Here is a 72,089-nt window from a genome sequence, read left to right on the forward strand (position 1 = left end):
GTGATGCGGGCGTCGGCCATGGAAGGACGCTAACACCGAGACACCCGGGTGAGATGGACTTCAACTTTCAACCAGGCCGGTGAGATCACTTCTTTTACATATAGATACAGTATACGAGTCAACGGAACATATCTAACTTGATCGCTGGATTTATCGCAGACTTCCCAGGCCGTGCGGACTATAGACTTAAAACAAAGTTAATATAAAAGGGACTGGGGAATGTGTGGGGAATGGGAGTGTGTCTAATTTATATTTGCGTATAGATGTGTATATATGGGGGTATGTACTGTGAATATATTTGTGCTGTCTGTAAATAGGGTATATTTCCATTTCTTTTCCTTGCTTGCTTTCTTTCTTTCTTTTCTGTTTCACCGTTTTCTGGGGAGTATATTATAGATAGATAGATAGATAGATAGATAGATAGATAGATAGATAGATACTTTATTAATCCCAAGGGGAAATTCACACAGTTCACAGTTTAAGGGGGTGGCATATTAATTAGTGTTTGTTTAGGTGTTACAGATTTGATAAGGATTGGTTAAAGGGTGTTTATTGTTTGTTTGATTGATTTATAATATATATTCTTTTTGTTTGTTTAAATAATTGTTGGGGTGGTTATTTCCTTTTATAAATTCATAAAAGACAACTCCAGCTGAGGACATCAAATTGGGGCTAAGTTTCTGTCTGGTTCCGTTCCTAATAGAATTATCTATATTACTAAACGAAGGTTGTATATATGCATGGATGCCAGAGGCCAGACGCACCGAAGCGCACGCGCACTGCGCCCCAGAGTCAAATCCAGCGGCTTCCCAGACTCAGTAGGTGGCGCCCAAACAACATAACACAACCTGTAAACTAAACTTGAGGTAAAGCGTGCACGCCAACAAGTTGCCATGGTGACATATTTAAACATAGACATAGAATAACTAGACGCCTCATGACCAGCAGAATCGTACGTCAACATTACTGCCATATTGTGAGTGGCACTGCTGTGGAGTGAAGTAATGAATAATGTGCTGCTTGGGATTGTACAAACCTCTGTATGCTCCAAACCAGATCCCGGGGGATTACATTTCATAGGTAGGGCTGAACAATTGTTTTGGTTATATTTGGCCATTAGAAAATCCCGTTTAATAATATTTAGCTAAGCCAGGCTAAGCTAGCAAAGCTATGCATTTATGTGCTCAAGTGAGACTCCAAACAACGTTTTGGCTAAACGTATTTAGTCACTAACTATGTAGATTGTTAGTTAGCTGTTAACATGTCTCAAACTTGATGTTTTTTCTCAAGGAGCACATCGAGGAAACACTGTTTGAAATTGACAACCATCACTTTATGCTCATGTCTTTAGTTGTGTCTGTCTTCCACAAACTAAGACTGCGCCATATTGCCAGACTGAATACTCTCAAATTACAGGATCTGAGTGAGCGAGAGGGAGTGTAAGTCTGTAGGAGATCAGTGAGGTTGTGGAGAGCTTTAAATGTTAAGAGCGGTATTTAGTATTGTAATCGGTAGTTAAGAGGGAGCCAGTGAAGTTGAGAGAGAATCGGTGTAATATGTTCAGTGGATTTAGAATAGCAGGTTATTATCCTGGTAGCAGAATTTTGAAGAAGTTGTAAGTGATGGATACGTTTTTGTGGGATGCCAGATAGAATAGCATTACAGTAATCTATACGTGAGGTGACTCGGGCATTAACCGATACTTCAGTACTGTGTTGCGTAAGAACAGGACAAAGTCTGGAAATGTTTCGAAGATACAAGAAGGCAGTCCCCGAAATGTTACTTATATGGGAGGAATTATTTAATAGTTGCCATTATTAGTGTATAAATGGATATAAATAATTGCATTTAAACGATTCGCCAAAATCTGTTGTATGTAAACGATACTGTTTTAAACGTTATTGTTTTTTCATCAGAAAACCCGGTTTCCACGTCTACCTGTATTAGTTTAAATGGCACTTTTACCGCTCACAATAAGGCTGATGCGCTGACGTATCGTGTTGACTGGGAAACACAGTGAATGCGCCGTCTATCTATATATGTCTATGTATTTAAACTTGAGGTAGTGGTGACTACTGACAGTGTCAGCAGTCAGCTACTCCACAGTGCCAGCGGTCAGTGTTCTCCACTCCACAGTACCAGCAGCTACTCCACTACACAGTACCACCAGTCAGTGTGCTCTAATCCACTGTGCCAGCACTCCGTGTGGCTTATTTGAATTACATTAAGGTAATTCAGTGTTAAAAGTAAGTTCAATTATGATTTCTAACAACAAACAACTTCTAGCTAACAACACACCCATAGAAAAACAAAAACGAGACTGCATAGATAAAAACAATGAACAAAGGCGCCTACAACGTGCTTCTGAAACACCAGAACCAAAGGAGTCACGGCTCCAAAAAGAAACAGCTTTAGTACAAATATATTTATTTAATTAAATGAAAACTTTCCCAGGATGCTCCCACCCTCCATGATTTTTCATCCCTACAAAGATTGGAGGGAACAGAAAGTAATTGCCATTCTCGGATTTGTGATTCTTTAGAGAATCGGGGGTTTACTGGTTTTTCCTAAGAATGGGAGTTTTTTGTGAGTGCCGTGCTCCTCATCCAACTTAAGAGGAACTCGCTACAATACCCCAGGATGGATGTCTCACAAGCAGGGGCATGTTGTCACAAATAGTTAAAGCTGTCATCAAGTAGGCCTTTAGAACATAACTACTACAGACTAACTCAGTTATCATGTTCCTGTAACAAAACAGTTTTACAGTCATAGGCTGCTCACTGTTACAGGTCTAGTTCGGGACTATGTCAGCGCCATAGTTGCCCAGCAATTGTGACAGATAGGGGGCACTCTTGCTCCCTTGAACCCTCGGATCAAATGCCAGACACCAGATAAAATCAAAATATTGAATTTATTATTATAAATAAGTGCACAAAGCACCACCACTCCACAATACTCCAATAAATCAATACAAATAAAAATCCTCCACTCTCCCAGACGCATTGCCACCCTTCCACCCAGCTCAGCTCCACGTCTGGTATCTTTCCCAGTCTTTTATAATCCCTGACCCGGAAGTGTTTCCAATCCCTCAGTCCACGTGACTTCCTATCACTTCCGGGTCAGATCAAAAGTCCTCTTCTTCATCCTGGAAGTACGTCATTTTCCTTGTCGCTGTGACTAAGACGTACTTCCGGGTTATAGGGCACGTAAGAGTCTTTAGGCCTCCCTGCAGTGTCCTCTAGGGGCCCCTGTGGTATCCAGCAGGTCTGTGGATGAACACTCCATTGTCCATAATGCCCTGCTGGAACTCGGGGAACCTCTATGTTGCAGGCAGGGCTCCACCTGGCAGCCTGGGGGTATTGGCCGGGATAAAAGGCTGGCCATGTCCCACACAATCCATAATGAAACTCAAACTGCTTGGTGCTTCAGGCAGTTCCACCAACGCGAATGGGGGCAGGCAACTTCACGATGATATCAGTGGCGTCATGCTCCCATATTTCATCCTTTTCCGGGAAGATGAAAATTAAGTCTTGTTTTGACAGAATTTGATGCATGTGACCTGTGACAACATGCCCCAATAGAGGTAGGTACATTTCAGTTTTCAGCAGCATCAACGAAGTTAACGTAAACAACTAGCACATTGCACAATAAATTCAGGATTCAAAGATCTTCAATTCAGTGTTTGAAAAAGTTACCTGTGTTGAAATACTCTCTGGATACGTGAAACTCTCTGATACACGAAAAGATGCTTTTTCGTTGACAAAAATCCGTGTTGTAATCCGTGATGTAACTAACAATCCTACTGTTTACCCGACTGTCAGCTACTCATCACTGTATTATTTACACATTATCCAGTGACGTCAGCACACCATAGATATAATAACTTTTGCTAGACGACCCCTGAGACAACCTGCCCCGTCTTCCCCTACCTACAAAGTTACAATTCTTTTAACCCTTTAACCGCCAACTCCCTAAATATTCCCCACGCTGGGCGAAATCTGAACAATTTTCGTTTTTTTACTTTTTTACATTTATTCAAGCAGTATTTACCACTAAATGTTGTAGCTTGAACAAGCGGTCGTGGTTTGGATCTTTCTTATCTAGCTCATTGCTGTTGTCATTCAAGTGAAAGAATTTCAGCAGCAAAGGGAATCGGTTACGTTTCACAATAGCTGCAAAAATAAGTGTTGCATACATAGGATCTGTAGACCAGTACATCTCAATATCTGGTTTTCTGATTATTCCCATCAACATCAAAATCCCAATGAATTTTTTCATCAGTGTCTACCCAAGCATGAACACGGGAATGTGGAGGTAAATTGGGATTTTTCTCAATAAACTGTGCTGCATACAGATTTGTTTGATGAATAAAATGTCTGATCAAGTCAGGTGACACAAACAGCTCATAAAACTGCTCAGCAGTGTAATTGTTTACATCAACAGTAAATCCACACGTTGCCTCAAACGGATGCAGAAATGGAAGTTCACCTTGGGCAGCAGTCCAGTTGAGATGTTGGGGATACACCCACTCATCGCCATCATCCGATGCGTCGTCATTCACAGTATCATGCAACGTACGTTGCTGATCATCATTGTCACTAAAATCTTCTTCAGAACTGCTACAATCCTGATCAGAATTATTGTCCAAAATCGCCTGCAAAACCTCACTTGAAGTCAGTTTACGTTTCGCCATATTCACAACTTTCACTTCCGAATCACATCACGTGACCAGCAAATAAAAATTTTCCGGCCAATACAACCACAGAGTTGTTGAAATTCAATGTAGTAATAATACCCACGCCGAACCGTCAGTTATACTACGCGCCAGGCATTCACATAACCATAGGCAAATGTGCCAGATAATTCCGGCAGTATGGCATCAGCAATAACGCTACGATGCCGGATATATCTGGCACAGGGCGGTTAAGAGGTTAAACTAGACAAAGAGCCCATTTCGACAACGTAAGATGAAATGGGCATGAGTGGAATAGTAATAAGTAGAAGCACCACAAACCTGATATAGGTGTATTGAATGAATGCGTAATTAGGCCTGGAACTGTAGTCGAAATCGCCTTTCAGGTTTCTAGAGTTTTAATCAAACTCGCCTTTCTCTTTGAATTTTCGCGGCCGTAAATCCACCGCCTGCCGCGATGTCGGTCTTGTAAGGTTTTTCGGGCAGCTGCGCAGAAGGCGACTGCGCATTCGGCTTCGGACGGACGTGAGTGAGTGAGTGAGTGAGTGAGTGAGTGAGTGAGTGAGTGAGTGAGTGAGTGAGTGAGTGAGTGAGTGAGTGAGTGAGTGAGTGAGGAGGCTGGCGAATTATATATAAGATTGCACACGGGCTTTATGGACACCCTGTATAAAGTACCATATCATCTTCATATACTGATATTTTCTGTTCAAGTCCTTCTCTGACAATCCCCTTTATCTCTGATGCATTTCGAAAGTGAACAACCAATGGCTCAGTGGCGATTGCAAATAGCAGTTCTTAACTCAGGCCGTTGATGTGCGTGTTGTGCTCTTAGTGCAGGTTGTACAACACGTACAGTGGCCAAAGTAAGCGTCCTTCAGGATGAGCTTCTGAAATGTATTTCCTTCCATTAACCTTTGGGCCACTTCTCAAAGAAAAAAAAAAGTCTAGACAGATTTTAGTTGCTCTTGTAAACAGGGAGAAATTAAGAAGCCAAAGTAACTGAAAAGCCAATAAAGTATTAAATTACCATTTTCTTCTGTGCATCCCATAAAAACTCCGCACAAGGGAAATAAAGGCAGCTGTGTTGTCTTAGGATTTTCAGAGTTCATAAAAGAAAAAGTAAGATTGAAGAACGTATAATGAAAACTGGAGTAAATGTGATGGATTTTTGTCCTGTGGCTATGAAAGCAATAACAAGTGCAGCTTGATGCCAACGCTGGCAGACCCACAGCTGTGAGACGCTTATGTTCAGCAAGTTGCTCTTTCTGACTTCAAACAACGGGCGCGGCACACAAGTCAGAGTCACGGACGTGCTGATTTTCATGGAAATGAGAAATTATAAGTTTTGGATGACTTGGCCGCCGCCACAACATTCTAAACTGGTCCTCATGTAATGTACGAAGGGAGGGCACGGTTTGACTCTACCCAACTACCAACTCCCCCAACACAGGGGACCACCAAGATGTAGCAGTGCCAGTGTTCTGATTTCCTACTCTCCTTATGGATGGCTTTTTCTGCAGGGCTTTGCAGTTATGGAAGATGCTTTTCAGTTTTTAGTGCAGTCAGATTCACTTACCAAAATTTAAGACTTGTGCCAGTCTTGGTTGGCACAGTTCTTATGTTCTTCTGTGGTTTTCTGTTTTCTTCTTCTAGCACCTTTTTCAAACTTCAATTCCTGTAGCTAGTGAGGCGTCTTCTGTCTGAAATATTAATGACAGATGAGTCCAGCATGCGGTAACCTGACCAAAACATGCTGACTTGTCTCTCTAGCTTGTCATAACACAAACCCAACACTGAGCAGAACATTGTGTGTGACTTGACTCCAGCTGTAAGTAGAGCCCCCTTCGCCCTGAGAATGACAACTCATGAAGGAGCTTTTAGTAGGTTTGGACATCCACAATACTGGCCAGTCGTCCCACAAGAAACAGAAGAAGTGATATGCAGGCGTGAAACAGTTTAAAGTTTACAAGACTGAAAATGCAGCACAGCTGTGTTTATGGGGATAGATAGATAGATAGATAGATAGATAGATAGATAGATAGATAGATAGATAGATAGATAGATAGATAGATAGATAGATAGATAGATAGATAGATAGATAGATAGATAGATAGATAGACAGACCTGGGGGTGCACTGCTCCCCAAAAACCTGACACACAGTAACAAGCAAAAGCCTGTGCACACAGACATTTATTATTTTTGTGGGGAAGCACTTCCCCTCGCTCCCCACAGGAATGCATAAAACAATTAAGCACCAAAGGCGGCGGCTTCTTCTTCTCCTTCTTGTCCTTCTTCTCCTTCTTCTCCTTCTTCTCCTTCTCCTTCTCCTCAGGAAGGCTGTGTCCACCTCCTCCCAACTCTGGCTCCTATATGTGAGGAATTACTCCCTGAAATGGCGGAAGCCCAAGGTGGGGCTCTGAAGCACCCACAGCTCCCCCAGTTGCATCCATGGAACCAAACAGGGATGTGCCAAGAAACAGTAATTCCCATACAGCCCTCTGGGAATCTGAGGTGGCGTTGCAACCCAGGGGGGCTGCCAAATAGTAGTTTGGAGGAAATATTACCCTTTGTAAGTCATCTCCCCTTGTCCTTGCATTATGGAGGTGTCCCAGCCAGTTAAAGGCGCCAGCCGACATCCATCACAATAGATAGATAGATAGATAGATAGATAGATAGATAGATAGATAGATAGATAGATAGATAGATAGATAGATAGATAGATAGATAGATAGATAGATAGATATGGAAAGAAAGACAGTATATTAGACAAAAAGATAAGAAAGGCACTATATAATAGACACATGTGGCACTACATTAGAAAGACTGATAGACTGAAAAGCTACTATATAATAGATAGATAGATAGATAGATAGATAGACCTGGGGGTGCACTGCTCCCCAAAAACCTGACACACAGTAACAAGCCAAAGCCTGTGCACACAGACATTTATTATTTATGTGGGGAAGCACTTCCCCCCGCTCCCCTCAGGAATGCATAATACAATTAAGCACCAAAGGCGGCTTCTTCTTCTTCTTCTTCTTCTTCTTCGGAAGGCTTTGTCCACCTCTGAAGCACCCACAGCTCCACCAGTTGCATCCATGGAACCAAACAGGGATGTGCCAAGAAACAATCATTCCCATACAGCCCTCTGGGAATCTGAGGTGCCGTTGCAACCCAGGGGGGCTGCCAAATAGTAGTTTGGAGGAAATAGCGCCCTTTGTAAGTCATCTCCCCTTGTCCTTGCATTATGGAGGTGCCCCAGCCAGTTAAAGGCGCCAGATGACATCCATCACAATAGATAGATAGATAGATAGATAGATATGCTCAGTAATTGTGAAATTTAAGATGTTTGAAACAACCAGAACTCTTCTTACAGTTGACTTGAGTAATGACAGCCCACCAGGACTCTTAAAAGTATGAGAAGAAGGATTCTCTGGTCTCATGAGACAAAAATTAAACTCTTGGCATCAAATGCCAAGCATTATGTCTGGTGAAGACCAGGCACTGCTCTTTACCTGCCTAATATCATCCCTATGGTGAAGGGTGGCGTTGGCAGCATCATACTATGTGGTGGTTCTTAATAGCAGGGATGGGGGGCAGATAGCGTAAGAACTGAGGAAAGAATGAATGCAGCCAAATATCCAGAGGTATTAAAAGAAGCCCTGCTCCAGATTACACATGACCTCAGACTGGGATGACACATCAATGACCCGAAGCATACAGTCAAGAGAATGCTGGAATGGCTTCAGGACAAGTCTGTGAGTGTCCTTGAGGGGCCTCGCCAAAGCCAAGACTTAAGCCCCATAGAACATGTGTGGAGAGGCCTGAAGATGGTCTATCTTCTGATCCAATCTAATGGAGCTGGAAAAGATCTGCCTCAATGCAGGTGTTTAAAACTTCTCAAGACTTACCCACTAAGACTCAAAGCTGTAATTGCTGTTGAAGTGGTTTCTAAAACGTACTGAATTAAGGGTCTAATTAGTTGTTGGAATGAGAAATTGCAGAGCTTGATTTGTAATAAATTTACAAACCTTTCTGAACATGTTTTCACTTTGACGTTATGGTTTTAGAGTGTGGATTGATGTGCAAAAGTGGCAAGTTTATCCATTTATAATTAAATGGGCAGGAAGTGAAGGAGTCTGAGCACTTTTGGATTCCACTGTAGATAAATGTATGTCAAATAATAGTTAGAACAGCATCATACTTCTTGGATTATTCCCAGTGCCTCCAGTATAAGCCCAACAACCTTGGATTTCACTAGGGGATTTTGAAAATGTTATTATTCATAATGCGAGCTCCCCCAGTAGTCGGTACAGAGATGAGTACCAGCAGATCAAGCAGATGGATTAAAAGTAAACTTCCCAACATCCCAAAACACAAACCCAGATTATAGGGTTAGCTAATCAGCACTCACCTTCAGTCTTCCAGTTCTGGAAGTTCTCCTCGTCAGTATGAAACCCACTTGACTGATGACTGACTTAATCCTTAGGAACTGTGAACCAGCCCGACTGAATTGTTGCCTCCTTACCACTGCTGTCCATCATCCAAAGGGGATAACGCCAGGGAAACAAAGTATTAAAGCCCACCATCAGATTTGACCTGTCTTGTGTACAGACTGTACAACAGAAAATGGCAAATTAAATTCAAGCAGTGGACATTGTGCCCACAGCTACAGAAAGATGGATTACGTGTCAGTCACAGTAAATGGGATGATGTCCGGTGTGTTGTGATCCTGCGGTGGAGAAAAAGAAAAAAGAAGCAAATTCACTCAGCAGCAAATAAGCAGAGATCCCCAAATGAGATCAGCTGACTGACATCTAGATTCTGTCTAAAACTACAGCAAATCGTGGCAGACGGTGCCAGTCTCCCAGTGCCAGCCGCTGCAGTATATCACCCTCAGAGGCCCAAACTCAGTTTTAGATGTCACTTTGCTTTCCTTATCTTTGGATTTGACTACAAGAGTGACAGCAAAAATTTTAAAAAATATAAAATATGTTGTAATATGGAGACAGGCTCATGATGAAATGGGTGTGAGGCTTCCACAAACCAGGACCTTCATCAGTCTGCCCAGAATTGGAGACAAAACCCATAATGCAAATGGGAGCGGCGTCTCCAAAAGGCTTCAATGAGCAGGGGCCTCATGCATAAAGCCATGCGTAGAATTCACTCTAAAACATGGCGTACGGACAAAAGTGGAAATGTGCGTACGCACAAAAAAATCCAGATGCATAAATCTGTGCATACGCCAACTTCCACGTTCTTCCGCTCCATAAATCCCGGTCTGCGTGAAATGTAATGCTTGTGCACGCTCCTGCCGCCCCTCCCAGACACCTCCCAGAATTATGCCTCTTTGATATGCAAATCAATATACATAGCCCCTTATGTTTTGCGTTCTATGAAAAGACAATGGCAAAAGCACAGGGGAAAATAGAAGAATTTCAGCAAATACCAAGTGGAGGCAAGGAAAAAATGTACTTTTTGTTGGTTTAAGCCGTGGTATAAACAACAAAAGGAAGTTGATCAAGTAATAGAGTGGCGGAGAAACTCGAAAGCTCAAGTTCACAAAGTCACACAATGCCTGAAATAAATAAGAAGTGGTCAGATATTGAAGTCTCCATGAAAAGGCAAGTTGTAGCCCACTGTCTGAGAGTCATATGGAAGCTTATTAGGGTACAGAGAAAAGAAAAACAAATCTTGAAATTTCCACTTTAATCACGTAGTTTATTTTGTCAATAAAGTAGAACTTCATAAACTTCATCTTAAAATCGTTTAATTTAGTTTCTCAAATCCCATCGTAATTAAAGTAGCACGTTAAATGCTTTGTTTTGTATTTGTTCTTCTATGTGCTCTATGTGTGTGAATCACTACGTGTTTCTTAAACAGGCTTTCTCTTCCTCCGACAGGACACAGAATCCATTACATTTGTGAAATTACAGCTCTCTAAATAATTAAAGTACTGAGATGTATACCTGATATCATTTTCATGATGATAGGAATTAAAGCATGTTGTTAAACATGGGAACACGGTGGCACAGTGATAGTGACGAACTGGCGCCTGGTCCAGAGATTGTTCCTGCCTCCCGCAAGATGCTTGCTGCGCCGTGTGCGACCTTTGATAAAATAATTTATTGCAGCAGTACTGTCTCTCTCAAATGTACTAACCCCCAATTCCTGTCCTCCATTTTCTTTCTCCAAGTAATCAATCGCCACACAATCAACTCTATAATAGACGTCAAGCCATCTGTAAGTTTAGAACGCCGATTCTTCAAAACTTTTATGGAACACTGAAATATCTTCATAGTACATGTTTAATTATTCTGTCCATCTATCCATCCAGGGTGGCGCCAGCCCCAGCAAGAATACAGCGCAAGGCAGGAACAATCCCTGAACTTGCTAGAGCTGCGACACCGTGTCCTCACATGTTTAATTATTAACAATATACATTATTTTAATGAAGTTTAAAACTTACCTGTATAATGTAATAAACATATTTTACTGCATTTCATCTTAAAAATGGGAGAAGGCCACAGGGCAGACCCAGGACACGCTGGAGGGATTATATCTCCTGGCTGGCCTGGGAACACCTCGGGGTCCTCCCAGAGGAGCTGGAGGAGGTGGCCAGGGAGAGTTAGGTCTGGGCTTCCCTGCTTAGACTGCTGCCCCCACGACCCGACCTCGGATAAGCGGTGGATAATGGATGGAATGGATGGCATCTTAAAAATGATATGAAGAGCTCTAAGAAGATAGTGCTTGGAAATCTAAATCAACTTAGAAGCCAGTCGTCACCATATGTAAATACGCGCTTTATAAAGTGGCTCAGGTTGTGCAATATTATAACTGTATCGGAAGTTTACAGTGAGGTGATTGTACTTATAAGTACAAACAGGTCTACCGGGAGCACTTGATGGACTGATAGAGTACGTTTAGAGCTCTTGGGATGAAACTGTTTCCGAACCGCGAGATCCCTACAGGAAAGGCTCTGAAGGGTTTGCCGTATGAGAGAAGTTCAAATAGACTGTGCACATGGCTGAGGCAATGTGTGCTTGATGCTGTATGTCTGCTGTAGAGCTGTGATTCCACACTCAGATACAGTGGGTTAAATACTCTGAGTGGAGCACTGAGAGTGACAACACTAAAGCAGCTATGGTATTTGGAATAGTTTGGCTATTCTGTGCACCATTATATGGTTACGGGTTGAGTACAATCAGATGCCTTAAACTAATAAACAATATGCAGTTAATTTCAGGGTATTTGATAAAGCCGCGTCAGGGATGTGAATCTAAAAAATAAAGGGAAACCACACAGGAACAGTAGCACTGCTTTGACGCTGGGTGCCACCAATTTGCAAAACTGAGCTGAGAAGTTGCGTACGCCATGGATTGAACAGGCGTGAAAATATGCGTGGCTTTACGCCAAGTCTAGTTTTTATACATCACGATGTAAGCGTGGAAACCTACGAGAGCTATTTCCATTCTTCTTTTTTTTTGTTTTCTTGTCTTTGAGTGAATAAAAGTGATGACCCGTTTGGGATCCCAAAATCTTCCTTGCTGTCCTGAACTGTCATTCCCTCTCTTGGCCACAGTGGATAAACTAAAAGAGGATTCTGAAAGAAAAGGGCTTGACTGGCAAGGAGGTGTAGGACTGATGAAGACGATGAGGAAGAAGAAGAAAATTATTATTATTACTAAGGGGCTCTGCCCCATGCTCGCTTCCAGGGGTGGGTGCTGGGCACCTGCTATCTTGCAGCTCAGCTGCTCGAAGGGTGTCTGTGCACCCCTCCATTAGAGAAAGTGTTTGTATTTAACTCTTTTAGGGCAGATGTTGACTTTTGTCGACACAAGGGGTTGAGGATGGATATGAGGGGTAGAGGGCAAAAGAAAGCTGTAAATGTTGATAAAATTCACCGTTATGTTAGGTAGACCCTCTTTGCTCAGAGGACTGTTACACTCGATGACTTTACGACAAATCCCTGTGTGCACATAAGTAGCGTAGAGTAAGCAACGTCTAGAATGCACAATACTCTGTGCATATTATTTATTTATTTTTTGTGTATTACTGCTGAATCGGACTCTGACTTATCAAAGTCCAATTCTGATATAAGTGATCTGGAGATTGAAAACGAAGGTCAGGTGCCTGCATCAGCTGATCGTAATGCTGGACACGCTCGTGCATAGAAAACGTTCACCCTTGGAGGACTGCACAGACATCGATCTGTGGGAGTCGAGCTAGCAACTGGACTTCACCAAACGACGCGGCCTGCTGCTGAACATTATGGATTAGCAGCCACTTGACTACTTCACCGTACCAGAAAGTGCCTTTCAGCTTATGAGTGATGGGACAAACATGTATGTAATAAGCATGTGAATATGCCTACTGTAGGGGCTCCTGGAACATAAAAAAGAATGACAACATAAGTATTTTATGTTGATTTATGTGTGAACCCACTGTTTTGTGTGCTTTTTAGAAAACTGAGTTTTTTTTGGAAAAATATTCAGACCTGGGACAAAAGGAAGAAAAACTATTTATCCCTAAAAGAGATGGTATATAGAAAAGTATGTGGGGCGCAGGAGAAAGATGGTTTGGTCCTTAGTTATTATAGGGAGAAAAACAGTTACTTGAGTATTTCACTACTACTGTCTATTTTAAATACTAATGAATATTAAAACAGTAAAAAGTAGAAGTAATAAAGTAGAAGTAAAAAAGTAAAATGTAACAAAAAGTAAATTAAAAATTAAATTAAATTAACAGCATTATGAATGACTTGCTCTTCTAACTTACCAGATACACTAGATAAGTCGGGGCTCGATTTTAACGTATAATTTCTGGTATTTTATAATGTCGGTCGTATAAGTCGAATGCGGAAACTCACGCTATTGGTCCAAGAGATTATGATATGCTAACAGCCACCTGAGAGAGTAACCACGGAGCACATAGTAATTCCCAAGCTATTCTGAAGAGACGTTCGAACTGTTTTATGTTTTTTGTATCTCACACCCTCATACACCTTTATCGTAAGAGTATCCCTTATCTACGATGGAGCGTTCGATCAGAAGAAAATGGTTTTAAATTACAAGTCATTGAAGTGGCGAAAGAAATTGGTAACTGCACTGTGGCAATAAAATTTGATGCATCTGAGAAACTGATGTGAGACTGGAGGAGGCAAGATGTAAAAAAACTAAGTGTCGCATTTTTGAACGGGTGTATAAGTCGTGGTCTGATTTTATGATCGATTTTTCGGGTTTCAATACACAACTTATACGGTACATTCTATAAACGTTGCTTTTTTGAATTTCTGTTCGCATGTTGTTCGGGATATTTTTCTCTTTCTCGTTTATTAGATGATTCTCTTTATTCTTGATTTTTATTATATGCAGCTCTGTTTTTGTCTTTTTGTCAACGTTCATTTTCAGCTCTTGTGGCTGTTTTTCTATTGCGATCTAAAATTTAACGTTCTTGAAGACGTGATTTGCTTTTCTGCCTCGTTGTTTTAAACGACTGCTCTGAAGGGACGAGTCTGCAGCACTGAGAGGGTCACGTGACAGGACAGAGAGAGGAGTAACGATTGGGCGAGCGGCGTAGAGGGGCGTGGTCAAGCCTGAATAACATGGACACGATGGAAAACGTTTTTAATATAATTAAGAGAACTATGGGGAAGTCTTAGAGTTTGTGTAGAAAACTGTTCATAATAAGTACAACTTGTAGCTTGGGGTGTCGTAATCTTGAGACGTCATTCATTCTCAAACATGGATTCTTCATAACTACTTGTCATGTGTTTCTCTGAGGGAGGACAAATTCTTATCCTAGTCTGAGTATTAGTGCAATTCCTAGAAGTAATTCTGAGTCATATAATAAATATGGGCACTGATCTCACAAATGCTCTTTTGGCTGAATGGACTCAAATGCTACTAGACAATACTCCAAAACAAACCTTCCCAGAAGGGAGGAGACAGTTACGGTGTGGTGGTCAACTCCATATGGGATGTCCACAAAGCTCAAATAGATGTGGTGGACAACTCCATGTTAATGTTCAACAGGATGTCCACCAAGCTCACATAGATGTGGTGGTCAACTCAATGTTAATGTTTAACAGGATGTCCATCAAGCTCACATAGGTGTAGTGGTCAACTCCATGTTAATGTTCAACAAGATGTCCATCAAGCTCACATAGGTGTGGTGGTCAACTCCATATTAATGTTCAACAGGATGTCCACCAAACTCACACAGGTGTGCTGATCAACTCCATGTTAATTTTCAACAGGATGTCCACCAAGCTCACAGAGGTGTGGTGGACAACTCCATGTCAATGTTCAACAGGATGTCCACAAAGCTCACACAGGTGTGGTGGACAACTCCATGTCAATGTTCAACAGGATGTCCACAAAGCTCACATAGGTGTGGTGGTCAACTCCATATTAATTTTCAACAGGATGTCCACCAAGCTCACACAGGTGTGGTGGTCAGCTCCATGTTAATGTTCAACAGGATGTCCACAAAGCTCACATAGGTGTGGTGGTCAACTCCATATTAATGTTCAACAGGATGTCCACCAAACTCACACAGGTGTGCTGATCAACTCCATGTTAATTTTCAACAGGATGTCCACCAAGCTCACACAGGTGTGGTGGACAACTCCATGTCAATGTTCAACAGGATGTCCACCAAGCTCACATAGGTGTGGTGGTCAACTCCATGTTAATGTTCAACAGGATGTCCACAAAGCTCACATAGGTGTGGTGGTCAACTCCATATTAATGTTCAACAGGATGTCCATCAAGCTCACACAGGTGTGGTGGTCAACTCCATGTTAATTTTCAACAGGTTTTCCACCAAGCTCACACAGATGTGATGGACAACTCCATGTTAATGTTCAACAGGATGTCCACAAAGCTCACATAGGTGTGGTGGTCAACTCCATTTTAAAGTTCAACAGGATGTCCACCAAGCTCACATAGGCGTGGTGGTCAACTCCATGTTAATGTTCAACAGGATGTCCACCAAGCTCACATAGGTGTGGTGGTCAACTCCATGTTAATGTTCAACAGGATATCCATAAAGCTCACATACAGTAGGTGTGGTGGTCAACTCCATGTTCATGTTCAACAGGATATGCAACAAGCTCACATAGATGTGGTGGACAACTCCATGTTAATGTTCAACAGGATGTCCATCAAGCTCACATAGGTGTGGTGCACAACTCCATGTTAATGTTCAACAGGATGTCCACCAAGCTCACATAAGAGTGGTGGTCAACTCCATGTTAATGTTCAACAGCATGTCCAACAAGCTCACATAGGAGTGGTGGTCAGGTGTGAACAAACTTTTGGCTTCATCCCGTAGTCCATCTTGCCCGGCACGGCTTCTTTTCTTGTTTCTGTTACTCTTGGAACAGATTCCCACAGTTGAGGCCGTAAAGGAGCCGAAACGGAAAGATAACCTCTCCAACCATCTCTTAGGTGCTTAGAAGGTCATAGAGGGGACCATTAGCCAAGAAGGAGAAATTTATGTGAGTTAAATAATTAACAAGGCCGGTCCCTAAGAGTTCATTAAAGTAACGTGGAGGCCTGCCTTTTAGCATCCCCTCACCTCGGTTAAAAGCTTTTTCCTCCATCTTTCAGAACAAAACATCACGGTAATTACCATCCTTTCAAAGCTGCCTATTAAGGGGGATATAATTAGGAAAGCAATGGCTGTGAAATCTCCTCAAGCGCTTCAAGTGCTCACATCACACCCGGTTCTCATGACTGCATTCCCAATGCATATCCTCTGTTTTCAGAGGATGCGACATTTTATTATAAAACACAAATGAAGCAGCTGGGAATGATGAGCCTGTATATTCTTTATGACTGCCTGTTGGGTAGAATTGAAAGTTTGTTTGTTTTTTTTTTTTAAAGTAGAGTCCTTGGGTCAAGGCAGACGTTTGATTGCTGCGTATTATGTGGAAGCACAGTGCCCCCTAGGCATTGGTCTTCACCCGTATGTGACAGCAGCTTTTCTCCTGACTTCAGATATCAGCAGATATTCTTTGCAGCCTTTGTCAATTTTCATAAAGCGTTCGACTCAGTTAATCGACATACCTTGTGGGACATCCTGGGACTTTGCGGGATCCCCTCAAGGTTGCCGGATGTCATGCACACTGGGTACTGTGAGTGCTGTGCAGAGTGGAGGCAGAACCTCTGTGCTTTCCCCATTTGATTCTTGGGTTCTTATTATTTTTTTCTTTTTTTTAATTTCGTCTTAAACAAACAATTTTATGGTATTAGGAATTTGTTCGTTTCTGCATACCCTTGGGGTCAGAGCGCTGGATCAGCCATTGTACAGCACCTTGCTCAAGGGCCTAGCAGAGTCGGATCTCTTTTGGAAGTAATTCGAACCGGATACCAGTGCAAATCCTTAGCCTCAGAGCCACCACTCTGCCCAAGTACCCAAATTCATCAGGGGTCCGGTTTTACTCCTACTCTGTTCAGTGCTTGCATGGACTGGGTGTTGGGCAGGGTCGTGGTTTCCAGTGGCTGTGGGGCGTCTGTTTGTGAAGAAAGATTCACTGATCTTGACTTTGCTGATGATGCTGTGATGTTCGCGTAGTTAATGGAGGCTCTGATTGGGGCTCTCGAGAGACTGAGCGAGGAGTTTTAGTGTCTGGGCTTGAGAGATACAGGTATATATATTCATGGCATTCGTAGTCTGAATCACAATTTGATTGTATGGGTGGTTACCTACCAGGTAACGCTTGTGGTTGGTCAGCAAGTAGTAGGTAACCACCCATACAATCAGATTGTAATTCAGACTACGAATGCCATGAATGTAATTACCCCGATCTATATGCCGTCAAATGAACGAACCACATGCCGTGGTACAACGTTAGAGGCTAGCGCAGACGTCCGAGGTTCGATTCCCCGAGAGGGGGGTGCAGTGAGTGTGTACGCCTGATGAGCCCAGAATTAGGGCGAAACACGTGTTGTGTACTCTTTGCATTATTTGACAGTAAAAATTAATATATATATTGTGATGGACGACCGGCTACAGACTCCGGTTGCCACCCCCAGGCCGCTAGGAGGAGCCCTCCGGACAGCATGATGGTGCCCCGAGTTCCAGCAGGGCCTCATGGACTTTGTAGTTTATATATACAGCCCTGCTGGATACCTTGGGGGCCACCGGGAGTCGCTGTAAGGGGGCTAGTGGGCTCTTGTGTGCCCTATAACCCGGGAGTGCGTCATCATCACGTGACCGGAAGGAACAACGTACTCCCGGGGTGAACAAGAGGACTGTTTACCCTGACCCGGAAGGAAACGGACTTGTGGGTTTTGCCAGGAACCATTTCCGGGTCGGGGGATATAAAAGGACTGTGGGAAAGCCCAGACACTGAGCTGAGCTGGGAGGTAGGAGGGCGAAGTGTCTGGGCGAGGAAGATTGTAGTATTGAGAGAAGTATTTGTGATTTATATGAGTAGTGTGGTGTGGAGAGTGCTTTGTGCACATAATAGTAAAATAAAGAATATTTATATTTTCACCTGGTCATCAGAGTGGTACCTGAGGGTTCAAGAGGTGGACAAAGGGCATATATATTACAAATATATATATATATATATATATATATATATATATATATATATATATATATATATATATATATATATAAATCGGGAATGGTCTCCTCTACACTTTCTCGTATAGTCAGATATAGGGATGGATATTTGAGGAGTAAACCACATGACAATGATTATATTTTTATATTATTTCCATTAAAGAACCATCATCAACAAATCAAATCAAATTAATAATATATTGAACAATTATTATAAGAGTAAAGTTGAATAAATTGGAAATCTACATTAATTTTTTATGAAATTAAATCAAATGTGGAAAACTGGCTGTGCACAATTGTGGGTCCCCTTGTCATTTTGCTGATTTGAATGCCTGTCACTGCTCAATGCTGATTACTTGGTGTGATGAGCTCATTAAGCCTTGAACTTCATAGACAGGTGTGTCCATCATGAGATATAAAGGTATTTAAGGTGGTCAATTACAAGTTGTGCTTCCTTCCCTTTGACTCTCCTCTGAAGAGTGACAGCATGGGATCCTCAAAGCAACTCTCAAAAGATCTGAAAACAAAGATTGTTGAGTCTCCTGGTTTAGGGGAAGGCTACAAAAAGCCATCTCAGAGGTTTAAACTGTCAGTTCCAACTGTAAGGAATGGAATCAGGAAATGGAAGGCCACAGGCATAGTTGCTGTTAAACCCAGCAGGTCTGGCAGGCCAAGAAAAATACAGGAGCAGCATATGAGCAGGATTGTGAGAATGGTGACAGACAACCCACAGATCACCTCCAAAGACCTGCAAGAACATCTTACTGCAGATGGTGTATCTGTACATCGTTCTACAATTCAGAGCAATTTGCACAAAGAACATCTGTATGGCAGGGTGATGAGAGAGAAGCCCTTTCTGCACTCGCACCACAAACAGAGTCGCTTGTTGTATGCCAATGCTCATTTAGACAAGACAGATTCATTTTGGAACAAAGTGCTTTGGACTGATGAGACAAAAATGGAGTTATTTGGTCAAAACAAAAAACGCTTTGCATGGCGGAAGAAGAACACCACATTCCAAGAAAACCACCTGCTACCTACTGTCACATTTGGTGGAGGTTCCATCATGCTGTGGGGTGGGCTGTGTGGCTAGTTCAGGGACTGGGGCCCTTGTTAAAGTCGAGGGTCGGATTAATTCAACCCAATATTAACAAATTCTTCAGGATAATGTTCAAGCATCAGTCACAAAGTTGAAGTTACGCAGGGGTTGGATATTCCAACAAGACAATGACCCAAAACACAGTTGGAAATCTACAAAGGCATTCATGCAGAGGGAGAAGTACAATGTTCTGGAATGGCTGTCACAGTCCCCTGACTTGAATATCATTGAAAATCTATGGGATGATTTGAAGCAGGCTGTTCATCCAATTGAACTGAACTGGAGAGATTTTGTATGAAGAATGGTCAACAATACCTCCATCCAGAATTCAGACACTCGTCAAAGGCTATAGGAGGACAGCGTCTAGAGCAGTGGTTCTTAACCTGGGTTCGATCGAACCTTAGGGGTTCGGTGAGTCAGTCTCAGGGGTTCGGCGCCGGGAGGTCAAGACATGCACCCGACTCATATGATTCGTATGACATGCCCTGCTTGGTCATCAATAGCTGTAGGTAATTACGCTACATTGTTCGGCCAATCGGTGCTGCAGGGAATTTGGTGCACTCAGTAGTCGACTGTTATGATAGTATGTCGTGAGATTTCTTTCTTACTATTTTAATCCATATTAACTATGTCGAACAAAAAAAGAAAGTGGTTGGACGAATATGTACAACATGGATTCACATATATAACAGAACGTGATGGGAGTCAGCATCCTATCTGCATGATTTGTAATGCCAAGTTAAGCAATTCTAATCTAGTACCGGCAAAACTAAAAGAACAGTTCCTTAATCTACATGGAGATGGGGAATACAAGAACACAATGCTTGCTGAATTCAAGATAAAGAGAGCCAGATTTGATGAAAAGGCACTCTGCCTGCTCTCGGTTTTGTACCCATCAACAAACCGATCCTAAGAGCATCGTACGAAGTTGCTTACCTGATCGCAAAGCAGGGCAAACCACACACCATTGGTGAAACACTCATAAAACCAGCTGTGTTGAAGATAGCGAATCTGATGCTGGGAAAAGCAGCCGAAGTTAAATTATCACAAATTCCTCTTTCAAATGACACCATCAACGACAGAATAGAGGATTTGAGCAAAGACATCTAAGCTCAAGTAGTTGCAGATCTAATTTCAAGCCCGACAAAATTCAGCCTCCAACTCGACGAGACCACAGACATTTCTAATCTAAGTCAACTTGCTGTATTTGTGCGCTATGTGAAAGATGACATGATAAAGGAAGATTTTTTATTTTGCAAGCCTCTTACAACAACAACTAAGGCAGCCGATGTGAAGAAACTTGTGGATGACTTCTTCAGAGGCAAAAATCTTTCGTGGGATATGGTTTCTGCAGTTTGTACGGACAGAGCTCCAGTCATGTTGGGAAGAAAGTCTGGTTTTGGTGTGCTAGTGAAAGCTGACACACCACACATCATTGTTACGCATTGTATTCTGCACAGGCATGGCAACAAAAACCTTGCCTCCAGAAATGACGGAAGTATTAAAAATTGTAGTTGAATGTGTGAGCTATGTGCGAAATTGTGCGATAAGGCACCACATTTTCAGTGAGCTGTGTAATGAAATGGGTTCTGAATTCGAGGTACTTCTGTACCATTCTAACGTTCGGTGGTTATCCAGGGGACGGGTGCTGAATCGTGTTTTTGCTATGCGTGTGGAATTAACTCAGTTTTTACAAGAGCACCAACATCGTCATGCAGATTGTTTTAAAAATTCTAGGTTCATTCTCATTTTAGCGTACATGGCCGATATATTCGCAGCTCTTAATCATCTCAATCAGCAGATGCAGGGTGGGGGAGTCAACATCATCGAAGCGGAAGAAAACCTGAAGGCTTTTCAAAAAAAGCTGCCGCTATGGAAACGATGAACAAAGAATGATAACTTCGCAAACTTTCCCCTGCTGAACGACTGTATAAGTAAGATCGAACATGTGTCTGGAATCGGAGATATTTCTGTACCTACGGAACTGAAGCAAGCAGTTGCCACGCACTTAGATGAGCTTGCAAAATCTCTCGACGGATACTTCCCTACAAGAGAGTCATATCCAGCATGGGTGAGACAGCCGTTTACATTTGACATTGAGACAGCAGATGTCAATGATGAATACCTCGACGAAATCATTGAAATTCAGCAGAGCCAGATTCAACAGAAACTCTTCAGAACAACAACACTCTCATCGTTTTGGTGTCGACAAATGGTAAGTTATCCTACTATTGCTAGGAAAGCCCTGGAAATTTTTATACCATTTGTTACAACATATCTTTGCAAGCAATTTTTTTTCGAGGATGCTGGACATAAAAACGAAGAAAAGGAACAGACTTTGTTGTGAAAATGACATGAGAGTGGCAATTGCCAAGGTGAAGCCACGCATTTCTGAACTGGTCTGTCAAAGGCAACAGCAGAAGTCACACTGATTTGTAGTAAATATTCATTATTATTCTAGCCTGGTGAAAATTAGGTGATGGGTGTGTGTTAAAATGATGAAAATAGCATAATACAATAAGTTTATTATTGGAATACATAAGTTTAAAAATTAAAATCATTTCAGTGTGGTAGTGTTAAAAAAGGTTATGTCCTTGTGAAAAGGTATGTAATTTGTTGTGAATTCATGCATTATATTGGTTTTGTTCTTTGAACTCAGTGATGTTAATACACGATTCATTTTGTAAACCAGTAAAACATATACCTATGTCTAGAATTTGAAAAAAATCATATTTTATTTTTCAATAAAGAAGGGTTCGGTGAATGTGCATATGAAACTGGTAGGGTTCAGTACCTCCAACAAGGTTAAGAACCACTGGTCTAGAGGCTGTTAGATTTACAAAAGGAGGGCTCAGCTAAGTATTGATGTCATATCTGTGTTGGGGTGTCCACATTTATGCACCTGTCTAATTTTGTTGTGATGCAAATTGCATATTTTCTGTTAATCCAATAAACTTAATGTCACTGCTGAAATCCTACTGTGTCCATAAGGCATGTCAGATATTAAAAGGAAGTTGCTACTTTGAAAGCTCAGCCAATGATAAACAAAAATCCAAAGAATTAAGAGGGGTTTCCAAACTTTTTCATATGACTGTATATTGTGTTCCTAAAATGTCACTTTAAACATCACACACATTTTTTGGATAGGGAAACACAAGACGCTTATTATTCAACTTTTCTTTATTCTCAGCAGGGTGTTGTGATGAAGCTGATGTAGCGAGGAGAATGACAAATCTCTCCCACTCTGCTCCTAGCAATTGATCACACTGGCGCCCAGAAATGAAACTGCAACCCAAATTGTTTCCCGGTCTTTAATGACAATTTCATCTGCAGAAATTGCTCGGCCTGTGAGGGTTCTTCAATAACTTTTCACACTCTATTTTTCAAAGATGTCAGATCCATGCATTCTTGTGGTTTGCACTTTTACCTTATTGGTCTAATGTCCTAGGTTTGAATCCTGTGACTGTGGCATTTGCATGTTCTCCCAGCGTTTTTGGAGAACTTTTCTCCCACAGCCCCACAAGTGACCTGGAAGCACTTCCAGTGATGTGACATGTCCATTTGAAAGTAATAATAATAATTCATTACATTTATATAGCGCTTTTCTCAGTACTCAAAGCGCTATCCACACAGGGAGGAACCGGGAAGCGAACCCACAATCTTCCACAGTCTCCTTACTGCAAAGCAGCAGCACTACCACTGCACCACCTGTGAGGACTGTACTTCCGGGTCATAAGAAACCCAGGTATGTCCTTCCCTGCAGCGCCCTTTGATCTTCCCCAGGGATCCTGTATGGGACTGCACTTCCAGACTCCAAATCTCATGCAGGTGTCCAAACCAGTACTCTATATGAGGGACACTGCCACCTAGTATAGAGAGATGAACTGTTCTTTGTCTTCTTTTATTGATTCCTGTAGCCTTCGGGTATCCCACTCAGGACTTGAATCATAAGGCGTCCCAGACAGGTATTGCCTGCTCTTCAGTATACTACTATTATGGCAGCCCAGCCGGGTAAGACATTGATCTCCGTCCTGGTCGGGACATCAATCCGCCTAAGGGGAATTTACAGGCAGAAGTACATAATAAGGAAGAATAGCTGACTCAAATATTTCAAATATTAAAATCACAAATATTGTAAATCACAAAAGCACAAGCAAACCACAAGTAAACTCCCCACTCCCCAGCACAGTTGAAATGAACCGCCAGGAACTGTGGGAGAACTGTGGAGGGCAGTTCCTATCGGTGATTGACAGGTGGCTCCACCTCTTGGTATCAAAAAGTCTGAATTAGTGTAAGCAGCCTAGATTTGGGGTGTTCATAAGAAATGTAAGGATTTATTTCATAAGGCAGAAGTACATAATAAACAAAATGCTGAAAGTCTTAAGACTTCTTAAGTTCTTCTAATATATTCTTAAGTGTAATAGAAATTTGTCATTTTGCAACCTCTGATTGGTCCATAGAGGGCTAGAGCCCTAATAAAGGATCAAAAATCAAAAAACATATCATATTTATAATCAAGATTTTGAAATAGTCTGAAACGATACCCCACATGCTTAGGTTTAAGACTTGTCATTTTTAACCTTGTGGCTCTTAGTTAGAGGGCTAGGACCACCAGTAAAGAATAGAACATCAAAATTATAATTGTATTCGTTATCAGCAACCTTAAAATTGTGTACACCCCACATGCCAATATTACCAATCCTTATTTTTTAAAAGTCTTGTGGAAAGGGTAAACTTTGACCCATCCTGTCCCATTAGTGGATGAGCCCCTCTCTGGATGTTATAAACTAGAAGTGCCAAAGCATAAAATTCCCAATAAATAATACTGAAGGGGGAATTTACCATCCAACCCTGGCTCGAAATAAGGGCAAACGCAGGATCTCAAATAAATCAAATAAAAGGTTTAATGCACAAAAAACACTCTGCAACACAAGAAGGTCCGTGGAACACAAATGACCAAAAGGAGTTGCCTGAAAAGGGTTAGCAATCTAAAGCAAACAAGTCCAAATCACAAAATCCAAAGTGGTGTCAAAAAACAGAGCACAGGTTCGAAAAATCCAGAAAATCGTCAATAGCCCATGAAAAAGCTTAAGAACCCACTACTCCTAAACGTGTTCAAGGTGACCCCCCGAAAGAACTAAGGGAGACCCTTGCCTTTATTGGGCTGATGGCAGTCCATGGCAGTGATAGGCAAGTGGTCTCATATCTTGGGGAACCACCGACCAAACACAAGGCTTAGATAATACAGTGAACGATAATCAAAAACAACTTCTTCTTCTTCTTTCGGCTGCTCCTGTTAGGGGTTGCCACAGTAGATCATCCTTTTCCATCTCTTCCTGTCCTCATCGTCTTGTTCTGTTACACCCATCACCTGCATGTCCTCTCTCACCACATCCATAAACCTTCTCTTAGGCCTTCCTCTTCTACTCTTCCCTGGCAGCTCTATCCTTAGCACCCTTCTCCCAACATAACCAGCATCTCTCCTCTGCACATGTCCAAGCCAATGCAATCTCACCTCTCTGACTTTATCTCCCAACTGTCCAACCTGAGCTGACCCCCTAATGTCCTCATTTCTGATCCTGTCCATCCTCGTCACACCCAATGCAAATCTTAGTATCTTTAACTCTGCCTCCTCCAGCTCTGTCTCCTGTCTTTTTGGTCAGTGCCACTGTTTCCAAACCATCAGGTCAAACTACTGTCCTGTAGACCTTCCCTTTCACTCTTGCCGTCTATCACAAATCACTACTGAGACCCTCTGCCCCACCCACTCCCCTCTGCCTACACTCTCTTCTTCAATTCTCTTCTACACTCTTCAATACATTTTGCTGAAGACGCCTATTGGTTTACTCTTTATCATATGCTGCACAAAATACAGTCCAAAGATGGGTAAATTGTTCTAAATCGTTTGTGTGTTTACAATTACCTGTCTGTTCTTTTTTTAAAATGCTTCCCAATATTTAAAGATTTCAATTGTTATCGCTTCTTGGAATTCAATGGGACATCCCAAGTGGGTTATCAATGAGACCAGTAAAGTACTGCTAACATACCTGACGAATCAAAAGCTCCAAAATCCAGAAAGTGATAAAAGAGGGCTGGACTTCAAGTATTGTCTGGGACAGAGAGACAGTTTAAAACAGGATCAAGGGGATACGAGAGGTGAAAAATGACTTATTTAAACAAAACTTGGATAAAAATGAAATCAATAATATCGTCATATGGAGTGCTGTTTCATGTAATTTTGAGGTTCTTGATCATAATAAGGTCAGAAGTTTGATATTTGATGCATCACCAGTGACCCTAGCTCTCTAAGAGTCACTCCCGGAAGATAAAATATGACAAATTTAAAATATAAGCACATGAGGTATCCTTTAAGACTATTCCAAGCTCAGTAATTTTGACTATGAGGTTATTACTATGTGCCCTCCCTCACCTAAACCTATCAGGAGGAGAGAAAGCTTTTGATTCATCAAAAATTTTGATCTCCAGTTTTCGGCGGATCTCAACGTTTTAGGGTCCCCCGACACCAACAACTTAGGACCTGTCCATGGAGACAACCTCCACTATCATTAGGTATTGTCTGTGAAAGGGAATGATCTCACTGGAGGTCAGATGGATATGAAGGACTTGATGGAGGTGTTGACAGCTGATGGTGACGCCAATGATTGGTCTGATGGGATTAAGCTTGGGGTATTTGGAAACAATAAGCGATGTTATTGATGTTTAATAGACAGTTTCCACACCTGTATACCTGTGTACTATGGTCATAACTATCGACGGTGTTGGGTTCGATAGAGTTCCATATGGGAAGAGGGGAAGTCTGGAGTGGACCCGCACCATCACAAACCTGACCTGCTGTCTTATTTCTAGTCTGAAGAGTAAAGCAGACAGGCCTTCTTCTTCTGGTGCTCCAGTGTTGCTCACACAGTCTTCGACTGTCACTCACTGATGGTCTCACAGACAGATTGTCTATCATCCAGGACACCACAGGCTCATCCACCTGCAGATCTCTGAGTTTCCCACTTAACTAAGATGGCTGGATGGTATTGAATGCACTGGAGAAATCAAAACACAGAATCCTCACAGTGCAGCCAGCTTTGGCCAGCCTTGTGGAGCAGCCAGATGATTGCATCTTCTACTCAAGTCTTTGTCTGATAGGCAAACTGCAGCGGGTCCAGGTGGTCTACCACAAGAGGACTCCTATAGCCCAGGACCAGCCTCTCAAAGGTCTTCATGATGTGAAATGTAAGTGGCAACTGGTCTTTAGTCATTAGGTGAAGAGACGCCTGCCTTCTCCAAACAGCATATTTTCCACAGCAGTGGCACTTTCTGGAGCCTTAGGGACAAACTGAAGAAGCGACAGAGGACACCAAGCCCTAAGAACTCAATGGCTGACTCCATTTGGTCCCGCAGCTTTTACTGTGTGCAACTTCCTCAGTTGTCTCGCTACTTCGTCTTCAGTTATGGACAGCACCTATGGCGTAGCAATAGATTGTGCAGAATGTGCAAAACACAAGGGCCTACAAGCTTGGGGGGAGGGCCCACTTGGGTCCGTATAGATTTTTTTAAATGAATCTTTAATAACTTAACTAAAACCGTGGTTTCACAGTCTCGATGCAGTGGCTTCAACATTCAATGTCTTGTTACCATCAACTCTGACCTCAATGATGAATTGTATGCGGCTGCCGATCTTCTCGTTGAACGCTATAGCACCAACATTTCACCGGCGTTGTCTACTCAATTGTTGTCATTATGTGCATGTATTCAATCTGTCAACCAAGCTGACTGTTTTCGAAGTAGCTGTTGCTGATAGACCACTGTGCATTGTCAACGTTTGCATGGCTTACATGTTACTGCTGACTACGCCAATGACTGTTGCAGCATGTGAACAATCGTTCTCCAAGTTAAAACTCATCAAGAATGACCTCAGAAGCTTGGCTTGGCTGTACTCTCAATCGAAAACGAGCGTGACAGACAATCTGACGTGTCAAACATTGTGGAGACTTCTACACGACAGAAGGTACGCAAGCAAATATTTTAAGGTGCTAGTGATATTAGAAGTAACAACAACATTTATTTCTATAACACATTTTCATACAGATGATGGAGCTCAAAGTGCTTTACATGATGAAGAAAGAGAAAAAAAAGACAAAATAAATAAGAAATTAAAATTAGGGAACACTAATTAACACAGAATAAAAGTAAGGTACGATGGCCAGGGAGGACAGAGAAAACAAAAAAAAACTCCAGACGGCTGGAAAAAAAAAATCTGCAAGGGTTCTGAGATCACGAGACCACCCAGACCCCTCTAGGCATTCTACCTAACATCAATGACCTCAATCAGTCCTCATTGTATTCAGGGTTCTCATGGAAGAACTTGATGATGACGGTAATGTGGTGTAAAAGAACAGACTCGACACACTTAAAGAAAGGTTTGGGGCAGCCACCCGTATAATGTTCCTAGCCGCAAAGGTTTTCTTTTTTTATGTAACAAAGTCCAAGACAGAACTGATCAAGGTTGGAAAAGATGGCGGTTTTAAGTGGTCAGACAGGAAGTGATGTAGGGAACAGGAAGTGACGTCCTTCTAGGTGCTGGAAAAGGAAGTGACGTCCTTCTAGGCGCCGGAACAGGAAGTGACGTTCTTGATTCAGATAGGTTTTCCCGCGGCTGGCTGTAGAGACAACAGGAGAAGGTTTAGTGCACCACGCCCATGGCCTGGAGTGGAATTACCTTTACTTGGTCCACACAACGTCCCCCTACTCGCACGTGTGTGACATGCCCCCCCCCTCAGCCCAGACCCGTCGGTTCGGGAGTACCGGTCCGAGAGGTCGTGGCATCTAGAAAGGGCATCGGCATTGGCCTGCAGAACACCCCGGCGATGAATGACCGAATATTTATATGGCTGTAGATCCAAAAACCACCTCGTGACACGCGGATTGGACTCCCTGTGCAAGGCCATCTACTGTAAGGGTGTATGGTCTGTCACAAGAGTGAATTCACGTCCCAAGAGTTAATATCTCAGCTGTGTAATCGCCCATTTAATAGCCAGAGCTTCCCGCTCCACTGCCGCATACCTAGTTTCCCGATCCAACAGTTTCCGGCTCAGGTACATAATGAGGTGTTCAACTCCATCGACGCTTTGGCTCAGCACGGCACCGAGACCTGTGTCCGAAGCGTCCGTCTGGAGAATGAAGGGTACGGAAAAGTCTGGCGCCTTTAATATAGGAACTGACGTAAGGGCCATTTTCAAGTCACAAAATGCAGCCTCTGATATATCATCCCATACCACGTGATTAGGTCGACCCTTCTTAGTGAGATTTGTCAAGGGCGTAGCTCTCTCAGAAAACCAGGGAACAAACCGGCGATAGTAACCCGCTAAGCCGAGAAAGGCTTGAACTTGCCTCTTGGTTATCGGACGGGGCCAATTCACAATGGCATCAATTTTCGAACACTGTGGTCTCACCATACCCCGGCCCACTAGATAGCCTAAATATTTGGCCTCAACCAATCCAAAGTAACACTTTTTCGGGTTGATACGAAGCCCAGCTTTTGCCAGTGTCCGCAATACAGGTCCAACCTGCTGTATGTGTTCCTCCCAGGTGTTGGAATAGACGACAACGTCATCCAAGTAGGCAGCACTTTATGAATTATGAGGACGGAGCACTTTATCCACCAGACGTTGGAAGGTCGCAGGGGCCCCATTTAATCCAAATAGGAGGACACAATACTGCCAGTGACCACTAGGGGTGCTGAACGCTGTCTTTTCCTTAGCGGAGTCCGTTAAGGGAACCTGCCAATACCCCTTAGTCATATCTAAAGTAGTCAAAAATTTGGCATGACCTAGCTGCTCGAGGAGGTCGTCCACTCGCGGTATCGAATAGGCGTCAAATTGGGAGACTTGGTTAAGCCGACAGAAGTCATTGCAGAACCTCCAACTTCCATTGGGCTTACTGACCATAACGATAGGACTGGACCAGGGACTATAACTTTCCTCAATCACACCTAGGTCCGGCATTCGTCTGATCTCCAACTCCACTTCAGCCTTTTTTGCTTCGGTAAGTCTATACTTGCGTTCTCGGACTATAACCCCAGGTTTTGTCACAATGTCATGCTCAACCAAGGAGGTCCGACCTGGAGTTTCACTGACTACCTCAGGGACAGACAGGATAACTGCTTCGAGCTCCTGACGTTGCTGGCGAGTCAAATTGTCTCTGAAATTAAGGTGTAATTGCTGCGCGAAGAGAGAGCGGAGCTGTCCGGAGGAGGACTCGGACTCCCTGTCCTTCCACGGTTTCAGTAGATTGACATGGTAAATCTGCTTGCTGGGTCAACGATTCGGTTGTTTCACCAAATAATCGACCAGCCCCTTCCTCTCCTTAATTTCATAAGGGCCTAGCCAATGAGCAAGTAATTTGGAATGAGAGGTAGGAACTAAAACCATGACACGATCTCCCGGGCGGAACTCCCACAGAGGCGTACCACGGTTATAGCATCGGGCCTGAGCTGCTTGTGCCTTTTCCATGTGCGTTTTCAACATGGGCCTAATTTTCTCAAATCTATCGCGCAACTGCGCGATATACTCTAATATATTTGTTGATGGGATTGCCTCTTCCTCCCATCCTTCTTTTAAAACGTCTAATATGCCCCGGGGTTGTCGTCCATATAGCAATTCAAAAGGTGAGAACCCCGTGGAGGCTTGTGGGACTTCCCGATATGCAAAAAGGACGAGGGGGAGGAGCTGATCCCAGTTCCTTCCGTCCTCATTGACTACCTTACGCAACATCTGTTTGAGAGTTTGATTAAACCTCTCTACAAGACCGTCGGTTTGAGGATGATATACCGAAGTCTTTAAATGTTTTATTTGAAGTAGTTTGGCAGTCTCCCTGAATCGTCTGTGAGGTGAAAGAAGTCCCTTGATCCGTCAGGATTTCTTTAGGGATTCCGACACGCGCAAATACACCCACTAATTCCCGTGCGATAGCTTTAGTAGTAGCTGAGCGCAACGGAACAGCCTCTGGAAATAAGGTAGCATAATCTACCAGGACCATTATGTATTTATGACCTCTGGCGGAGGGCTCTAGGGGTCCCACCAGGTCGACCCCAATACGTTCAAAAGGGATATCAATTAAGGGTAATGGAACTAGAGGAGCACGGTCCCTCCTAGGAATTTGTCTCAATTGACATGTGCAAAAGCGGCGAACCTCCTTGTTAATTCCAGGCCAAAAAAATCGGAGTTTAATTCTCTCCAGTGTTTTTTCGGGGCCCAAATGGACTCCCAGCAGATAAGCATGTGCTAGTTCACAGACCTGTCGCCGGTAAGTCCGTGGCACTAACAACAACGACCTCATCTGTCCCTCATGCTCTGCAACCCGATATAACAGATCATTATTGAGCACAAAGTGAGGACCCTGTGGTATTGGATGTGAGGTGCGTTGGCCATCTATCAGAACAACTGCATTCTTTGCAAATTTAAGGGAGTCATCATTCCATTGCTCCCTTTTAAATGAAGCCGGCATCTGCCTGAATTGAAACTGCAGACGTGAGAGAGGATCGGATTCGACCTCAAGGGGCGGGTTTTCGTCCCTAGTCGTCTCAGCACCTGCTAATGACGTCACGGGTTGCAACGTTCCGGGTGTTTCTTCGTCATCACTAGCGGCCAAAGTCCGCTCCTCAGCCGGCTGTATACACGGTTTGAAGGAAGTTGAGGGCGCTGAATTCGCGTCCGTGACTAAACCTAGTGAACGAGGAGAAGAAGCGCCTTTATCACCGCTATTTATTTCGACCAAATCTCTTCCTAGAATCACGGGGAAGGGAGGATCATCCATCACTGCCACCATTAACTTCTTAACTACGCCATCCCGACAGATAAAACAGTTGGTGAATCGATAATACCGGACACCATTGTCGCGGTAATATCAATTGGTCAGCAACAATGGAAATGTTACTGCCGGAATCAAATAAAGCGATAACTTTGACAATTCCATTGACTAGCACTTTTCCCGTATGTGGACAGGCCAGTGGATTAGCGAGCGCGCACCGTGCCTCCTCCCGCATCACCCCGCAGACCCCTTCGTTGCCTCGCAGGGCCCGCCGGCGCATCCCAGGGTTTACTCGAACATGCCTCGCATTATAGCCGCGGGACTGTGTATTAGGGACTCAACCACGCCCGGGTTCACTCGAGTCCCGTTCTGACACTCCCAAGCCGGTTTCTGCCCTGAGGTGATCTATTTTCTTGGCTAGCAAGACAATATCTGTATAATCCCAGGCCGGCTGGGCGAATTTTCCAGGTAGGGATCTGAGAAATAGAGCGCAAGCCGGTGGCTGGATTTTTTATGGGGTTGTAACCAACCAACCACCTTAACCCACAAAGCCATGGCCTGTTTCTTAGTTGCCTTAGCGGGGTTGTATGTCCAGGCCATTATGTTTCTCACCTGCCAGCCTGGGTTTCTCCCACCTGTCTTAAAGGGCTTGCCCTTCGTGGGATATGTATGGGCAGTCCCCACACCCAGGAGGCCATAATAAGTTCTCAATGCGTTCCCTGACGCACTTGGCTCTAGCCTGTGGGTCCCGGGGCTATTTTTCCTCAGAACTTTAACAGGATGATGGGTCGAAGCATATTCAAGCTTTCCCCGACACGCCCCGACGGACGCCCACTCGGCAACTTGGGAGCGGTACTTACCCATCTGATATTTTGTTGGATTATAAACGTGTTTCGAGCCTAGGTTTAGGTTTTCCTTCCAATCTCTCCAGGAGGCCATCCTCCTGCCGACTACGCCACTGTAAAAGAACAGACTCAACACACGTAAAGAAAGGTTTGGGGCAGCCACCCGTATAATGTTCCTAGCTGCAAAGGTTTTCTTTTTTTATGTAACAAAGTTGTTGATTGCACTGAGTCCAAGACAGAACTGATCAAGGTTGGAAAAGATGGTGGTTTTAAGTGGTCAGACAGGAAGTGATGTAGGGTAACCAGAAGTGATGTAGGGAACAGGAAGTGACGTCCTTCTAGGCGCTGGAACAGGAAGTGACGTTCTTGATTCAGATAGGTTTTCCCGTGGCTGGTCTGTAGAGACAACAGGAGAAGGTTTTGTGCACCCCGCACCCCCCCTGGCCTGGCGTGGAATTACCTTTACTTGGTCCACACAATGTCCCCATACTCATACGTGTGTGACAGTGGACTTCTGGCCTTTAATCCATCAATGTAAGGACATCACGGTGCTTTGATCAGGTGGTGGGGGCGCAAGTCACAGCACCACAGAAAAAGAACAGCAGAGAAAGTAGGGGTTAGTAAGGATTTTGAAGCCACCATGAATAATAATGATAATTAATTGAATATACAGAGCATCAGGGTTACATTAAAATGAAGCTATGAGAAAGCCATGTTAAAATAATGTGTTTTCAGCAGTGTTTAAAATGCTTCACTGTATCAGCCTGGCGAATTTCTATCGTTCAGCTATTCCAGATTTTAGGTGCATAACAGCAGAAGGCTGCAACACCACTTCTTTTAAGTTTAGCTCTTGGAATTCTAAGCAGACACACATTTGAAGATCTAAGGTTACGATTTGGAGTGTAAGTTGTCAGACATTCCTATACAGTGCATCCGGAAAGTATTCCCAGCGCATCACTTTTTCCACATTTTGTTATGTTACAGCCTTATTCCAAAATGGATTAAATTCATTTTTTTCCTCAGAATTATACACACAACACCCCATTATGACAACATGAAAAAAGTTCACTTGAGATTTTTGCAAATTTATTAAAAATAAAAAAATTGAGAAACCACATGTACATAAGTATTCACAGCCTTTGCCGTGAAGCTCAAATTTGAGCTCAGGTGCATCCTGTTTCCCCTGATCATCCTTGAGATGTTTCTGCAGCTTCATTGGAGTCCACCTGTGGTAAATTCAGTTGACTGGACCTGATTTGGAAAGGCACACACCTGTCTATATAAGGTCCCACAGTTGACAGTTCATGTCAGAGCACAAACCAAGCATGAAGTCAAAGGAACTGTCTGTAGACCTCAGAGACAGGATTGTCTCGAGGCACAAATCTGGGGAAGGTTACAGAAAAATTTCTACTGCTTTGAAGGTCCCAATGAGCACAGTGGCCTCCATCATCCGTAAGTGGAAGAAGTTTGAAACTACCAGGACTCTTCCTAGAGCTGGCCGGCCATCTAAACTGAGCAATCGGGGGAGAAGGGTCTTAGTCAGGGAGGTGACCAAGAACCCGATGGTCACTCTGTCAGAGCTCCAGAGGTCCTCAGTAGAGAGAGGAGAACCTTCCAGAAGGACAACTATCTCTGCAGCAATCCACCAATCAGGCCTGTATGGTAGAGTGGCCAGACGGAAGCCACTCCTTAGTAAAAGGCACATGGCAGCCTACCCGGAGTTTGCCAATGGGCACCTGAAGGACTCTCAGACCATCAGAAGGAAAATTCTCTGGTCTGATGAGAAAAAGATTGAACTCTTTGGTGTGAATGCCAGACGTCACGTTTGGAGGAAACCAGGCACTGCTCATCACCAGGCCAATACCATCCCTACAGTGAAGCATGATGGTGGCAGCATCATGCTGTGGGGATGTTTTTCAGCGGCAGGGACTGGGAGACTAGTCAGGATAAAGGGAAAGATGACTGCAGCAATGTACAGAGACATCCTGGGTGAAAACCTGCTCCAGAGCGCTCTTGACCTCAGACTGGGGTGACGGTTCATCTTTCAGCAGGACAACGACCCTAAGCACACAGCCAAGATATCAAAGGAGTGGCTTCAGGACAACTCTGTGAATGTCCTTGAGTGGCCCAGCCAGAGCCCAGACTTGAATCCGATTGAACATCTCTGGAGAGATCTTAAAATGGCTGTCCACCGACGCTTCCCATCCAACCTGATGGAGCTTGAGAGGTGCTACAAAGAGGAAAGGGCGAAACTCGCCAAGGATAGGTGTGCCAAGCTTGTGGCATCATATTCAACAAGACTTGAGGCTAGAATTGCTTCCAAAGGTGCATCGACAAAGTATTGAGCAAAGGCTGTGAATACTTATGTAATGGGATTTCTCAGTTTTTTTATTTTTAATAAATTTACAAAAACCTCAAGTAAACTTTTTTCACGTTGTCATTATGGGGTGTTGTGTGTAGAATTCTGAGGAAAAAATTAATTTAATCCATTTTGGAATAAGGCTGTAACATAACAAAATGTGGAAAAAGTGATGCGCTGGGAATACTTTCTGGATGCACTGTATATAAGATGGAGCGAGATTATTTAAGGCTTTATAAACCATAAGCAGTATTTTAAAGTCAATTCTAAATGACACAGGTAACCAATGTAATGATGCTCAGACTGGTGTGATGTGCTCTGATTTTCTTTTCCTAGTTAAGATTCTAGCAGCTGCATTCTGCACTCATTGCAATTGATTGATGTCTTTTTTGGATGGTCCTGAGAGGAGTGCGTTACAGTAATCTAGCCAACTTAAAACAAAAGCGTGAACTAATTTCTCAGCATCTTGCAAAGTTATAAGAGGTTTAACATTTGCTATATTTCTTAAGTGAAAAAATGCTGTCCTAGTAATCTGATTAGTATGTGATTTTAAAATTCAGGTCAGAGTCAATTCTTACCCCTAAATTCTTTACCTCCATCTTGACTTTTAATCCTAATGTATTAAGTTTTTTTCTAATATCCTCATTATATCCATTTTTGCTAATCACCTAAATTTCTGTTTTCTCCTTATTTAGTTTGAGAAAATTACTACTCATCCATTCGGAAACACAAGTAAGACATTGTGTTAGTGAATCAAGAGAATCGGGGTCATCAGGTGCTATTGATAAGTACAGTTGCGTGTCATCAGCATAGCTGTGGTAGCTCATGTTATGCCCCGAGATGATCTGACTTAACGGAAGCATGTAAATCGAGAAGAGCAGCGGACCATGGACAGAGCCTTGTGGAACACCATATAGAATATCATGTGTCTTTGAAATATAATTACCACAACTAACAAAGAATTTTCTACCTGCCAGGTAGGACTCGTACCATTTTAAGACACTGCCAGAGAGGCCCACCCATTGACTAAGGCGATTTCTAAGAATATTATGATCAATGGTGTCAAATGCGGCACTCAGATCTAAGAGGATGAGGACAGATAAACGGTCTCTGTCTGCATTTACCTGCAAGTCATTGACTACTTTAATGACTGCAGTTTCTATACTGTGATTTATTCTGAAATCCGACTGAAACTTATCAAGAATAGCAGGTTTATTGAGGTGGTCATTTATCTGCGTAATGACTGCCTTCTCTATGATTTTACTTAAGAAAGGCAGGTTAGAAATAGGTCTAAAATTTTCAAAAGCAGAGGAGTCCAGATTATTTTTCTTCAGCAAGGGTTTGACTACAGCATTCTTAAGACAGTCTGGGAAGACCCCCGTATCTAATGACGAGTTTACTATGTCAAGAATACTATCCATTAGCACGCCGGATACTTCTTTGAAAAAACTTTGAAAAAAGCAATATGATTTGTGAGTTTTTTTGTAAGCTTTAACAGTTGTAATCTGTTTTTATTGTGTACCTTATTATGGCTTACTGAGCATTAGTGTCACTGCTGTGAGGATTTGTGAGCGTCACCACTTCATGATGTCCATTTTCTCAGAACTGCTGTAAAACATCTCGATTGTGTAGTTGTATCCTGTCAGCCGGTGTTGCCGGTTTAATTTGTTTCAAACTGAAATTGCTTCATTTTATAGCACAGAGTAGTTTCTACTTTCTAGCGTACGTTAGATTTTAATCATCTTCCTTCACAAAGTTGTCTTGGAAAAGTAAGCGGGTCCACATTTTTACTTATATTTATGTACTATTACGACTACTACTCACACCTCCCACATTCCATTCTCAGAATTGATTTTATTTTTACTGACTTACAGTGGCAGCGATTAAAAAAGTTATTACAAATTCCATTTAGAGAGCCGTTTGTTTGTCACCCGCGTATGATCTGATAGTGACGTGGTCCCACCTCAGGGAGCGGCACAGGGGTACTTCAGCAAGCTGGCTACGCCACTGGGTCACAGTACACTCTGATGGTCAGAGGTGGACTCGTCACTGGCCATCCTTGTTGATGTAGTAAGACTCTGAGGCTAGGGATCTGCACTGGCAATCGGAAGTAAATGGCAAAAAGGGTCTCTGATCTGTTGGTCCCTTAAGCAAGGCCCTTAACCTGCAATTGCTGAGCAATTTGAGTAGTGAGAAAATCACTATATAAATGCAAAGAAATATTATTATTATTAAGTATGGTGTCCGTTGGGGGTGGGGGGGTTGAAGGGGTGGACTGGTCACTACAAGAAGGTGGCAGTTGGAGGGAAAACTCGATTCAAAAATTGGTTCGGGACATTAGCTTTGTCCACATCCCCTTCTAGCACTCGAGCCCAGGATTAATTTCATTTTAATTAATTCAATTTTGTCTGAAATATTCTACCATTCAAAAAGCCGCTTGATTTAGGCCAGGCTGCTGATTTCAATGCAGCGTCTTTTTCCTGTCCAGAGATTGTTCCTGCTCTGCTCCCAACTGCTTGCTAGGATGGACTCCAGCTTTCTGAATAACAGGGTTTAGTCTGATGGATGAAGATCATTGGAATATTCTACTCTGCTTGCTCTTTGGTCTTTTACTTGATTTGCTTCTGCATTAATATCATGTTTTGCTTCTGAAATAATAAAGAAAGGCCAGGCAGTCGTATATTACAATTTGTATGGAAATGCAGGGGAGAATCATGTACAGTGTAGGTCTGCATGATCAATTACTGATTATTGATTATATTGGCTGCACACTACAATGATACAAGAAGATATAAAAACAAATGACGTTCAGGGTCTGGGACCAGTGGTAGGCCATTTGATCCGCACACATTCCCATCAAGAATACAGAGACATTTCCATTAAGTCTGCCGCTGAAAGAAACATTATCCAAAAAATCGATAGCCGAATAGGTACACAGCGCATCAGCGGTGCTGAATCCTCATTAACGACTGAAAACCCCAAAGGCTGCACTCGGGAAATGATATAAAAACAAAAAGGCACGAGTGTAACATGGCCAGGTTGATAAGAGCGCACCTCTTTGTGTCTTTAGTGCAATACTGTTAGAATGAAAAGAAAATAATAATTAGATGTTACTACACACTTCATTTAGGAATGGCAGGTCAAACAACAAAGAAAAGCTGGGACACTAGCCGGGGTCATCCTGTTTAATGTGAGTGTCCAAAGCTAAATCACACCTTTAGGTGACAGGGAAATGGCCACTCGGTCACAATAACAAACAATACAATAAGCAAAGGGCGTTCCCTGGAGTCCTGCATGGTGGGTCACTCAACGTGGAAAGTGATGCCACTTATATTGGGAAGAGCTAAGTGCCCTAACTGGGCAGTATCTATCTATCTATCTATCTATCTATCTATCTATCTATCTATCTATCTATCTATCTATCTATCTATCTATCTATCTATCTATCTATCTATCTATTGTAGATGGCATACGGGATGGATGAGCATCCTGCCCAGGAGAGGAGATGGTACCTTACCCGGATGGGAGGCTCCTAGAGGACAGGAAGATGTCCCGTCCAAGGGAGACAAAGGCACCAGACCCGAAAAGGACTTCTCGGGAGGATGGATGTATATGCCACCAAGGAATTCCATACCCTGGCGGGAAGCCCCAGGCAATTAAAAGGGTGTCCCGACCGTACATGTCTCGAAGACCTTCCCTGGCCAAGATAAAAGAATAAGATGGGGAAGGAATGTCTCTAAGGAGTGTTTATTTCCCCCGAGGTACTAGATGGCTGCAGCCCTCCATATCGGCACCCATTCAGAAACCAGCGGGGAATGCTGGGAAATGTCATCTGTCAGAACAGCCATGCTGGGGCCAAAAAAATAATTACAAGGCTTTAACCTTCAATATAAGTAAATACATGATGGAGAGAACATACCTGTCTGCTAAATAAGTCTGGAGGACAAGTGCATAGTGACCTCACAAATGAACAGATGACTCACTTCAGAGACTTGAATAAATAAAAACAATGCCATCCTACTGTATTGCTTATATTATTATTTTTATGAGTCATTTCAAATATGTGTGTGTGTGTGTGCTAGGTTACTTAAATTACCTTAATGGATGGCCTACCCATCTAGGATTTGTTCCTTCTCTCCTGATGCTGCAAGGACCCACTGGCCCTCTATAGAGCCATTATATAGTGCCTTTCATATCTATCTATCTATCTATCTATCTATCTATCTATCTATCTATCTATCTATCTATCTATCTATCTATCTATCTATCTATCTATCTATTATATAGTGCCTTTCATATCTATCTATCTATCTATCTATCTATCTATCTATCTATCTATCTATCTATCTATCTATCTATCTATCTATCTATCTATCTATCTATCTATCTATCTATCTATCATGTGTTTCATGTGTGATGTGAACAGCCTTAAGTGATCAGCGCTGATGAAATAATGACACGTGTTAATCAATTGTAAGGAGTTTTCCACAATTTGAGTAAAGTCCTTATGTAGCGACAAAGCCAGTGATCTACGCCTTCAGGAAAAAACAAAAGTAAAGTAAAAAAACAAATACTGGGGACGTGAATTATCTGGAATTGGATTGAAATGCACTACCAACGCTATCTTGTGTAATATTAAATCAGATTAAAAAGTAAATTGAGGCATTTTTGTCTTTGGTTTCTATGCAACATTACTTTCTGTTTTTAATATATTTCAATGCTAGCACTATCCACCTCATTAATAAACATGAGGATTGTGCTTTATTTCTCATTTCTGTGTTTAGTTTCACTTCTCCCTTAATTGTGTGAAGATTGTGACTATGTGTTCAAATGACTTGTCCAGGACAAAGCAAAAGGGATCAAGAGAAAAGGTTATGATGGAGACCCAGGTACTCGGGTAGACCCCCAGAGGGACTTGGACAGCAGACAGGATTTGGCAGATTTATGGCAGATGAAATTTAATGTCAGTAAATGTAAATGTATTACAGTAAATGTAATAATGTAAAAATGTGGGGCTTGATACACAATGTGAGGTCTGAAAATCGAGAGTCCACCTTATGAGAAAGATTTAGGAGTTGTAGTGGACTCTACACTGTCAACTCTCAGACAGTATTCAGAAGCCATTAAGAAGGCTAACAGAATGTCAGGTTATATAGCACCTTGATGTGTGGAGTAATAGCCACAGGAGGTTCTGTTTAAGCTTTATTACACACTTGTGAGGCTTCAACTGGAGTTCTGTATGAAGTTTTGTTCTCCAGGCTACAAAAAGGACATAGCAGCACTAGAAAAGGTCCAGAGAAGAGCAACTAGGCTGATATCAGGACTACAGGGGATGAGTTATGAGGAAAGATTAAAAAGAACTGAGCCTTTCCAGACAAAAAAAGATAAAGAGGAGACCTGACTGAAGTGTTTAAAATTATGAAGGGAATTAGTCCAGTGGATCGAGACGGTGACTTTAAAATGAGTTCATCAAGAACACGGGGACACAATTGGAAACTTTTTAAGGGGAAATGTCTCACAAACATTAGGAAGTTTTTCTTCACACAGAGAACCACAGACACTTGGAATAAGTGACCAAGTACTGTGGTAGACAGTAGGATTTTAGGGACTTTCAAAACTCGACTTGATGTTATTTTAGAAGTGAGTAGGACTGGTGGGCTTTGTTGGGCAGAATAGCCTCTTCTCGTCCAGATTGTTCTAATGTAGCAAGTAAACTTGTGAGACTTACAGATTTACAGATGATAGTAAAATTGGAGGGACAGAAGATCCTGAGGTGGCAGCAAAAATGAATTAAAAAGACCTGGACAAGCTTCAGAACTGAACAAATGCTTGGGTCAATGCAGTTTAATGTAGAAAAGTGCAAAATGCTATGTGTGGGCAATCAATTATAAATACAAGATGGGGGACACTGAGCTTCACGGAGCAACTGGTGAAAAGGATTTAGGGGTTTATATTGACAGAACAATCTCATCCTCTAAGCAATGTGCAGAAGAAATGAAAAAGGCCAATAATAGTGTAAAAACAGGTTAAATATAAATCAATGGATGTTACGCTCAGACTATATCGTGCCCTAGTGAGACCTCATCTGGAGTATCGTGAGCAGTTCTGGTCACCTCGTTATACAAGAAAGACATAGCAGCACTTGAAGCTGCACAGAGGAGGAGCCACCAAGTGCATCATGGGACTTGAGTACATGTCCTACTGTGACAGGCTCAGAGAACCAAACCTGTTTATTTTTGAGTGGAGAAGACTGTGTGAGGACCTCATCCACGTCTTTAAAATCCTCAAAAGCATTGATGAAGCAGATCCAGCGACATTATTTTGGCTTAAGGGTGAATCACATAGTCAAGGACAAGGGCAAGTGCATTTCAAACAGAAGCCTGGAAGCTCTTCTTCCAGGCTTCTGTTTGAAATGCACTTGCCCTTGTCCTTGACTATGTGATTACACAAAGAGTTGTGGGAATGTGGAACAAACTACCAAGACTTGGAGTTAAAGCAGAAACCTCGACAACTGATAAGAAGAATCCGTAGGAGACATTGAGACAGCTTAGCTATTAGCTAAACAAACAGGCTTGATAGACTGAATGGTCTCTTGTTACTTTTGAAATTTCTTATGTTCTTCTGTTTCTTTGGGATGAATTGGAATGCCAGTTGTGAGGCAGGTCCTCTCGTCCAACATCAATACATGACCTCAGAAATGTTCTTTTATCTGAATGGGTAGACATTCCCATAGACACACTCCAAAATCTCGAGGAAAGACCATAACAAGAAAGACATAGCAGCACCTGAAGCTGTGCAAAGGAGGAGCCACCAAGTGCATCATGGGACTTGAGGGCATGCCCTACAGTGACTGACACCCTAGAATTCAACCTGCTTAGTCTCGAGCAGAAGAGACTGCATGGGGACCTCATCCAGGTCTTCAAAATTCTCAAACACATCCATATTGTGGATAAGTTGGCCAAGTGGCCATTCTCATATGTGAGGGTAGCATCAAGGGGAAGTGCATTTCAGGGTGGTGTTATAGGGCCCTGGGCAAAGCAGTGCACTGGTGCCCCTACCTACACAACCACTTAGCAAGTCACAACATACATAGATTAGCATGGGGCCCCTATGCTCGTGGGACAACTGCCCAGCGCACCCGTGTGTTAAGATGGCCCTTGTGCATTTAGGACTGAAAGCCAGGAAGCACTTCCTTACCCAAAGAATTTTGAGAATTTACAGACAATGATAGAGATGGAGAGTTGAAGCACAAACCTTCACCAACCTTTAAGAAGTGTTTTGATGAGACACTGGGACAGCTTAGCAATTAGCATCAATCAGGGGTGGGCAGCGTCCATCCTGGAGGGCTGCAGTGGGCGCAGGTTTTTGTTCCCACCCAGTTACTTAATGAGAAGTAATTTATTGTTGATGAAGCACTTATTGCTAAAGTGACATTCTGATGCTTCATTTTAGTGATCTCGCTTGTTAAGCACCACCACTCCCAGCCCCAACCCACCCATAATTGCTTATTTGAGTCTTAAACAGTTGCATTCCCTGTTTTTAATGGCTCCTTATTAGCAATAAGATGCAAAGTGAGATGATGCCTGAGGAGTGGAGAAGACAACAATAACAACATTTATTTCTATAGCACATTTTCATACAAAAAAGTCGCTCAAAGTGCTTTACATAATGAAGAAAAGAAAAATAAAAGACAAAATAAGAAATTAAGAAATTAAAATAAGACAACATTAGTTAACATAGAAAAAGAGTAAGGTCCGATGGCCAGGGGGGACAGAAAAAACAAAAAAAAAAAACTCCAGACAGCTGGAGAAAAAAAATAAAATCTGTAGGGGATACAGGCCACAAGACCACCCCGTCCCCTCTGGGCATTCTACTTAACATAAATGAAATAGTCCTCTATGTAGTTAGGGTTCTCACGGAAGGAATTGATGATGATGGTCATGCAGACTTCTGGCTTTTAATCCATCACTGTTGGAACATCACAGTGCTTTGAGTAGATGGTGGTGGCTTGTGACACCGGAAAAAGAAACAGAAGAGAGAGTAGGGGTTAGTACAGTTTTTAGAGCCACCATGAATAGTTATTATAATGAATTGGATATACAGAGCATCAGGATTAAATTACAGTGAAGTTATGAGAAGGCCATGTTAAAGTAATGTGTTTTCAGCAGTTTTTTAAAGTGCTCCACTGTATTAGCCTGGCGAATTCCTACTGGCAGGCTATTCCAGATTTTAGGTGCATAACAGCAGAAGGCCGCCACCCTCACCACTTCTTTTAAGTTTTGCTCTTGGAATTCTAAGCAGACACTCATTTGAGGATCTGAGGTTACGATTTGGAATATAAGATGTCAGACATTCCGATATATACTGTAAGATGGGGTGAGATTATTTAAGGCTTTATAAACCATAAGCAGAATTTTAAAGTCAATCCTGAATGACACGGGTAACCAGTGTAGTGACATCAAAACTGGAGAGATGTGCTCGGATTTTCTTTTCCTGGTTAGGATTCTAGCAGCTGCATTCTGCACTAGTTGCAAACAATTTATGTCTTTTTTGGGTATTCCTGAGAGGAGTGCGTTACAGTAATCTAGTCGACTGAAAACAAACGCGTGAACTAATTTCTCAGCATCTTTCAATGATATAAGAGGTCTAACTTTTGCTATGTTTCTTAAGTGAAAAAATGCTGTCCTAGTGATCTGATTAATATGCGATTTAAAATTCAGATTACAGTCAACAGATACCCCTAAGCTTTTTACCTCCATCTTGACTTTTATTCCTTATGTATCCAGTTTATTTCTAATAGCCTCATTGTATCCATTATTGCCAATCACTAAGATTTCAGTTTTCTCTTTATTTAGCTTGAGAAAGTTACTATTCATCCATTCAGAAATACAAGTCAGACATTATGTTAGTGAATCAAGAGAATCGGGGTCATCAGGTGCAATTGATAAATACAGCTGTGTGTCATCAGCATAGCTGTGGTAGCTCACGTTGTGCCCTGAGATAATCTGACCTAACGGAAGCATGTAGATTGAGAAGAGCAGCGGACCCAGGATAGAGCCTTGTGGAACACCATATAGGATATCAGGTGTCTTTGAGTTACCACAACTAACAAAGAATTTTCTCCCTTCCAGGTAGGATTCAAACCAATTTAAGACACTGCCAGAGAGGCCCACCCATTAACTAAGGTGAATTGTTATGATCAATGGTGTCATTCAGATCTAAGAGGATGAGAACAGATAAATGGCCTCTGTCTGCATTTACCTGCAAGTCATTTACTACTTTAACGAGTGCAGTTTCTGTGCTGTGATTTGTTCTAAAACCTGACTGAAATTTATCAAGAATAGCAGGTTTATTGAGGTGGTCATTTAACTGCATTAAGACGTGTACTGGTACCAATTTTTAAGAATAAGGGGGATGTGCAGAGCTGTAGTAACTACAGGGGGATACAATTGTTGAGCCACAGCATGAAGTTATGGGAAAGAGTAGTGGAAGCTCGGTTAAGAAGAGAGGTGTGATGTTTGCTCTTAGGTCTTAGGAATTGCATTGTGTCTTTGTGGACCTGGAGAAAGCATATGACAGGGGGCTTCGAGAGGAGCTGTGGTATTGTATGAGGAAGTCAGGAGTGGCAAAGAAGTACGTAAGAGTTGTACAGGATATGTACGAGTGTAGTGTGCCAGTGGTGAGGTCTGTGGTAGGAGTGACGGAGGTGGGATTACATCAGGGATTGGCTCTGAGCCCTTTCTTATTTGCAATGGTGATGAACAAGTTGGCAGACGAGATTAGGCAGGAGTCCCATGGACTGTGATGTTTGCTGATGACATTGTGATCTGTAGTGAGAGTAGCAGGCAGGTGGAGGAGACCCTGGAGAGGTGGAGATATGAGAGGAAAGGAATGAAGGTCAGTAGGACCACCAAGACAGAATACATGTGTGCGAATGAGAGGGAGGTCAGTGGAATGGTGAGGATGCAAGGAGTGAAGCTGGCGAAAGTGGATCAGTTTAAATACTTGGGATCAACAGTACAGAGTAATGGGGATTGTGGAAGAGAAGTGAAAAATAGAGTGCAGGCAGGGTGGAATGGGTGGAGAAGAGTGTCAGTAGTGATTGTGACAGATGGGTATCAGCAAGAGTGAAAGGGAAGGTTTACAGGACAGTAGTGTGACCAGATGGGTTGGAGACGGTGGCACTGACCAGAAAGACAGGAGACAGAGCTGGAGGTGGCAGAGTTAAAGATGCTAAGATTTGCATTGGGTGTGACGAGGATGGACAGGATTAGAAATGAGGACATTAGAGGGTAAGCTCAGGTGGAACGGTTTGGAGACAAAGTCAGAGAGGCGAGATTGCGTTGGTTTGGACATGTGCAGAGGAGAGATGAAGGGTATAATGGGAGAAGGGTACTAAGGATAGAGCTTTCAGGCAAGGGGAACAGAGGAAGGCCTAAAAGGAGTTTTATGGATGTGGTGAGAGGGGAAATGAATGTGATGAGTGTGACAGAGCAAGATGGAGAGGACAGGAAGATATGGAAAAAGATGATCCGCTGTGGTGACCCCAAACGGGAGCAGCTGAAAGAAGAAGAAGATTAGCAATAAGATGCAAATGACAAAGGTAAGGAGCCAGCAGTTTCTCCTTCTGACTTGTTTCCATGTACATATCTGGTTTATGTGACAGACTGAAAATGATCCATTTTAGTCTTCAAATCATTTGGATGATATCCTTGGAAAGGAAATAAAATCTATGACATAACATTGCAGACTAACAAGCCCTAAAATTAAATAAGGTCTGAGATTGGCATGGATTGGCTTCTAATTAAGCAACCGGGCTTCAATGAAAACCTGCAGCCACTGCAGCCCACCAGGAGTGACGTTGCCCACCACTGGCTTAAACAAACGAGTGACAAATGGACTGAAGTGTCGTTTGTCAGATTTCATCCCTTCTGCCAGTTACTTCAGGATCTGACCACATCAACGGGGACTGGTATGTCATTTAGATGAAGCACAGCCATGGCCACCAATACACACAGATAGAGTAGGCACCATCCAAGTCTCGGTGGGTGCAGTGTCTATCCAGCCCCAAGTCTGCACCACATATGTGTGCCAGTCTCCAAGAGGGACAGCTCCCTAAACACACCTCATGCATTTCACAAGCAGTTGCAAGAGCAGTGAAGTCCAAGAGGGGGTGTCGTCAGTTTCACAAACACCGCAATCTCCAAAGGGTGGGATTGTCAATTTCAGGTGTGGTGAAAGGTGAAAGATATCACCAGATCATTGATTGGACAAGCGGTCGTGAGCATGTTATGGTGGGCGTTCTCCACCCACCTCCATGGAGGGCCTGCATCTACTCACCTATGGACTTAACTTACATTCAGGAACAGAACAATCTCCAAGGACGACTCTCTCTTCACTGCCATTTATGACATGTGTGTCTATGGGGCACAGTGTACCCTCAAGCCTGCCCTAACCACACCTAGAAACTGCGAGGTGCTGAGTGTGTGGTGTGTGTCAGTGAAGCCGCAGCATTATGTCCATCTACAATCAAATTAACAGAATTCAGTTCTAAGTTACGGAAAAAAACAGAGCCCAGCCGGGCAGCTTCTGTCCTGCCGACCCTGAATTGGGAGCTAAGAGGGGTGTCAGGAGCTTCTGTAGATTCAATGATTCTGTGTTCTCCCTTTGTTCATCCCTCCCTCGGGTCTCTGTGCAGTGAGCGTTATTGAATTTTATTTCTCTATTTCAAGCTGTCATATTATGTTCTGGGGGTTGCCATAGCAATTTGCTTTCACAATGTAGAGCTTCATTCTGCGAATAATGATTTTCACATGTCAGGCATGGGGGATTTTTTTTTTCTCTTTTGATTTTTGTCCTTGAAATTTATATTTTTATGGAATTTGTATTATGTTTATTGCTTGCAACAGCAGAGGTGATCTTTAAGCTCTTTAGAAAATAATTGCAAATTGATTAAAAACTATTAAAATGTTTAAAAAAAGATCCATTATGTCAATTCTTCAGGAATTATACTTTATCTGTTTATTCAGTAAAGAAATAGATGAAAGCCCATGTTACACACGTATTACAAGATACCTCGAAGAAGAAGAAGAAATGATGATGATGATGATGATGATGAAAAGGCCATGACTGACTTTGGGAGATTATTCGGCTGTTCAATTTTGGGCTCTATGGCCTGAAACAAGCATTAGGAAAAAATCCAAAACATCATTTATTAGAAAGATTTTACAAGAGTGAATACAAACACTTAAATAAGGCTTAATTGGTTTTTAAGCACACCTTAACCTCAGTGAGTGCATCTGAAACAGCAAAAAGCATGAAAAGACACCATGGACGAGCCTTTAAATGACGGACCGAGAACAGAAGTCGATTAGTCAGCAGTCTGTGGACAGTCTTAAATTTCACACATAGAGAGACACACATAGAAATGAAAAGCACTGTAAGAGATAGAGAGAAATAAAAGGCGCTATATAAGATAGATGGGAATGAAAGACAGATACAAGGCAGATATGAAAAGCACTATATGATAGATAGATAGATAGATAGATAGATAGATAGATAGATAGGTAATGCTACTCATGCATGCCTGGGGATCATCATGCCTGGCTTTGATAAAATAAGCAGTAACCACTCTGCAGTTCTCAATAGGACATCTGACCCCACCCACAGCACCCAGAGTAAGTCCCGCCCCTTCTGATCAGATACCATAAAACTGGACGAGCCCTGAAAGGTACCGTCTCACTGGGACCCACGGATCACAGAGAACAGAAGTCCAGTGTGATAACATTCTTTAACCTGAACTGGAGAAACTTTTGTTTATAGGCTGCTATACTTAATGTTTTTCAATACTGATATTAATCAGGGCTGCCCAGTTGGTGGCCCAGATCCCCTACTTAGGTATGAAAGGCATTATTTTAGTAACTTTAGATAAAAATGCACTATAGCTGACTGCTGATAGGAAAAGTTCTACTGTATATAAATAACATGACATAGATTGATCATGACTGACTTCTGCTGATTATTTATGATCTGCAACACTAACAACAGCATTATGACAAAATAGCAACTTCATTTATTAGAAAAAAATGACACAAATTATTACAAGCACTAATATAATTCAGCTACATTCTTAAATGATTCTTCACATCAATTAGTGCATTCGACCAAGCAAGAAGTGCGAAAATAATCCTATGAACAAGTGTTTAAATAATGGACCTGAAGGGTTGAAGGTGATAGATATTTATTTTAGTGTAGTAGGCAGGATAGATAGATAGATAGATAGATAGATAGATAGATAGATATGAAAGGCACTTTATAATGGCTCTACAGAGTGCCAGTGGGTCTTTGCAGCATCAGGAGAGCAGGAACAAATCCTAGATGGGTAGGCCATCCATCAAGTTAATTTAAGTAACCGAGCGCACACGCGCACACACACACATATTTGAAATGATTAATAAAAAATAATAATAGAAGCAATACAGTAGGATGGCATTGTTTTTATTTATTCAAGTCTCTGAAGTGAGTCATCTGTTCATTTGTGAGGTCACTATGCACTTGTCCTCCAGACTTATTTAGCAGACAGGTATGTTTTCTCCATCATGTATTTACTTATATTGAAGGTTAAAGCCTTGTAATTATTTTTTTGGCATTGCCTCCATATTTTCAAAAGCCTCGTACGAGTTTCATCAACGATTCTTACATTTGCTGTGGTGACTTAAGCTCTCCATATACGTAATTAAATTAGCGGTACGCAGAGGAGCTGCTGGACCTCTCCTGATTGTTTCCCCAACATGACGTCACACAGACACAGAGAGAATGTGCAGACTCTTCACAGACAGCAGGCTGATTCAGGACTTCGTGTAACTGTGAGGCAGCAGCTCTAACCACTGTGTCACCATGCCATCCATACTGCGAAATGACATTGGCTTTAATGAAGATGACCATCTTACAATAATAACGCAATGAGGTGTAAACAGGAAATGTGTGACAGACCATTAAGTATTCTCTCTGGATAAAGATGCCCACTTTTTCCATTTTTTTTTTTCTCTGTAAATTCAAATCTTAGTAAAAATGGAAGTGCAAAGAAACAAAGGACAGGCTGGGGTTGAGAAATTAGTCTAGGAACAATGAGACATGGCTATCTCACTTTGACAGCGTAATAAACAGGAAGTGCTAAACAGGTATTTGTAGATGTTGGAGGAGGCAGATAAAGGTGTGAAAGTTGGCAATCTAAAAATTTCTCCAGACGACTGCAGTTTTTACTTTCACAGGAAGGTGAGGATCAGCCTGGTCTCCAATGGCCGATTGAATGTGAGATAGCACTCAAGATTAGGGGTCAGTACGGTCAAATTTTTGCGCTCATAGTTGACTCAGAAGCCAATTTCCATGTTTCCTGCTGACTGATCCTTTCAAATGGATGAATGCTTTGTCAGAAATTCTTTGGGATAGACTGACACCGAAGGTACTAAGATAGATAGATAGATAGATAGATAGATAGATAGATAGATAGATAGATAGATAGATAGATAGATAGATAGATAGATAGATAGATAGATAGAAACTTTATTAAACGTCTGTCTGTCTGTCTGTCTGTCTGTCTGTCTGTCTGTCTGTCTGTCTGTCTGTCTGTCTGTCTGTCTATCTCAAAGGCATTGGAGAGAAAAAAAGGCAGATAAGAGATTATGAAAGCAGTTGAATTCGAAAGGCTCAAACAAACGATGGCACAATTCACATGCAGACAAAGGTACAGAATATGAAAGCAGTAAAATTCGAAAGTATTGTAGTGTCCCAGCCAGGTTGAGGGCTTTTTGGTTTTAAGTGACTGTTCGGTCTGATTGAGGGAGGGTGGAGTACAGCACGGAAGACTGATAGCGGGGTATTGATTGATGCGGTAAGGGGGGGGGCATTGGAGAGGGTGCTAGAAAGTTGTGTTTGGGGTTAGGAAGTTGGCGATTGTTCAAGTAAAACTTTTGTGACACTTTATCATGTCAGTCGCTACAGTATCAAAGAAAAGATAGAAAAGATCGCATTACCGTAAACAAAAGGTGATTAATCATCAGAACGAGGTGTAATTGAAAAAATAGCAGGACAAATCGAGGTCAGAAATAAAAGGCAAAGAGTAGAAAACAAAGTCTTTTCGCATTTGCATCATTCAATGCACAAAACGTGGATTTACACAATAATGGACCATACGCTATGAGAATCTGTGGTCCCGGAACAGTTTAAGCAACGACAAGTTAAATTTCAAAGACTACACAATTCGATCGGGTGTATATTGATGATCATGGAGAAGCAATGCAAATTTTAACAGGCAAAAAGAAAGGTAATGTATATATTCCACAAATAACATTACACACCAAAGGAGATCGTGATATGCCATTCGTATTAAAATGTTTACAGTTTACCGTGAGAATAGCTTTTGCTAAGGCAATCAATAAATCACGGAGAAACATTAGAAAAAGTCGCATTATTTATTAGAGAAACAGAAACAATATTCACTCACGGGTGGTTATACGTTGCGTTGTCACAATGTGTCTCCAAAAAATATTGTTTTTAATGAAGCTTTAAATTAAAAGTGCAAATAATGAAATTGAAACAATTCCAAAGAAAAAAAAAAATTTTAATTGTATATCTGATTAACCAAACACAGGGGTTGGCAAGCGAAGTGAGCAGGGGGTGAAGCCCCCTAGTTATATTATATTATATTATACTAGCTGTCCCCCACGGCTTTGCCTGCATAGTAGTGAAACAGGACAAACTTGAAACATCAATAAAAAAAAAAATTTATAATTTGTATTGAGAACAACTTATATTGATAGCTTTCATATCCAAGGGCCTCTTGATATACAATATTTTTGATTTTGCTATCAGGGGTGAGAATGTAGCTGTGATCTCTTTGGCAAAAATGTAAAAAGTTGGGAAAGTATCTCTGGCCAAGTGGAAGGTCATTACGCTGCCACGTCAAACATTGCCACTGTATCTGATCGTGTTCAGCTCTGACGGGAGAGTGCCCCCCGCATGAGGAGAAGAGCATGTGGCCATGACATCTCTGCCAATCAGAAGCTACCCTCTAAAACACACGGAGCTCTGATTTCTCCCTCACAAACGTCAAAAGTTACTCCTTAACAATCTGTAGATGATAATGTCTGCTGAACAAACAGGTATCGCTAGCTAAGCAGAGGCAAAGTGCACTCCAACACGTGGTGAGAGGTTCAGCCCCACCCCATTCCCCACTGATGACATCACTCTTCCCCCTCTCCTCGGCCTGTAGCCTCTCGGATTTGCACGAATAAATCGGTGCCGCAACTGAACTATGATATTTAGCGTGATGAGAGAAGTTGCAAAACCAACCAGAATGTTCAAGCAAATCTATATATATATAAGTCAATGTATGTATGTACTGTATGTATGTATGTACAGGGTGGTCCAGATCTAATTATGCAGTTATGAAAAGTGGAACACATCGCACCCATTGTTCAACTGACAAACTTCTCCCAGCCATTTTGTAATGCAGGGCAGATGCTGCCATCTATCGGCAACAAAAAGATTTTTTTGTGAATTCTCTATGTAATAAACTTAAAAAAATTATAGCATAATGAAAATTGCATAATTAGATCTGGACCACCCTATATGTACTGTATGTATGTACTGTATGTATGTTCCAGCATCACTTCTGAACGGCTGGAGCGATTTTCATGAAACGTGGTACACATGTTCCTCATTGGTCAACTAAAAATACTGTATGGTGAAATCAACCCTAACCCACCCCCTTCTGGGCAGGGTGGGGGGCGATCTTGCGGTCTTGTTTGCATGATATCATCCAGTTGACCTTCGGAACGACCACCAGAGGGCGAACTGGAGGTGAGTGCCAGCATTCTTTATGTTTGAGCGCCACCACCGCACCCACCTGTTGCTTTTGAAATTAAATGGAGTCAACTGGATGATAACATACATGTAAGAGCCATTTTCCTTGTTCTATAAGATTCATGAATGTTTATTAGATGACAATGCATAAACTATGGAAGGTTCCTATAACCCCCGTAAATAGAATCATTTTGGTATGTTCTTGCCATTTCTAATAGCTTGGAGTAAACATTATTCTCCAGTGAGTTAGTGTCAGCCTTGTGTTGTATAAGGTGTAGAGGCATACGGTTTTTAACCATGATTGCACGTCACCGTGCCTGGGCACTTGCTTAAGTGCCAACCGGCTTACGAGCCTTTAGAGTGCGTGAAGTAAATATGGACTTAACAGCACTTAATTTATGTGTTGTGCCGTACGTAAAGCGTACAGAATTGAGATCCTTTAAGTAGGAAAGAAGAAATTGAGATCCTTTAAGTAGGAAAGAAGAAATTAAGAACCTTTAAGTATAAAAATACTAAAGTCTTTCAAGAAAAGCTAAGTTTATAGAAGATTCATTTTTACCTTTTTTGCCTTTTATTCTAAGTGTGTAAATATTTTTTCTTTTATTCTTGTTTGGATCATTCACTTTTAACTTTCACTAAAAACCGTTAAAACGAACTCTTGGACTCTGTGAATTCTTTTGACACGCGTCTTGCCCGTGCCTGATGACACCTTATATTTTTGCAGCTACAATACACACAAGACCGTAAGACGAGCACATTAGTGAGTCTTCATTGTTAATTTATTTGTATTTTTAAAGATGTTTTTTTAATTATATTTTTCTCAAACAATTAAAAAAAAAACTTTATTTTCCTCCCAGGCAACGCCGGGTATTTCATCTATGTTAGCTGATTGTAGAAAAAAAAACGTTAAGTAGTTCTCTAGTGAAAAGCAGACAGACATACACACAGATGAATTTTATGTATATTATATTATATTATATTATATTATATTATATTATATTATATTATATTATATTATATTATATTATATTATATTAGTCATTTAGCCCGTTACAATAACGGGCGCTAGAACAGTAGTGCATAAACATTAGTAGGAACAGTCTATATTAAATGGCAAGGGACTTTGACCTCATTCTTTTTGTTGGTCGTATTTTTCTTTCTTTCAGCCTTTCTTTTGTTGATGTTTACTGGCTGAGATGACCGTTCTTCGTGGGCTGCCGCCGTGTATTGTGTGTCTAATTTTCTGTGACAGTAATATTGTCTTGTACGGCTCTATTCAATAAGGGCGTGCACAAAAAGGCGAGCTTCAAAAGGGCGACCTCAATTGAGCGCGGCGAATAAAGGCGTTCGTAGATAACTTAGTTCAAATGGCTCTGGAATATGTGAAGAGCAACAAAGGTGCAGATCTTTATTTACGCGCGCCTTTATTCGCTGCGCCCAATTGAGGTCGCCTTTTTGAGGCTCGCCTTTTTGTGCGCGCCCTTATTGAAGGATACCGTCTTGTACGTCCGCTGGCTTGTACGTCCGTAATATACCTTTAATTTTCTCTAGTGGTAATACAGGCATGCGCGTCGGTAATATGCCTTTAATCTCCTCTGACAGTAATACTGGCTTGTATGTGGCTGTAATATGCGTCACTGTATTGTGTACCTTTAATTTCCTCTCGCAGTAATACTGGTTTGTATTTCCGTAAAACGCCTCTAACTTTCTCTGACAGTACTCACAGGTGGCGCAGTGGTAGTGCTGCTGCTTTGCAGTAAGGAGACTGTGGAAGATTGTGGGTTCGCTTCCCGGTTCCTCCCTGTGTGGATAGCGCTTTGAGTACTGAGAAAAGCGCTATATAAATGTAATGAATTATTATTATTAATATCGCACATCGCACCGTGCCCCGCGCATACGCACTTCACCAGAAGACACCCACACACGGACACCTGGACACACACAGGGATTTTATATATATAGATTATATTATATTATATTATATTATATTATATTATATTATATTATATTATATTATATTATATTATATTATATTATACCAGTAATGGCATACTGCACGATAACATGCAGTGAATACACTTGACTTGAGCATCCCTAGTTTTCATCCTCTTTATTTCTCTGTACGTTTAGCATTCGTTTGCTCAGAGGTTGATGCGGCCCGCTGCTTTTCTTCTTCCGTCGTCATCTTTTCGCGTTAAAACTAACTTTTTGTGTTGCAATTACTTAGTACGTTTTTCTTACTTTTTCACTTAAGCTGGCACTTAAGTCTTCAATCTGCCTCAGGAACTGATTTAAGATATGAAGAGGTAGGGGAAGTGACCGCAAAGGTGCTAGGGATTGAGAACGATGCGCGTACGCATGCGCCACACAGCCGCCTTGCTGCGCGCTGCCGAGAGTTGATTCTACAATAAAATAAAATAAAATAAAAATAAAAAGAATAATAGAAATCATCACCCTGAAAGTGGGTAGTAGACATCACGTAGTATATGTGTACCAAATTTCAGGTCAATAGGTGAAACGGTTTGCGAGCTACAGGTGATTTAAAATGCTGGACAGACAAACGAACAGCCACGGTAGCGTATTATATAGAAAGATTATATTATATTATATTATATTATATTATATTATATTATATTATATTATATTATATTATATTATACTGTATTTAGGATGGCCAGATCCTGTATTACCCAAAACAATACTATATATCAGCTTAATTTTAGCTGTGCCAGCTTATAATTGTCCCTCTCCATAGATTATTATGACTAATTTCTCCACCATTCAATGTATGCAGACATTACAGGTTACAGGCAGAGTGGTCCAGAATTTCATGGAGTCCGTGTCAGAACTGGTGGGCAGTTATGGGCAATGCCTACAAGAAGTTGTTTCTGCTAAAGTGGGGCAATGGCAGCTTCTTAGGCCGAGGGTGGACCTGCATTTTCCTTAGAAGACCATTACATCTGTCGATATTGTTGCTGAATAAATGGTTGAAAAAAAAAATATTCCTCATGTTTTTAATTCAAGTTCTAGCCGTGCTACCCACCAAAAATAGAAATCTAAGTAATCGGCGCAGTCCTCAGCGTTAACAAATTCAGTACAATGTGTCCACCCAGTTGCTATGTCTCATTGGTATAGGATTCCTAAAAGCAGAGCTAATGTTTATGATGCTCCATCTGTTAGATAGATAGCAGAGACAAGCAACTGGATGGACACACAGACACTTGTCCTTCTGTTAAGGTTAACTAGCCGTTGTCACACAGTCTGAGGGCTTAACTGAGGGTATGATGCAGAGTCGGAGGTTGATGAACCACATTAATGCCTTTTCTCCCTCTTCCACAGACCACTAGAAGGGTGAGCCCAGCTAGAGCTCCACCCACTCCCGCTGCCAGACCACGCCCTCCTACAGACCTTACTTCCCGGCTGGAACCAGCACCTTGTCACACACATATGCATGGGAGGCAGCTGGGAGGACCAAAAGAAGGTAATTCCACGCCAGGCCAGGAGGTTGCGGGGTGCAGTCAACCTTCCTCTTTTATCTTTGCAGACCAGACACGGGAAGCACTGCCTGATTCCAATGATGTCATTTCCGATTCTGGCCGTGAGGACGTCACTTCCTGTTCTGGCCCCAAGAATGTCACTTCCGGTTCCGGGACCCGATGACATCACTTCCGCCAACCTGTCTTAAAAGCAAGACAACCTGCATTTTGTATTCAGTTCTGTTTTAGACTCAACTCTGTACACATCTGTGCAACCTATGTTGCCTTTTTCAGCCAGGATTCAAGTATACAGGTTGCTGCCCCAAACCTTTTTTCGTGTGTCAAGGATATTTATTTTTACAAAATATATGACCCAACTACTCCACTCTCCAATTTAATCACACTTTGACTCAGTCTTTTATGATTACTCCTATTTGCTGTTTTTTCCTTACTACCATCAGCACGGTGGCGCAGTGGTAGCGCTGCTGCCTCGCAATAAGGAGACCTGGGTTCGCTTCCCGGGTCCTCCCTGCGTGGAGTTTGTATGTTCTCCCCATGTCTGCGTGGGTTTTCTCCCACAGTCCAAAGACATTCAGGTTAGGCGTATTGGTGATCCTAAGATGTCTCTTGCGTGTGCCCTGCGGTGGGCTGGCTCCCTGCCTAGGGTTTTGTTCCTGCCTTGCACCCTGTGCTGACTGGGATTGGCTCCAGTGGACCCCCATGACGCTGTAGTTAGGATATAGCGGGTTGGAAAATGACTGACTGGCCTTACTACAATAGACAGGCTGGATTTCCCCAAAGTTTCTTCTTTGTTTTGTCTCCTTTACACCGTGCTACCTGTCTAAGATGGGTTGAAATCTAAGTAACCAATGTAGACCTCAGCATATCTGCCGTGTATCATCTATTGCAATGCATTAATGCATGCACAGGTCGACTCTTGGCGGTTCACAGGTTTAGGATTCCTGCCTAGTCGTGGGTTTGTCATCAATAATTAAATGCAACCTTTTCCAGCAGCCTTACCACATGCACTTCAGAAGAGTTCATCCACCTGAAGCTGAACATGTTCAGGCTCAGACAGTACACCCATCAGCCCTTGTGGCAACCGCAGAGGCCACCCAGTGACGCACTACTCCAGGGGCTGCTGGGATTTGCAGTCCATCTAACTCTTTGAGGGCTGAATGTTTTCTGCAGGCAACTTTCTTTTCTGAAAAGCACACAAAGCAAAGGTTACACATGTTGTTGTGGCTGCTGTCGCCGCCTGTTCAGGGTCTCTGGTGGCTGTGTAGGGGGCAGCTCGATGGCAGGTGGGAATGCCATATGGCAGTGCAACACAATCTGGTTTGTATCTCTTGTCATCGTAAGTGGCGATCCTCCCAGGCGAACGTTGCCATCGGTGCATTAGCTACATGAACGTGTTCAGCACCACGATCAGCTGATGCTGGTACCTCACTTTCGTCTTCGATCTCCACCTTCAGATCGCTTGCATCAAAATCAGAGTCCGACAAGTCAGAGTCCGAGTCGGCAATAATACGCCAAAACGTCGTGCACCGAGTATTTTGCTTTGTGCATTCGTTTTGGTCTTTCGCCAGACGTCAATGACATTTTAGAGATTGGTTTGCTCTTCGCTACTAAACGCGTGCGCAGGGAATCAAGGTCAAACCACCGAAGCTGACTTTCCTTCTAGCAAAGAGAGCCAAACTGAAACAAAGCAGCAAGTTTTACTGCCCCTGAATTTCGACTAAAGTCGACATCCGCCCTGAATGAGTTAAGTAGCAGGGCTACAGCGTCCACAACACCAACAATAAAAATAATAATAATTCTTTACATTTCTATAGCACTTTTTCTCACTACTCAAAGCTCTTCAACGAGTGGGGAGCCACTTCACCCACCACTAATCTGTAGCATCTGGTTTGATGATGTGGCGGCAGTCATTTTTGCGCCAGTATGCTCACCATACGTTAGCTGTTAGGTGGTAAAGGGGAGTGAGAGATAGTTAGTCAGTTAGAGACAGGAGATGTTTAGGGGGCCAGACTGACTAGGCCATGGTGGGCAACTTCAGGATACACCCTACTTTTTACAAAGAATGCCTAAGGAACTTTAATAACCACATAGAGTCAGGACCTTAGTTTTACGTCTCATCGGAAGGATGGCACTATTTTTATAACACCGTGTATTGGGATCCACTTTCAGACCACAGGGTAAGCACCCCCTACTGGCCTCACCAACTCCTCGTTCACCAGTAACCCAATCTTCTCCTTTTGGTCTCCCATCCAAGTGCTGGCCGGGCCTGAACAGGCTTAGCTTCAGGTGGATCTTCAGCTCTTCTGAACTGCAGGTGGTAAATCCGTACGGCCCCCACTTCTGTCCACTCAAGTTGGCTTTTCTTCCTATCGCCCATTTCAGTCTCCATCTTGATTTGCGTTATCGTTTGACGTACGACGGCTGCTGCCCTTCAGCCTGCGCTCACTATGTGGTAACTCATTACTGACTGGTGCTTTAATGAGGAGGAGCCACTGTGCCCGCTGCTCCCCTCGGAATCGAGAGGTGACCTTTTGAACGTCTCTGTTTTCATTCCAGACATTTGCTTGTGCCTTCACACACTCACACACACACGCACGCACACGCGCACACACACACACACACACACGTACAAGAGACTGGCAGCCTAGCTAATGCTGTTTTATGCACCCAGTGGCAAATTTCTGAACATTGCATTCATTTTTGCTGTCAGAAAATCGGGATGCCACTGGCAGAATGAATCCTGACTGATAGAATGTTAGACTTTGTGTTCCCATGGCAACTGGGCTGAGGAGCGAGGGGCCCTGGTCAACTCTGATTTTGTAAGCTGGAGGCCTGCCTTGAAGAAGCGGGCGAGCGATGACGTGAAAAGTTTAGGAAATACACGGCGCGAGCAAATTAGAGAGGTGAATCCATGCATGAAAATAAAGATAACAAGAACTTGGGGGAGGAGGGGAGGAGGGGAGGGGAGGGGGGTCTTCACAGCTGCTCGAGCCAAGATTCTCATAATGGGGCCTGGACACGTGAATGAAAAGTTGCATTTTATTTTTGATAAGTCGACAAAGCGACAAGTCGCCTAATGATACCCCACCTTGGGGCTGCATCGATTAAGTGTGGCGTGGTGAGAAGCTCCCGTGGTGGCACAGGAGTGTAGAATGAAAACCCAAAAGACTTAAACGGGAATGTGGTCAGGGGGGATGAGCAGCTGAGGTGATGGAGTTGGAGTAACACACTAATGAGCAAGATGGAGGGTGACCTGAAGAGACCTGAGAGGTATCAGCTCTCAGAATGGGGTGAAAAGTTTCATTTTGGAAATCCTTTTGACAAATTATTAAATAAACTAGTGAAACGGGTGGACCTGTGGTCCTAAAATAAAACACAAATCAAAAATTATTTAAAGATAAGAAGCTGTTGATACTTGTTATGTTCTCTAAATGGTTACTTCTTGCAGCTCCTTATGTTATTATTATGGTGGATTTTAGGAGGCCCAGGCCCCTCATGGACCCCATGATCATCAGAGGTGACTGTGTGCAGAGGGTGCAGACCTATAAATACCTGGGAGTGCAGCTGGATGATAAATTGGACTGGACTGCCAATACTGATGTTCTGTGCAAGAGAGGACAGAGCCGACTATACTTCCTTATAAGGCTGGCGTCCTTCAACATCTGCAATAAGATGCTGCAGATGTTCTATCAGACAATTGTGGCGAGCGCCCTCTTCTACGCGGTGGTGTGCTGGGGAGGCAGCATAAAGAAGAGGGACTCCTCACACCTGGACAAACTGGTGAGGAAGGCAGGCTCTATTATAGGCACGGAGCTGGACAGTTTGACATCCGTGGCAGAGCGACGGGCGCTGAGCAGACTCCTGTCAATCATGGAGAATCCACTGCATCCACTGAACAGGATCATCTCCAGACAGAGGAGCAGCTTCAGCGACAGACTGCTGTCACCGTCCTGCTCCACTGACAGACTGAGGAGCTCGTTCCTCCACCACACTATGTGACTCTTCAGTTCCACCCGGGGGGGTAAACGTTAACATTATACAAAGTTATTCACTCTTTAATTTAATATTGTTTTTTTTATCAATATGCTGCTGCTGGAGTATGTGAATTTCCCCTTGGGATTAATAAAGTATCTATCTATCTATCTATCTATCTATCTATCTATCTATCTATCTATCTATCTATCTATCTATGACAGAGCCGACTATACTTCCTTAGAAATCTGCCGTCCTTCAACATCTGCAATAAGATGCTGCAGATGTTCTATCAGACGGTTGTGGCGAGCGCCTTCTTCTACGCGGTGGTGTGCTGGGGAGGCAGCATAAACAGCATAAAGAAGAAGGACACCTCACGCCTGGACAAACTGGTAAGGAAGGCAGGCTCTATTGTAGGCACTGAGCTGGACAGTTTGACATCCGTGGAAGAGCGACGGGCGCTGAGCAGACTCCTGTCAATCATGGAGAATCCACTGCATCCACTGAACAGGATCATCTCCAGACAGAGGAGCAGCTTCAGCGACAGACTGCTGTCACCGTCCTGCTCCACTGACAGACTGAGGAGATCGTTCCTCCCCCACACTATGCGACTCTTCAATTCCACTCGGGGGGGGGGGGGGGGGGGGAGTAAACGTTAAAATTATACAAAGTTATTGCCTATCTGTATACCTGCATTGTTATCACTCTTTAATTTAATATTTTCTTTATCAGTATGCTGCTGCTGGAGTATGTGAATTTCCCTTGGAGATTAATAAAGTATCTATCTATCTATCTATCTATCTATCTATCTATCTATCTATCTATCTATCTATCTATCTATCTATCTATTACTTGTGGTTGTTCATGTACAGCAACATGGGCTTGCTGAGATCAAAAATGAAATGACTGTTTAAATGAAAAAGTGGAGTCATTTGAGTTGTTTTGGTGCCTCCTGGATGTAAAGTCCAACCAGCAGGTCTCATGTGGAATGGAAAAACCTGTTTCTAAAATTGAGTTTTTTTTAGTTTTTGGAGTTACTAGGTCTTTCTTGATGTTAAAAGGTAGTGATGATGGCCAAATATGTCTTCATTCCAGTCACAGCACGATGGAAGAAGCTACTATGTGCACACTATTTTGCATACTGCAAGACAAAAACCTAGCAACTCCATTGACCAATGAGGAAAGACCACCTACCAATGAAAACACCAGATTATGTGATTTAAATGGCAAGTGGTGTTGATTGGGTTGGGTCCTTACCACGGCCGTCCTCAATAGGATCCATGATCACTTGCTCACCTACCAGCGACCGGAACATTCTATTTTTACACCTAAGAAGTCTACCATCATCCGCATCCTGGCACTGAGGGTTCTCATGGAGCGCAAACACGAATATCGGCAGAGTTTCTTTGCAGCCTTTGTTGATTTTCATAAAGTGTTCGGCTCAGTTGATCGAGCTGCCCTCTGGGACATCCTGAGGGTTTGCGGGATCCCCTCGAGGTTGCTGGATATCATGGCTGGCCTGTACACTGGTACTGTGAGTGCTGTGCAGAGTGGAGGCAGGACCTCTGTGTTTTTACCAGTTGATTCTGGGGTTCGTCAGCGGTGTGTTTTTGCTCCTACTCGTTCAATGCTTGTATCGACTGGGTGTTGGGCAGGGTCGTGGGGTCCAGCGGCTGGGGAGCATCTGTTGGTGAAGAAAGATTCCCGGATCTTGACTTTACTGACGATGCTGTGATCTTTGCGGAGTCTATGGAGGCCCTGATGGGGGTTCATGAGAGACTGAGCGAGTAGTCCGAGTGTCTGGGCTTGCGAGTGTCCTGATAAAAACCAACATCCAGGCCTTTAATGACCTCTTGGGCACGGCCATCAGCAATGTGTCTGTCTGCAGAGAGACTGTCGACCTCGTTGAGAGGTTTGCTTACCTTGGCAGTGACATTCATGTCTCTGGTGACTCTTACTATGAAGTCAGTAAACAGATTTGGAGACCATGGGGGGTCATGATGTCGCTGGAAAGGGGTGTATGGTGCTCCCGATATCTATGCAAAAGGACGAAGGTCTAAGTCTTTAGAGTCCTGGTGCTTCCTGTCTTGCTATATGGTTTTGAGACATGGATGCTATCCAGTGACCTGAGATGAAGACTGAACTCCTTCAGTGCTGTGTCTCTCTGGAAAATCGTTGGGTACTGTTGGTTTGACTTTGTTTTGCTCATGGAGTCCCAAATGAGGCACATTGCCTGCATTGTGAGGGAGTGTCAGTTACGACACTACGGCCATGTGGCGAGTTTCCCCGAGGGTGATTCGGCTCGTAAGATCCTTATTGTTGGGGACCCATGTGGCTGGACCAGGCCAAGGGGTCGCCTATGTAAGTCATGTTATTACTTGTGGCTGCTCATACAGTATGTAGCATGTTGAACATGGACTTGATGAGACCCAAATAATTGTTGTAATGAAAAAACAGAACCAGCTGAGGTGGCTTGAGTGCTACCTGATTAGGATACCTCTTGGACACTTTCCTGGGGAGGTGTATCAGGCATGTCCAACTAGGAGATGAGCTCAGGTCAGACCCAGGGCATGCTTTCTCTGCTGGTATGGGAATGCCTTGGTAGCCCCCTTGGAATAGGTGACAAAGAGAAAGGACTTTGCTTAGACTGTTACATCATCCCCCCAACCAAAGACCTAGACCCAGATAAGCAGCATCCTCAGATTTTCCTGATGTCTCCAGTTCTTGTTTTTCAGCCTCATGATGGCTTCTTTGACATTCATTGGCACAGTTCTTGTCCTCATGTTGAACAAATGGAAACTCCAGACTCCATAAGGGAGAAGCAAGCCAAGGTATCTGATGATGCCATGACACACACCTGAGGAATCACAAACACCTGGGATGCCAATTGTCCCAAATATTATCCATCCATCCATCCATTTTCCAACCTGCTGAATCCGAACACAGGGTCACGGGGGTCTGCTGGAGCCTGTCCCAGCCAACACAGGGCACAAGGCAGGAACCAATCCTGGGCAGGGTGCCAACCCACCACAGCCCAAATATTATGGTGCCTTGAAATTGGGGGGCTTGTAGAAGAAGTGTTGTGTGACTGAAACATATTCAAATTTGAATCCTATTATGTGATATCATCTGCTGTTGAATTCTGCTCTGTACTTGTAATATTTCTATTGTACTATTATATTGTATTGAGGATTACTTGTGTTCTGTTCTCTGTATTGTATTATATTGTATTGTATTGACCCCCTTCTTTTTGACACCCACTGCATGCCCAGCCTACCTGGAAAGGGGTCTCTCTTTGAACTGCCTTTCCCACGGTTTCTTCCATTTTTTTTCCCTGGGGAGTTTTTCCTTATCTTCTTAGAGAGTCCAGGCTGGGGGCCTGTCAAACGGCAGGGCCTGTTAAAGCCCATTGCGACACTCCTTGTGTGATTTTGGGCTTTACAAAAATAAATTGTACTGTATTGTATTGTATTGTAAATCTGCAGTGTGCATTTTAATCACAAGTCTGAATGGTTTGATTTGTAATAAACTGTGGAGCAGACAGGTATATCAAAGAAAAAATGTGTCTTTGTCCCAAACATTGTGGAGGGCACTGGATATGTCTTCACAACCTCCATATCATCACCATCAATGAGAACCGGGGGCAGAGTGGGCTTGACCCTTCTAATTATTTCAGTTGTCTTGTTCACTGCACCACTCACTCCTCACAGTTCTTCACTAGCATCCCTGTACTCGTTCTCCTGCCCACCTTCTGTCCACACATGTCATTGTCATTCTTCAGATGAGCTGATTTGATCTGAGGTGTCAACAGGAAGGAAGGCAGCCATCCTGCCAGAGGGTCCTGCTCTTCCACAGATGCTCCTCACGTGGAGGCCCCAGCAGATTCATCTCTAAGAAAGGGGCAACGGGATGGAGGTGATACCCCCCCCCCCCAAGGATGTAAATCAATCTTTTACACAAAAGAGAAAAGGTGAGTAAAAGACTCAATAAAGAAACATCTTAGGAGAGAAATCCATTTTTAAGTAGGACTCGCCTGAGCAGCAAAGAAAAGATGGCTGTCCCATGCGGTCTTGTTGTTGTGTTGTTGAATATTCAACTGGAGATCAAATCGATTACATACTATTTCTGATGTGCGTTTCGGTGTTTCACGCTGGGGATGCCGCCTATAAAATAAAAGACTTTAGATGAAGCATAAACAAAGTCGGCATGTGGCGCCTTTGAATGAAACGGTCACATCATCGACTTATTACAGCTTTTGTTATCTTATGTACTGGCCCGGGCTTATTTTTAATTTTAAATTGTGTAGAATTTCTTGTCTATTTTCCTCTCTTTGAGAATTATGAGACATTACAGAATTCAGGTTTGTCATCTATATTTATGTAGAAAAAGTATTTAGGTGCTGTGGCTGGGTGTGGGAATGACTGGTCTACATACAGCTAAAAAGAAAGTTTGGGACGCCAACCGAGTCATCCCTTTTATTTGTCTGCGGAAAACCGAATTTACTTACAAAGAAAACAGTTCTCTTTGACATCATCCTGAGGGAAATAAGAAAAACAGTCGGGTGAATCTCATTGTCTCGTTCTGGGACGCCCCGTCTTTCAAATGCCTTCCCCTGGATTCTTCTCGCCACTTTGGGGGAAGAAGGAGATGATATGGTGACTGGCAGCGCCCCCTCTCGTCCTGCCGGGTTATTACACACCTCAAACAGATCCTGGGAGGATGTCCTCTGACACGCATGTGTAGCATGGCCTGAAAATATTTTCACGTTTCTTTAGAAACAGGCATCATAGGGCTGTCAGCATGAACGTCACCATTCGAGATCATTCAGATCTACAGTCTGGTCCGTACATATTTGGACAGTGACACGATTTACACAACTTTGGTTCTCTATGCCACCACAATGGATTTGTTTCCATGTTCTGTCACATTACAACCAGAAATTCAAATGGACGATTTGATTTACACAACCTGCCAACTAAAACTGCCCTCTTTCATTACTTTCTGGATTTTAGAGCTTTTGATTCATCAGGTATGTTAGCAGTAAATGGGGTGTAACTGGTGGCTGGTCTCATTGATAACTGTGTCACCTGGATGTAGAGGGGCAGTGCCAGCCACCCACCTGGGATGTCCTGCACAGCAAGCAAAAAAGTATTTAGTCAGCCACCAATTGTGCAAGTTCTCCCACTTAAAAAGATAAGAGAGGCCTGTCGTTTTCATCATAGGTATACCTCAACTATGAGAGACAAAATGAGAAAAAAAAATCCAGAAAATCACATTGTCTGATTTTAAAGAATTTATTTGCAAATTATGGTGGAAAATAAGTATTTGGTCACCTACAAACAAGCAAGATTTCTGGCTCTCACCGCCCTGTAACTTCTTCTGTAAGAGGCTCCTCTGTCCTCCGCTCGTTACCTGTATTAATGGCACCTGTTTGAACTCGTTATCAATATAAAAGACACCTGTCCACAACCTCAAACAGTCACACTCCAAACTCCACTATGGCCAAGACCAAAGAGCTGTCAAAGGACACCAGAAACAAAATGGTAGACCTGCACCAGGCTGGCAAGAATGAATCTGCAATAGGTAAGCAGCTTGGTATGAAGAAATCAACTGTGGGAGCAATTATTAGAAAATGGAAGACATACAAGACCACTGATAATCTCCCTCGATCTGGGGCTCCACGCAAGATCTCACCCCGTGGGGTCAAAATGATCACAAGAACGGTGAGCAAAAATCCCAGAACCACACGGGGGCTCCTAGTGAATGACCTGCAGAGAGCTGGGACCAAAGTAACAAAGGCTACCATCAGTAACACACTACGCCGCCAGGGACTCAAATCCTGCAGTGCCAGACGTGTCCCCCTGCTTAAGCCAGTATATGTGCAGGCCCGTCTGAAGTTTGTTGGAGAGCATTTGGATGATCCAGAAGAAGATTGGGAGAATGTCATATGGTCAGATGAAAAAAACTCTACTTGTCGTGTTTGGAGGAGAAAGAATGCTGAGTTGCATCCAAAGAACACCATACCCAATGTAAAGCATGGGGGTGGAAACATCAGGCTTTGGGGCTGTTTTTCTGCAAAGGGACCAGGACGACTGATCCGTGGAAAGGAAAGAATGAATGGGGCCATGTATCGTCAGATTTTGAGTGAAAACCTCCTTCCATCAGCAAGGGCATTGAAGATGAAACATGGCTGGGTCTTTCAGCATGACAATGATCCAAAACACACCGCCCGGGTAACGAAGGAGTGGCTTCGTAAGAAGCATTTCAAGGTCCTGGAGTGGTCTAGCCAGTCTCCAGATCTCAACCCCATAGAAAATCTTTGGAGGGAGTTGAAAGTCCGTGTTGCCCAGCGACAGCCCCAAAACATCACTGCTCTAGAGGAGATCTGCATGGAAGAATGGGCCAAAATACCAGCAACAGTGTGTGAAAACCTTGTGAAGACTTACAGAAAACGTTTGACCTCTGTCATTGCCAACAAAGGGCATATAACAAAGTATTGAGATGAACTTTTGTTATTGACCAAATACTTTTTTCCACCATAATTTGCAAATAAATTCTTCAAAAATCAGACAATGTGATTTTCTGGATTTTTTTTTTTCTCATTTTGTCTCTCATAGTTGAGGTATACCTATGATGAAAATTACAGGCCTCTCTCATCTTTTTAAGTGGGAGAACTTGCACAATTGGTGGCTGACTAAATACTTTTTTACCCTACTGTAAATATCCCATTGAATTCCAAATAGGGAGAACAATCGAAAGTATAAAACTTTCACAAATATTGGGAAGCATCACTGACATCACCATCAGCCACGAACACCTCCATCAACTGCTTCATAAGCATCTGACCTCCAGCGAGTCCATTCCCTTTCATAGATAATACCTAATGATAGAGGAGGTTGTTTCCATAGTCACATCCTAAGTTTTCTGTGTCAGGGGACCGTAAAACATTGAGATCTGTTGAAAACCAGAAATCTAAATTTTTGACAAATCGAAAGCTTTCACTCCTTCCCCATAGATAATAGCTTATGGTGGGGAGGATGCAAAGCAATAACCTCATATTTGAAATCTAAAACGATACCTCATATGCGTATATTTAAAATTTGTCATTTTTTATCTTCTAGGAATGACTCTTAGAGGGTTAGGACTACTGATAAAGCATCAGATATCAAACTTGTGATCATATTTGTGATCAGGAGCCTCAAAATTGCATGAAATGACACTCCATATGCCGAAATTACAGATCCCCATTTTTTCCAAGTTTTGTTTAATGGAAGTCATTTTCAACCTTTGTATCCCGTTGATCCTGTTTTAAAACTTCTCCATCTCTGACATACTTGATGTCAAGCCCCCTTTCATCACTTTCTGGAATTTGGAGCTTTTGATTCATCAGGTATGTTAGCAGTATATGGGGTGTAACTGGTGGCTGGTCTCATTGATAACTGTGTGTCCTGGATGTAGAGGGGGCAGTGCCAGCTACCCACCTGGAACGTCCTGCACAGCAAGCATGTAAATGTCCCGTTGAATTCCAAAAAGCGATAACAATCAAAAGTATAAAACTTTCACAAATATCGGGGAAGCATCATTGACGTCGCCGTCAGCCATGAATACCTCCATCAACTCTTCCATTCCCATCCGACCTCCAGCAAGTCCATTCCCTTTCATAGACAATACCTAATGATAGAGGAGGTTGTCTCCATAGTCACATCGTAAGTTTTTGGTGTGAGGGGACCGTAAGACATTGAGATCCGTCAAAAACCAGAAATCTAAATTTTTGACAAATCAAAACGTTCACTCTTTCCCCATAGATAATAGCTTACGATGGGGGAGGATGCAAAGCGATAACGTAATATTTGAAATCTAAAATGATACCTCATATGCTTATATTTAAAATTTGTAATTTTTTATCTTCTAGGAATGACTCTTAGAGGGCTAGGACCACTGATAAAGCATCAGATATCAAACTTGTGATCATATTTGTGATCAGGAGCCTCAAAATTGCATGAAATGACACTCCACATGCCGATTTTACTGATCAACATTTTTTTCCAAGGCAGCATGTAAATTTTCCTGTTGAATTCCAAAAAGCGATAACAGTCGAAAGTATAAAACTTTCGTAAATATTGGGGAAGCATCATTGACGTCGCCATCAGCCATGAACACCTCCATCAACTCCTCCATTTCCATCCGACCTCCAGTGAGTCCATTCCCTTTCATAGACAATACCTAATGATCGAGGAGGTTGTCACCATAGTCACATCCTAAGTTTTCGGTGTCAGGGGACCGTAAAATGTCGAGATCTGTCAAAAACCAGAGATCGAAATTGTTGACGAATCAAAAGCTTTCACTCTTTCCCCATAGATAATAGCTTATGATGGAGGAAGTTGCAAAGCATGGGGAAGCATCATTGACATCACCATCAGCCATAAACCCCTCCATCAACTCCTCCATACCCATCCGACCTCCAGCGAGTCCATTCCTTTTCACAGACAATACCTTAATGGTAGACGAGGTTGTTTCCACGGTCACATCCTCAGTGACAATTTTGTCTACTTTGCACAGTTTTTGGACAGGAAAGCTAACAATGGTGGGAACAATAAGAAAATAACAAGTCGGAGCTCCCACCTCAGCTGATGAAATGCAAAGAAGAGGCCTGTCAATTCAAGTAGATTTCTAGTCATGGCCAACACATGGCCCTCCCAGTTTTCAACTTCTTTTTAGGACACCTGAAGCAGACCCTCTCAGACGCAGGTCCTCCATATAGGAAGACTTCAAGTGACTCATCTGTTCCTCTTGACTGACCTTTTGTTCCCCTAGAGGAGATGTGGCTCTAAGCAGTGGTCTCCTATTCTCCTCTTCATATTGACCACCTTTGCACTTCCCATTTTGGATTTTGCACTTCTAGGATTTTCTCATTATTTAATGATCTCCTCATGAGCCCAAAGTGTCCATCATGAGGAGGGAGAACCAGCCATGACAATAAATTCAGCATTGTTCATGTTCACGTTCACCCATCTCTCTTGTTGTCATGCAAAGGCGGATATCACATGGCACTTGTGTTACTTCTGCTCCTGCGGCCCCAGTGTGCGGCTCGAATTTCTAGTTCACTGCACCTCCTGTCTGTTTATATCATTTGACAGTTGTCAAAGACCTGCAGCCATCACACTCCCTTTCAGAGCACTTGGGTGACAGGTGCTTTTGTTCTCATTCCTCCAGGGGAAAATAACTACTTTACACCTCTCATTTTATGTCTCAAAACAATGCGCTTTGAAAGAAAGAGAAATGTCGGCGGGCTCTTGGGGACAATGATTGTTATTTAAAGCCTGTATTGTGACAGAGGGCACATCCACGACCACCAAGGTCATGGCTGTGCACGCTTAGGGCTGCATATCTGTCGATTAGACCAAGCAATGGTTGATTGACTCTCGTCTTATGGCCAAATGTTTTCTACGATCAGAATCAGTGTCCAGCATGCGAGACCACAGACATTACGAATAACGTCAAGAGTCGAAAAGTGCAGAGTACAAATCACATGACTTGTGTTCAAGAACAAAAAGCAAAGACTTTGAGCATGTTCAGTCATCCAGCCACCACTGGACTTTCTTAATGTACAGTGCATCTGGAAAGTATTCACAGCGCATCACTTTTTCCACATTTTGTTATGTTACAGCCTTATTCCAAAATGGATTAAATTCATTTTTTTCCTCAGAATTCTACACACAACACCTCATAATGACAACGTGAAAAAAGTTTACTTGAGATCATTACAAATTTATTAAAATAAAAAAATTGAGAAAGCACATGTACATAAGTATTCACAGCCTTTGCCGTGAAGCTCGAAATTGAGCTCGGGTGCATCCTGTTTCCCCTGATCATCCTTGAGATGTTTCTGTAGCTTCATTGGAGTCCACCTGTGGTACATTCAGTTGACTGGACCTGATTTGGAAAGGCACACACCTGTCTATATAAGGTCCCACAGTTGACAGTTCATGTCAGAGCACAAACCAAGCATGAAGTCAAAGGAATTGTCTGTAGACCTCCAAGACAGGATTGTCTCGAGGCACAAATCTGGGGAAGGTTACAGAAAAATTTCTGCTGCTTTGAAGGTCCCAATGAGCACAGTGGCCTCCATCATCCATAAGTGGAAGAAGTTCGAAACCACCAGGACTCTTCCTAGAGCTGGCCGGCCATCTAAACTGAGCAATCGGGGGAGAAGGGCCTTAGTCAGGGAGGTGACCAAGAACCCGATGGTCACTCTGTCAGCGCTCCAGAGGTCCTCTGTGGAGAGAGTAGAACCTTCCAGAAGGACAAACATCTCTGCAGCAATCCACCAATCAGGCCTGTATGGTAGAGTGGCCAGATGGAAGCCACTCCTTAGTAAAAGGCACATGGCAGCCCGCCTGGAGTTTGCCAAAAGGCACCTGAAGGACTCTCAGACCATGAGAAAGAAAATTCTCTGGTCTGATGAGACAAAGATTGAACTCTTTGGTGTGAATGCCAGGCATCACGTTTGGAGGAAACCAGGCACCGCTGATCACCAGGCCAATACCATCCCTACAGTGAAGCCTGGTGGTGGCAGCATCATGCTGTGGGGATGTTTTTCAGCGGCAGGAACTGGGAGACTAGTCAGGATAAAGGGAAAGATGACTGCAGCAATGTACAGAGACATCCTGGATGAAAACCTGCTCCAGAGCGCTCTTGACCTCAGACTGGGGCGACGGTTCATCTTTCAGCAGGACAACGACCCTAAGCACACAGCCAAGATATCAAAGGAGTGGCTTCAGGACAACTCTGTGAATGTCCTTGAGTGGCCCAGCCAGAGCCCAGACTTGAATCTGATTGAACATCTCTGGAGAGATCTTAAAATGGCTGTGCACCGATGCTTCCCATCCAACCTGATGGAGCTTGAGAGGTGCTGCAAAGAGGAATGGGCCAAACTGGCCAAGGATAGGTGTGCCAAGCTTGTGGCATCATATTCAACAAGACTTGAGGCTGGAATTACTGCCAAAGGTTTCATTTCTGTTTGGGTGCCATTTAAGGAAAGAAATGAAGAAATTCAGGGGAGCAAATCTTAAAAAAGCAAGTCAATTAAAATGAATTCACAAGAAGTTAATTAGCAGCACAAACATTGCACTCTTTAAATAAAGGGTTAGAATGTACACCTGCAGCCAAGGTGGTCCTCCAGGACCGGACTTGGCAACTGTTGGTCTAAGCCAAGCTACACAGCAAATTTTCAGGAAAATATTTGGCAAACAAAATCACCAGCAAACAATTTGGCAATCGTCACTAATAGAAATTTGCATGGAAAAATTGGCAAATTCCCTGTGATAGACTGGCACCCTGTTCAGGGTTTGTTCCAGCCTTGCGCCCTGTGCTGGCTGGGACAGGCTCCGGCAGCCCCTGTAATCCTTTCTGGGTCTAAGCAGGTTAGAAAATGACATGAAAAATAACCAAATTTATATCTCTGCAGAACTGTCTCCACCCTGGAGCTCCAAGAAGGTGCAGTTGACACCAATGGGCACCAATACAGTCTAGCTGCAGACCTCCAGAGTGCCACCCAATGACATTATGGATAGGATTAGAGTTGCAGAAGGGCTATCTGAGTCAAATAATGACGACTGTCCATTAAGTGAACTCCAGATACTTGGTGCTCCAGAGTGGAGGCTCTGGCCTGCATCACCAAAACATAATAAAATTAAAGAGCTTAACAAAACGAAACTGAAGACCAGGCACGGAGCTCCAGTTAAACTCTTGCCAGGTTCCTCCCAGACCATCACTCACTAAAATGTCAGAAACGTGAGTATTGATTACTTTCAAAAGGAAGCATAGATTAAACCTTAATTTGCCAAATCTGCTCCATGCTTGACCTCCAGCTTGCTTTACATAAACCGTTATTGAACGGAATACTTCACGTCGCCAATAGCTTCATCCATGAAGAATGGCCGTACACACGCTGCGTAATTGATTTGAAGACGGGCAAAAATGTCGGATTGCCTGAATCCACTAAAGGAAAGACAACTGCACAAAAAGGAAGACCTGTTATCTTGGGCCCACCCATACACTTGAACCTTCCACCCGCCCGGCAAAGACACAGAAATGAAATGCAAATGTGTATTGGATCACTGAATTTTATTTATTTATTAATCACAGTGAAAGAGTCACTTGAGCAATAAGTCAAATTAACATAAATCAATGTGAAACTGACCTTTCGGAGGCAAATGTTACCAAAGGAACATGAGAGGGGGCCCAAAATGAAACGATTTCGATAAGGTCAGTTTTTTGCAGAGCATAAAGTTTCATTTAATTAAAAAAAAAAAGAATAAGAAAATGAGAAGAAATAAAAAATAAACAAACATTGAAATTTAAGATACTGTTTCGAAACCCAATTTATCCAGTTCAGGATCACGGGAGGTTCCAGTACTTATCCAAGTAATAGTTATAAAAATTTTCTCCATTTGTTTCTAGCATTCCTTTAAAGGTTGCCTCAAAGTGATTCCTTAAACATTTCTCCGAGTCTTGAAATAGATTTATGTTTGTCATGTTTTATGCCCTTTATATCTTTCCTCATATCATTTGTGATCTTCTTTATAATACACTTTATCTCATTTATGTCCTCCCCGAGTGTAGGAGCTACGGGGTCCCATAAGCGTGAGCACATCACTCCTGTTTTGGCTTCACTTCATTGGCTTCCCGTCAGTTTTAGAATTCACGTTAACATTTTACTGCACACTTTTAAATGACCCCAGCTTATCTGTCTGACCGCCTTGTCTCTTCTGTTCCTTCTCGATCCCTGAGATCGTCTACTGCTACTGGCATTACCACGATCAAGGTGACAGAAATGGGGATTGTGCCTTGGTGGTGTTTTGTCTTGGTAGAGTAATGTATTGCTCTACTTTCCCCTATTGTATTATCAGTATGTAGCCTTTGTCAGAATGCCTAATTTCACAGACTTACCACTGTTTATAAGGTATTATAGTATATAACTTATCCCCACCTTCCCTTCTATATCTATAACCTCAGGCAATTAGGTGTAGTAAGAAAACAAGCAGGAGTTAAGTTACACATACAGTACTGTGCAAAAGTTTTAGGCAGGTTGTAATGGGGCTTCAGTTAGTGTTGTCAAATGTTAGTACTGAATGCGTCTTGTTTCCATTGTCCCGTTTGCTGTTTATGTGTGTGTATCAGTAAATGATGATGTAAGAAGACCACAGCCTCAAACCTGGAAAACACCTGTTTGCTATTAATCAATTACAGCCGTCACAGGACTATTTAAGTAATTAGAGCGAAGAGAAAGAGAGGAAGGAGAGGAGAGGAGAGACAGAGACAGAGACAGAGACAGAGACAGAGACGGAGACGGAGACGGAG

This window comes from Erpetoichthys calabaricus, chromosome 11, assembly GCF_900747795.2.
Source record: "Erpetoichthys calabaricus chromosome 11, fErpCal1.3, whole genome shotgun sequence".
In the NCBI taxonomy this organism is placed as follows: Eukaryota; Metazoa; Chordata; class Cladistia; order Polypteriformes; family Polypteridae; genus Erpetoichthys; species Erpetoichthys calabaricus.